The following is a 72,089-nucleotide window of genomic DNA, read 5'->3' as shown; positions in this document are numbered from 1 at the left end:
TAACATCAAATCAACAGGAAAGTTATAACCTTAAATTTTTAGTGGACACGGTTTGCAAATCAGGTCGACTGTCAATTGACTCAATCGGTAGGCACTTTTCAGTTACTAACATAGTACATAAATAAAAATCTCTAAACCTAGAGTCAATTAATGCATATACTATAACATTAATGATAGAACAAGTACCAGCAATAACATTAGGAGCTGAGGCTTCCTCGCGCACTCGGTTCGCATAAAATTTGACTAAAGCTCAAGCTTTAGATTGAACCGCTGTGTCTTTTGTTTCGCTTCTACTGAATCTAGTTGTGCCTCAAATTCCTGGCCGTCAGCCTCTTGTAGAAGCAACAACAGGTCTTACATTTTGATTTTTGTTCAAATCAGTTCCGTTTGGGTAATTTTTCTTATAATGATCCAGAGATTTACAAACAAAATAGGACTCGTCTTTCAATCTACATATCCCAAAATGATTCCATCCATAATGGCTATCTTCAAGTCTATTTACATTTCTAATGCTACCTATTCTAGCTATTGAAGTCATCAGTAGTCTCACATTACTCTGTTCCATTCTATCTCTATCAGAAAACTCTACTAGCACAGGAAACGACTACTTAATTCTTTCATTTTCTTTGGCGGAGAAACATAAACACTTTAGATGTATTTCGCTTATTGAAGTCGTGAATTTTTGTTTCATTCTGTTTCTTGTGGTTGTAAACTTCTCCATTTTCTTAGCTCGATCAAATAAAACATGAACACTCGAATTTCCATTGCACCAACCAGTAGCTTGATCTTGTCATTTAATCCATTTTCAAAATGAATACACATTTCTTCCTGTATAGATACAATTTCACAAGCATATTTACTGAGTTGAACAAACTCACGCTCATACTCTACAATTAATCTATTTCCCTATTTTAACTTGAGGAATTCTTTTTTCTTCTTGTCAAGGTATTATTTGCTGACTTATTTCTTTCAAAACTCAGTTTTGAAAAATATCTAATTAACCCATTCTTTCGGGACAACTATAATTAGAGTTGACCACCAATGGAAAGCCTTCTCTTTTGACAGTAACATTGCACATCTCAAACAATCTTCGAGAGGACACAACATTTCATCCAGAACTCTCTGTGTGTTCTACCCAGTACTCAGCTCTAGCCGAATTATCACTCACTTAACCACTAAACTTTTTGACTCCATATATTTAGACATTATCAATAGAAAGTCTGTGAATATTCTATCGTATAGGGCTTTGAGGACGAAGGGGTAGAGGTCGTTGAGCCGCGAACTTTCACATACACGTTAAACATATCACTCAACATATTAAGAAAGGTATTGTGAGCCTCTTCTCTAGAATCTTGAAATTTAGGAACATTATGAGCAACCCCTTGATCAGTGACTATAACATAACTCAAAACTTCATCGTAATCTGCTCGATTGGATTCAGTTGAAATTTTTAATCTATAAGAAAACAAGTCAAACTGATTGAGAGTCATCACACTATCACAGGTTATAAAGTGGCATGTATTTGTAGACTCAATACATGCTACGTTCAATCCTAGAATCGACTAAATCGTAACTTTGATACCACTAAATGTAAAACCCATAATCCGTCTTTGCTGTTGGATTAAGGTTACGAGATATTAAGATAGTTAACAAGACTGATAATATAGTAACACAATTTAAAAATTAATTTAAACATCATCAATTAATAAACAATCATCATTCATAGCATACATTCAAAAACGAGACTTAAATCAAGCGTTCAAAACCCTAAAATCAGTTTAAAAAAGAATATAGACTAATGGGTTAGTTTTGGGGAACAGTGGTATCAGAAATAGTGGTTTCAGGACCACAATTCCTACTAGTGAGTTAGTTTTGTTATTTAAATTAAAATAATAAGGTCGTGTGAATGTCATATAAAAAATTGATATGTTAATTTTATTGTTTATTCATTTAATTAAGTAAAAGGAAAAAAAATTGTGAAAGTTGCAAATGTTAGTGGTAATAGTTAAATGAGTTAAATAATAAAGGAAATGAAAACTAATGAACTTAATTGGTAATTAGCTATATTGGTTTATAAGTGGATGGTTAAGGCAAGGTTATTAGGTAAATTTTAGTTAAATTAAAGGGTAAAGAGGTAAAAGAGTAAATAAAACATAAGCAAATAATGCACAGACCATCATCTTCTCCAAAATTATTCTTCCACCACCAAAAATGCCATGGTTGTGAATGCTTGAGGTTCGGCCAAGCTTGTGAGTGTGCATGTAGGTGAAATTTTAAACCGTTTTAATAATTTTTTACGTTTTTGAGATTGTGTTAGCTTAATTTATCTAATCGAGGGTTGATTTGTGAAATTTTTAAAAATTTCAAAATTTTTCACGGTTGAAATTTGAATGTTTAGGTGTTGGTAGATGTATTTTTGATCTTGATGATGATTTTAGACTATTAGGTAAAATAGTTTCGAATGGTTTTCTAGTTAGAGACTTAATTGATATAATATAGAAATTTTAAGGGATAGTAGTGTATATTCAATTTTTAGGAATATTAAGAAATCGCACAAGTCTTTTTAGTTTAATTTGTTTAAATTTGAAATTTTAGGGATTTAGGTTTAAATTGAATAAAAGACGAAAGTTTAGGTCAAATGTGTATAATAATATAAAAGAGCTGATTACATGAATTTAATTATTCTTTTAAAATGTTTGAATTAGTTAATTGAATTAATTATTATAATTAGATCAAGAAGCAAGTCCATCGATCGTTAATCGGGGAAAAGAGAAGGTTGTCGAGTAGGCGATGTCGCATATCTAAAATTATCAGGTCTCGGTAAGTTAGTATTACATGTAATATGTTATATTAAATTATTTGATATTTATTTTTATTCTTATCTTTGTGATGTTTGTAATTATTGAATGTTGGTTGTTGAAAATTAATAATGAAATTGAATTGTATAGGAGATAATGAATCGGGCCTTGAGTTCAACAGGCTTCATGCCGGTGAATTATATCAGGCTCTGAGCCTAATAGGTTTCATGCCGGTGAATTACATCAAGCCTTGAGCTTAGCAGGCTTTGTGCCGTGTATTATATCAGGCTTTGAGCCTAGAAAACTTCGTGCCGGTGAACTGTATCATGTATCTTGTATGGGAAGTATTGTTTCAAGTATATTATGAGATTGAAAATGTTCTTGGGCTATATGATTTTATATTATGAGATTGAAAATGTTCTTGGGCTATATGATTTTATATATGAAGTTTTAGTTATGATTCTGGGTGTTATAAATTAAATGGTCTTTGAAGTTGAGAGAGGCAAATTATGATCGTTGGTCTCACGATACATTTTTGTATCATTGTGTTTAAATTTCTGAGTATAATGAGTTAATTTCACGAACTTTCTAAGCTTTAGTTGAGCTTACTTTGTTTGATTTAACTTTGTAGGTCAGTTGGAATCGTGACATTGACTGGATCAGTTCAAGAGGTCACACACTATCTGTTATATTTTTGGTAGTCACTTTGTTCATTTTGGGTCGATTGAAAGTGGCATGTAACTAGGCATTCTTGTATATATGGCTATATTTATAAGTTTTAGTTGATAAATAACTTTTGTTGAAATAGTAGCTTGTAAATGTTATTCTAAGTATTTGGTTATTTCGGTTGGTATTTTGTGATAGTTATAAGTACTAACTTTGAGTATTATATTGAAATGGAAATGGTCAATATATGTGTATGAAAATGAATGTGATGTTAGTTAGAGTGAATGGAAAAGATTAAGTATGTTTGATTTATGCTTAGTGAGTGAACTTGAATTGTGGTTAGAGTTAGGATTGATGGTTTTTTTGGTATGTTTTGATGTTTTTAAATGTGTTTTAGTCATGTGAAAGTGTCTTGAATTGGTTTGGTTTGGTGCCTAAGCAATTGGTTTTGATTTAGCTTGTATTAGGGGTAATTTATTTAGTACACGACTGTGTGTCATTTAAAATTTAAGCGCAGGATGAACCACATGGTCATAGAGAGTTACACGACATGGTGACACAATCGTTTGACCCAACTTTGAATACACACATAGTCTAGCACATGGCCTGCGACACGACCATGTGACCTTATTTCGAATACCGACACAGGCAGACACATAGGCTAAGACATGGCCATGTATCTCATACTTCGAATTGTACACGGTCTGAGAACACAGGTGTGTGGAGTAGCCACAAGGGTGTGTGCAATAGCCGTATAACCCTGTTTGGGGCCACACAAGCTGGCCTCTATCATACAGCTGTGTGACCCTTGTTTTCACTTTTAGTTTAAATTTTTGTATGTGTTTCAATTTAATCCAATTTTAATCCTAAAATATTTTAAGTGTTCCCCAAGCTCGATTTAGGTCCTGATATGCTCGTAAGACATGAAAAATGATAGTGTTTCGATATCATATGAATTATTTGGTTATATTGTTTAAATGTTAGAGTTTTATTATTGTAATGCTTTATAGCTAGAGTAAAATTTCAGACTGGGTGTAGGTTGTTACAAATATGTAACAAAATAGAAAAATATGGCAAAAAATAAAAACAAAGGTCACATCATCGTGTGGCTAGGCTGTGTGACAAAGCCCAGACTGCGTGGCTTAAAGACATGGTCGTGTGGCCAAACCGTGTAATAACTTGAGTCCGTGTAACTTAGGGTCACACGGTCGTGTCGACAGGTTGTGTTACTCTCTGAGACCGAGTGGAAAAACCTGCACCAAAAATGAAATAGGCCATATGGTTATGTCATGCAATCATGTGTGGCACACGACCATGTGCACTTGAAAGTGCCTTCAAAACCAAGTCATTTCAAACCAAATCTCTTTAATCACAAGCTATGATATAATCACCCTTTAAACCTATCCAAAACACATTAAACCTATCCTTAACACATTAAAACATGCCAAAATATACCAAATAACATTCACCTAAGTGCCTAACCAATATGCCCTCATTGGCACCACAATACAAACATTAAAACTTAAACAATTCAAATACAATTACTTAACATTTCATGCTTATTGAACTTCAAACATAACTCATTTATCATGACTAAAATCATCTACCAAAGTTTACCAAGCGACCTAAACAATTGTACCAAATCTACCATTCAAAATACATTTAAAACCAAAAACATACCATTACCATCAAACGGTACAACCAATCAAGATACCAATTGGGGATTTACATCAATATACACATCTCATACTTCAAATAGCACAAAACATATCCATAATGCTTATAAAATATATAACTAAGAACTTATTTACATGCCACTTATAACTAGACTGAAATAAGCATTTAGTTATCGAAAGAGTTGTAGGATGGTGTGATCTCCAACGAAGTTCCAATCGATAGCAAGAGTCTGACAATCTACAAAGAAGAAAACCAAATAGTGTAACCTTATGTAAAGCTTAGTAAATTTGTATTGAACGTAAACTTTAACTTACCGTAAAAAACTTAACCTAAACCTTTCACAATAAAAATCATAATCAAAGTCTCATATACACATCACAAGTCTCACAAGGTTAGTAAATTCACATATACAAAGATGTGTAACTTCTATATGTCATAAAACATAAACAAGTAAACACATTCAAAGCTCGATTCAACCATATCATATTCACTTAACATTTCACATTTTCATTTCAAGTATTTATTTCAAATATCCTTTTTTACATATCTATCCATATAAACATTTCATATAAGCAATTCATCTAACTATTTCCATATAACCAATTCATATAATCATTCCATATATCTATTTCCATATAATCAATTCATATAATCATTTTTTATAATCATTTTCCATATAATCGATTCATATAATCATTTTTCACATAGTTGATTCATATAAACATTTTAAATATTCATTTTCCACCCGATGAACCATAATGAAATAACATTGGATACACGGAAATTGTAACACCCCTAACCCATCTCCATTCTCGGATTAGGTTAACGGAGTAATATGGCACATATCGAAACAATTAACATCTTTAAATCATTCATTTATTGAATTACAAACAAAAAATCTAAATCTAACATCATTCATAATATACCTACATTTACGAGCCTTATATCGAGTATATGGGACCTAAAAATGACTTTGGAAACAACCAGGGACAAATCAGAAACGAAACAAAAAAAACATGGAAAAATTTAAAAAATTTGAAAACAGGGGTCACACAGTTGTGTGGCCAGGCCGTGTGGCAGAGCCCAGGCTGTGTGGCCAAACTGTGTAACAAAATGTGCCCATGTAACTTTGGGTCACACGAATGTTTTGCTAAGCCATGTAACTCTTTGTGACCGTATGGATTACCCTGCACCTAAAAATCAATAAGACACACGGCTATGTGAGGAGGACATGTGTGACACATGGCCGTCTGTAGTTAAAATGACTTCCACATCAAGCCAAAAAAATGCCAAAACCTTAGGTGCCAAGCCAAAAAAAATTCAACCTTTCATATACCTTCAAAACACATTCTAACAAGCCTAAAACATACCAAAACAACTAACCTAAGTGGCTAACCAATGTACCCTCATTGGTATCACAATTTAAACATTCAACAATCACACACTCAACAACCACAAAGTAATGCCTTAAAGAGGTTCTTAGCATACCAAATCATTCATTTCATCTCATCCATTTACCAGATCCAAGTTACTTCTATAAGACACAAACCAAATGACCAAAAGCATTTATAATCACAATCTTGAGTCAAAGATACCAAACATATGTACATAGCCACAAGACTTTCTAAACCAAAAGAAATAATTTATCAGCATAAAAAAAAGACCAAATAGGCTCCTAGTACATGCCATTTATAACCAACATCAAAATGACCACATCTTCTACCGTAATCAAGGATGGATAGTGTATATGTGCTCTGACTTGATTTTAACTGGTCGAGCTTTCTGATGATCTAGAAGGAAATAAAACAACTAACGTAAGAAACTAATGCTTAGTAAGCTCGTACAAATTTAAACATATCTTACCGAGCAAGAATCAATTTATACTATTCATGCACCATTTAGAATATGCTCATATAACTATTCAATTTCCTAAACATACCCCAAATATTACTAGTTAGCATACTTATACACATATAATCACACCAATGCATTAACATTTATCGTCAACATATACAAATCAAAGCATTCATCTCATATTTATAACTTATGGTACATATATCACCCAAAACATGTTACCTGAATAGCAGATGGTTGAAGGATGCCATGGCGTCTTTCAGCCACAATCTTATTTATTTTCGACTTGATGCCATAGTGTCTTTCAACTATTATCTTACTCATTTTCTATAGTGTCTTTATACTATGGTCTTATTCATTTCCATCATGTTTCCATAGTTTCTTTCAACTATGATCTTACACGTTTAAATCGTGATGCCATAGCGTCTTTCAACTATGGTTTTACTCGTTTGATTCATGATGCCATAACGTCTTTCGACCATGGTCTTACTCGTATTTCAACCAATGATCTCAATCATCACATATATGTATATTAGGAAGTACATAGAAAAACAACATATAATTAAATTTAACTAAGTTACAAACTTACGTAAAGAAAAACGATTGTAGAAATAAGGCTGGCGATTATTATGCTACTTTTAGCTTTTCCACAATCTTTATTCGGTTGATTTGTTTCTTAATCTAAACAGTAATTTTAACTCAATTAACTGATTCAATCAGTTTACATAATCACATTTATGCATAAAATCATTTTTTTATTAATTTACAAAATTACCCCTAAACTTTACACTTTATGCAATTTAGTCCCTAAACCCGAAACTTACGAATTATCCATATTTAAGCAACAATACATCCAAGAAATTTATATATAGTCCTTATTCAGCCCACATTTATTAATTTTTCACAAGAATTTCACACAATTTCACCACTTTAACCATTCAATCCCTAAACATTAAAATTACTAAAACTACTTTACAAAATAATCCTATTTCTCAATCAAACTTAATAATTCATCATAAAAATTCACAAACACCCTCAAATAATCAATGCAATAATCTAAAATGTTTAAAATTTTACAAATTAGTCGCCGAGTTAGATAGATTAAGCTAAAACGAACTCAAAAACATAAAATTACTAAAAATGGGTAAAAATTACATACCATGCATCAAAGACAAGCTTGGCCGAATGCTTCCTATGCTTTAATGGCGTTTTCTGCTTTGGTGGGCATAAAATGAATAAGATGATAATCAATTAGGCTTTTGTTTTGTTTAATTTTTTTGTTTAATTATCAAATTATATCTTTACCCTTTAAAAGTCAATAAAATTTCATGCTGCCACTAAAAATCTAAATAGTATATTTACCATTTAATTCCATAAATTTTCATTTTGAATAGCCACTTAACACATTTAGCTAATAGAAACTAACTTGTGCAACTTTTACGATTTAATCCTTTTTACTTAATTAACTATCTCGACGTTAAAATTTCTTAACCAAAATTTAATACGACCCTATAATAGCTCTATAAACATTAAATAAATAATAAAATACTAGCTCACTTGTTAGAATTATGGTCTCAAAACTATTATTTCTGACACCACTGAAAGCGGGCTGTTACAGGAATAATGCTCACACAAACTTTAACTGTAATTCTTCACATGAGCTGTAGCTGTAAATGGTCACACAAGCTGTGAAATAGGCATGTTCACATGAGTTGTGGGTTGGGATGTTAGGCTACTCAATACTACTCACATGAGCTGTGGCGAATACGTTGCAAATGTAGGACCTCAGCCATTGGTAGGACATCCAAGACCAGCACCCGAAATGGTAAATAACCCTAATTACATGTCATTTGTATCGTAAGCATTCACGAGGTTCATAAGGGTCATGTTTCATATCTATATAATTTAGTTATATACATATTATTTCTTCGCAAGAATTTATCCATGTAGTTTCCCATTTTCAAACATAACCTTTAATTTACTTAACATTACAACTTAGTCCATTTCATCCCTTACCACTTAACAAGTAAATGAACTCAGTCACAACATATATAAATTGATATTAAATAAAAAAAATCAGCAACCAATTAGTTTAACCAATTTACAAAATTACCTAATCACAATAGCTACAAACACTTCAATGACGACTACTCGACGACTTTTCCTTTCCCGCAATTATCAACCAATTGATCCGTTTCTTGATTTAAATATAATATCTTCATTCAATTAACCAATTCAAATACTTCATAACACTTAAATTCACATATGTAACCCTTTACCAAAATTTTACGCTTTTATCTTAAACTTTTACCTTTTATTCAATTTAGTCCCTAATCTAGAAATTTTTAAATTTAAACACAATTAAGCTCAAACCATGCTGGTCGAATTTTCCATAGTCCCTATACAACCCATATTTATTTTAATTTCACAAAATTTCATTTAATTTTACTATTTAGCAATTTAGTCCTTAAACATTAAAATCACTAAAATCACTTTACAAAATAGTCCTATTTAGCTATCAAACTTATAAATCTACCATCAAAATTCAAAAACATCTCAAACTCAACAATGGCATAATTCAAAACATTTAACAACTTTACAAATTAATTCCCGGGTTAGCTAAATTAAGCTACAACGATCTCAAAAACATAAAATTTATGAGAAACGAGTGAAAATTTAGCTTACATGCAAGGAACATAGCTTGGTTGAATCTTCTCAAGGTTATAAAAATGGTGTTCGGTTGGAAATAAAAAGAAATGAATTTGATGATATTGATGTCTTATGTTTTATTATTATTAATACATTTTAACATTAATTAATAAACATTTTAAATCATAAAACTTAATAATTTAAGCCTAAAATCGGCCACTAGCATTAAGAATGGATAAATTTCCATTTAAATCCATTCAAATATGATTTTATATTCAATTTTCACTTTTAAACTCATAGCGATTGACTTTTACATTTTTATGATTTAGTCCTTTTTACCTAATTAACTTTCCGAACATTAAAATTTTCTAACTGAATTTGAATACACCTATATAGTAACTCCATAAACATTTAATAAAAATATTTATAGGTTCGGTTTGTGGAAACGAGGTCTTGATACCTCATTTTCCAGAACCACTTGACTTTAGGGGCAAACCACTTGAACTTAACTATTTGTCCAATTAACAAAATTTATCAAATCAAAAGTCAATATAATACTATATTTGACTTGTAAATATTAAATAATAATATTTACAGATTCACTCGTCGGATTTGTGGTCCCGAAACCACTATTTTTGACACCACTGATAAACGGGTTGTTACATCTTCTGTGTGCATAATAACCCAACTCGTTGTTTCCCCTACGTATTCTTGGCTTAGTGCCTTCTGGTGTACTCACTCTCACAACAGGACCTGAAACATGAACAAACACTTGATAAGTTCATGTGAGCTTAGTGAGTTTTTAGCACAGAAGAATACTTTAGAACCTTTCTAGTTGAATTTCGTATCTTGCAAATTCTGGATCACATCTCTATCTTTGGCAGATACTTTCATAATATCTAATATATACTTATACGCCAACTATCATACTTGATGTACCAACTCTCACTTCACTCCCTGGCTAACTCTAGATTGTACTTGACGATACATATCTTATTCCTTCTTAGAACAACAAATGTACCTCTCAGAAGAATATCTATACATAACCTACCATTGAAAAAATCCACTTTGAATACACATAGAATACTTTTCCCCAGGATGGGTACTCACAAACACATTTCTTGGTAGATCGAAAAACTAACGGATCTCTTAAGTTGAACTCCATACTGGTCTTAACTCTAGTGTATTCTCATTTTGCTTCTGGTAGTTATCAGACTACCAATCAAATCATATCTTGAATCAACCCCAAATTAGAATTTTTACTGATAATGAAACATTACAGATCATCTAGAATAATCCCAAATGACTACGATACATAACACGAGAATGCCCAACTTGACAAATGGCTTAGGTTTTGGATGGCCTCTGAACGAGGCATGAAAACCATTTAGAAATGGCGAATACCAAATAATTTAGATTTCATTCTTACATAGCGTAGACAAACTCAGTCCAGCGAACACTTAGACCTTCATAAATACGAACACACCAACATCCTGTGTAGATAGACTACTATGAAAGATTACCTCTTTAGAAATACATATGCATACTCTCTTTCAGGAAATTCCTCTTAAAGCTCATTCAATTTCATCACAAGACCAACATCTTTTGACTTATTAGATCCTTATAATAGAGTTAGTTATCAAAGAAATCTCATACCTTACCTAGATCTTGTCACAAAGGCGGTTAACCAGATTCTGCTACGCAGACATCACTGAATACGCCACATAAATGTTATAGAATTCGCCACGAAGGCCATAAATAATACGCCACTAAGGCTTAGCAGGTCATGCCACACATACATCACACAGAACCACATGTTTACTATCCTATTGAAATTTACAAAAGGTGCCATGGGTTTCTCCCTCATGGACTTATACATATCTTCATGTCATGATCTGTCAGTCCGATTTACATCTCACCGAAGGCATGACCGCCTCCAGACATACCAACGTCATGAGTAGAAATCCTTTAAAGAATATATGAAAAGGCGGTATCCGCTAGTATATGGGCCAGGTTGTAATATAGTTACAACAGAGTAGATGAGTACTCCAAGGATTGTCCCCAAGGGAGGCGAGCACTAAAGTAATTCTAACCTAAGCATAATATATCTAATTAGCACTTTAAATGAATTATATTACGATGAAATAAAAAGAATGGTTTTGGTGATTTATACCAATAGTAATAATAAAATAAAGAAAATAAATAAATAAATAATGAGAAATAAAATAATAAAATAATAAAATAAAAAAATATATCAAATATGGGCATGGTGATTAGCTCACTTCGGTAATCATAATGTAACAACTCGTTCTTTAGTGGTGTCAAAAAAAGTAGTTTCGAGGCCACAAATCTGATGAGTAAGTTAGTAAATATTATTATTTAATATTTACAAGTCAAATATGGTATTAAAATAAATTTTGAATTGACAGTTTATGCTATTCGAATGAACAATTAAGTTCAAGTGGTAAGACCCTAAAGTCAAGTGGTTTTAGAAAATGAGGTATTGGGACCTCGTTTCAATATTTTTATAAATATTTATAGAGTGTTATTAAGGTTGTATTAAAGTTCCGTTAAGAAATTTTAATGTTTAGATAGTTAATTAATTAAAAAGGACTAAATCGTAATAGTTGAAAAAGTCAATCGCTATTAGTTTAAAGGTGTTAATTGATTAGAAAAACATAATTGGATGATCTTAATGGATAAATTACCCAATCCTAAGATGGTGGGACGGTTTAAGCTTTAATGCCTTTTAACTTAATATGTTTTATAAGTTATTTTATTATAATAAAGAAAAGGTTAAAACATATGAAACAAAAGGTTGTCTTCCTAATCTATTTTATTTTACATTGATCAAAAGTCATTGTTAAATATTTTGAAGCTTTGGCCAAGCTTGAATGTATGCATGTAAGTCCATTTTGAATTTGTTTCTCGTAATTTTTATATTTTTGAGATCGTTGCAACTAGGTCCAACTAGCCCGTACCTTCATTTTTGAAACTGTTAAAGATTTTGAATGTTTTCATTCATGAATTTTTGTGATTTTAGATGTTAAATGATAAATTTTAGGTATTATTTGTTATTTATAAGTATTTTGTTAAGTGATTTTGATGAATTTACCGATTAGGGATTAAATTATTAAAATAGTAAAAATACAAGACGGTGTGGAATTGTTACAAATGTGGGCTGTAATGGATGCCATTAATATTTGACCGGTATGAATTTTCAATAAAATTGGTTTATTTTCATGATTAGGACATAGGGACTAAATTGAATAAAAATAAAAGTTGAGGGCAATTTTGTAAAAATTTCAAAATAACTAAATTGTATAAAATGAATTGGTTTTACTATCTAAATTGATGAATTGAATGAAATTGTTAATTTAGATCAAGAACGAGTGAAAAATTAAGGAGAAGAGAAATTACCAAATAGCCCATGTACTTTGACATTACTGTAATTTAGTCAAGTAAGTTCGTATGCATTATAATCACTTAAATGTTGATTAAATTGAATGTTTAATGTGTTGTTTTAATGTAAATGAATCAATATATATATGATTACGTCCAAATTATGACGAATTGACGGTATTAGGCCCCGTTTAAACCTTAGGAATATATAGAATACAAATGACATGTCATTAGGGTTGCCATGTTTCGGGTGCTGGTCTTGAATGTCCTATTGATGGCTGAGGTCCTGCATTTTTTGCGGATGCTCGTCAGCTTGTGTGAAAGGCATCGTATAACTTACATTTTGACCGTCAGCTTGTATGAGCAGACCCATTTTATGGCTCGAGTGAGCAACGATGTAAAGGAAAAAGAAAATGAATGGTTTTGACCATATGTTTAGCACACTTTGTGTGAGCTTTCCCGCGTATCTGATATTATTCTAAGTGATTCAACGGGCCTGAAAAGACAAGGAACAGTAAGTGTTCCGATGGACTATGTCATAAACCTATGGAAAGGTAAGAAATGAGAATAGTCAATGAATGTATATCAATGTTTATGGAAAGTATGAACTCAAAGGCATTATGTTCATGTAAAGCTAGCCTATCTTGTGATAATTCAATTGAGTTATGTGTTAATGCACTAACATGTGTTGTTGATGATGCTTAGGCTTGCGTCAAGCTTATGGTTGAATTATATCATGCTTAATTGTAATGTTATACATTGAAATGGTAAATGTTCAAATGGAAATATGATTATGTTTATGAAAAGATGGTATGAATCAAAAGATATATTTTCTTATGAAATGATTTATCATGTGGTTGATCCCAAAAGAGTTATATATAAATGCACTAACTTGTGTATTGATGATGATGTTTAGGCTTGGGTCAAGCTAATGGTTATGGTGGATGTTTATGTTTATGCATTGTATTATGCAAATGAAACGAGTAAGAAAAGGTAATGAAACGGTAAGTTTATAATTGATATGTAATATGATGAAATGAAAGGATTGATTAGTTAAATAAAATACTCATGCGTGAGAAATCTACTTATACTATGGATGAATCTATCTATGTCATGGATAAATGCATTAATTCATGAATTGTTAATCTTATTTAAGATTATGCTAAGTAAATGGAATGGTTTAGAGTCTCATGAAAAGGTTAATGAATGTGTAATATGTCTTATAAAATCCTATTATGATAGGAAAGAAAAATATATAGGATGTTGATGGACTTACTCATTTGTGAGTTGATGGTTATATAGTTGGATAAATCTTGTGGCATCGGTATAGGTTTACATTTACCCTATAAAGTTTCATTATTGAAGTGAGATATTATGTTTAAAGTTTATACGAGCTTACTAAGCTTTCATTGCTTATGTAATTACTTTCCTTTACTTTGTAGATTATCGGACGCTCGATTGGTTGGAAGTTCGTCGGGGATTTATCACACTATCTGGTGATTATATCAGTAGTTTTTGATGTTTTGGCTAAGGTTATAATGGCATGTATAGGTGGACTTGTGGTTTATGTTAGTTGATAAGTTTGGCATGTATATGTGATGTTATGGTTGGTACACTTTTGGTACTTATGGTATCTTGTTGATGTTTGATAATTTGGTTAGGTTGATCAATGTCTTTAATAGCCAATTTGGTATGTGAATGAAGTATTTGCAATGTGGCTAAGTATGGTATGTTTCATATGGAAATAAGGTAAATGTGGTTGAATGAAATATGGTCAATTATGCATAAGTTTAGGTCTGTTAGTTTGATTGTGATTGAGGTGCCTATATGGCATATTGGTTGAATGGAATTTGGTCATTTGAATTGATCATTTTATGCATGTTTTGGTATGCTTTGATGCCTTGGTTAAGGGTGCAAATGGCTTGTAGGTACATACTTGAAGTGGGTGAAGGAAATGTCTTGATTTTGGCCAATTTCTTGTCCGCATGGCCTAAGACACGGGCGTGTGATTCAGCCGTGTGTGACACACGACCATACGACACGGTCGTGTGACCTTTGTAGGTTTTAAAGGTTTCAAGTCAGGCAGTTACACAACCTAGCACACGACCTAGTACACGGCCTGACACAGGGGGGTGTGGTTGGCTGTGTGACCCAACTCAGAGAGTTACACGGGCACGGACACGGGCTGGGACACAACCATGTGTCCCTATTTCGATTGTTACACAGCCTGAGACACAGACATGTGTCTCAATCGTGTGAGTCACACGGCCTGGCCACATGGCCGTGTGACCCCTGTAGTTTAATTTTTCAACTTTTTCTTAAATGTTCCAAATGTTTCCGATTTAGTCCCGAATTATTTCTAAAATGTTTATAAGGCCTTGAGGGCTCGATTAAAGGACATTATGCATGTATATGAATGAATTATGCCATGTTTATGTTGAGGTATTAAATGTATGTTTTAAAGTTGCAATTTTACGATAACGCTCTGTAACCCTATTTCGGCGACAAATACGAGTTAAGGGTGTTACACATAATCAACTTTACTAGCTCGTTTTTAGTGAAATCGAAACAGTGGTTTCGGGACCACAAATCCTAGTCAGAAAGAAAATTTATTTTAATAATATTGCATATTCTACATCATGATAAGAAAGACGCATAAAAATTTTGATAAGAGAATTTTACCAATTTTAAATTTAATTAAGAGGAAAGGACCAAATTGCATAAAATGCAAAAGCTAAATTCTAGCAGCTATAGGTAGCAAATAGCTTTAAAAATAAAAATTTGAGGTCCTTATATGGCAATTAGACTATTAAGAGAAGTTAGTAGATATTTTTTGATGATTCATCCATGGAAAATTAGAAAAAGAAAATGACTAAATTGGAAATTAAAATAAATAAAAGATGATAAATAAAATAAATATCTAATATCATCATTTAATAACATCTTTCCCAATTAAAAAGCCATGGAAACCCTAGTTTGAGAGCTTGAAGAAAGAGAAAACTTGTTGGGCTAAATTAGGTGAGTATTCAAGTCCCGTTTTTAGTAATTTTTACATTTTCGAGATCGTATTAACCTAATCTATCTATTTTGGGGATCTATTTGCAAATGTATCAAAGCATGAAAATTTTTACATGGATGAGTATGCTGAATTTTTAAAATTTATGGTAGAAAATGAAAAGTTGTTGATAGATAAACAACTTTTGTAAAGTGAATTTTGATGAAATTGTGATTTAAGGACTAAATTGTAAAGATGTAAAATTCATGGAAAATTTCTGATTTTTGTGAAATACATGAGCTGTAAATGTTATATGAAAAATTTAGCTAGGCTTGGTTAAGGATTGAATTGCATGGATTTCATTTTCCGAGCTTAGGGATGAAATTTGAATTAATCAAAAGTATAGGGGCAAAATGATATTTTTGCCTAAAAAGTGAATTGGGTTCATTTGAATATGAAATGTAATAAATTGATAATTAAATTCATTTATATAGATCCGAAAAGACCAAATACGGAATTGGATCGAGGAAAACATAAAGTATCGAATTAGTAGATTCTTGTATACGAACAAGTATAGAGGTAAGTTTATGTAGCTAAATTGTGTAAATTTATATGTTTGAATTAAATTTTGTAATGTGAATTATGTAATTCTCATGTATATGAAATTGATCGAATATCCGATAATTCCTAATAAGTGTTAAATCCCGTTTGAATAAATGAAAATCGATGGATACAAGTTTCCTGTATTGGTTGTGGTCTTGCATATTTTGCAGTCACACCATAGCTCAAAAGAGCATCCCGTATAAGCCCTCTTGAGCTTCCCGTTATATGGTTCTTGGAAGCTTCCCGTCAATAGCTCTTCGGAGCATCCCAATCGATTGTGATCCTGCATGTGTTGTGGGCACACCGTAACTCTTATGAGCGTCCTGTTATATGGCTCTTTGTGGGGTTCCCGATTAAATTCTCCTTATGAGCTTCCTAATTAATGGCTCTCCAGAGCTTTTTGATATGGCTCGCTTGAACTTCCCGATATATGGCTATCTGGAGCTTCCCGATTAATGACTCTTTGGAGCTACATGTTACTTGCTTGCACGAGCTTCCCGACTATGGCTTTTATGAGCTTCCTGTTATTTAGCCCAGATAAATTTCCCGTTACATGGCTCACATGAGCTTCCCGTTATTTGGCTCGAGAGTGTGCTTCCTGATTATATGCTCTATTGAGCACTCCCGAATATGAATTGACGAATTACAATTTCGTACACTTCAAGTGTACTACCAGTGTATCAATTAAAATTTCAAAAAAATTCAATGAGCAAAGTTTTGATATGAGATAATCTTAATTTAAGATAAATTATTTTAAATGTATAAGATATATAGATATATGATATGGAAAGCATATGTATTTGAAATTGTTACATGATGAGCTCATCTTTGTTACATGAAAAGTACTTGGAATTCATACTAACTTGCTTGATGAGTATATGTGTTTAAGCAATTGACCAATTTGCTTTAGGTGCATGTTATTTGTATGTTTATTTTAAATGAACATGAATGGTAAGTTAATTTCCTGTTATGCGAACTTACTAAGTATTTAAATGCTTAATTTGTTTTCTTTCTTCTGTTTTATAGTACTCGGAAGCTCGTGAAGGTTGGAAAATCGGTCTGTTTGATTGACAGAAAAAATATTTTCCGGAAAATGATTTCTGGAAAATGTTTTACTTTTCTGTAAAATGATTTACTGGAAAATATTTTCTGGTGTTTGATTGAATCTGTGTAAAATGTTTTCTGCTGTTTGACAAATTTCCTGAAAATATTTTCCGGAAAAGTTGTTTTTACATATATTAATATATATTAATAAATTTTTATATTTTAAATTGTTTTTACATATATTGCAATGATTTATTTATAAATAAATAAATCAAATTAAATATATAATAATACTCAATTATTAAAATATAAAAGCATTGCAAACTACTTCCGAAATTTACTAATTAGTAGTGAATCAATTGTAGTGATCTCTTGATGAAATTACGCTCAGCATAAAAGCAATTTTTTTGTTGTCTTACAAACAACACAGATAACATCATTATCAAATTTTAGCCACTCTCAAGTATAACGAATTCCTTAGCCAACCAATCTACATTGTAACACAAAGCTAACTGCTATAAAATTTATCCCAATGCACACATTTACAGACATAAATATGTATATATGTATGCATTCAACAAATACATAACCATATGCATGCAATTAGCTATGTTCTTTGAAAGCTACTACTAGATCAAGCATTGCCCCAATACTATAGGCTGCCATCCAATAGAGAGGAAAAAATACAAGCGAAGAACCCAGCTTTTTACCTAGACATACGGCGAAACGTGCTCACGCAACTGGTAAGAAAAAATCACTAATGGCCCAAAAAAAATTTCATAGAACTGATAGTAAAATCAAAATGAATGATACATACAATCAAAACTTTCAACTGACACCTATTGATTTAATACAACCAAGTAAAGAGGCAGACAACCATCTGATATCTTTGAAGAAAATGAACTAGCAATATGCTAGAAATATCAGCAATTGCAATCAACAAAGGCAACAGGCTCCATTGAAGTCCCCAATTTAAATAGAAAATAGCAGTATTCCAGAGAGGCTATTATGTTGCCATGATTTCCAATTATAACAACAGTATTCCAGAGAGTCTCTCCATGATTTATATCCCTCTCAAGAATTGAGCTTATAATGACCATGTTATACTTGAGTGCAAATTCCTGAAGAAATTGTGTAGACTCCCCGTTAACAGGTTCGCAAATTCACACCACCTCTTTTCTCGTGTATACGAAAGGCAAATGGCATCATCCATGCTTCCTGAACTTGTATCATAAACTCATTAATTTGCATTTTCAGAATATTATGCATCGATCAATAAAATTGACCATACCTGCAACATAGTATGTTGACTCCTGAAGCACCAACAGCATCAATTATTGGTCCCAATTTCTCAAATATAGCTTTTTTCTAGTCTGAAAAGGGAGCAGTGGTTGGAAATAGGAAACAAGATCCTCCAATATGAGTTGTTTTTGTCTAAAATGAAAAATAGAAAATAGGCTAGTGACTAAAACACATACACACACACATTCTATATTCTACATGGCTTGGAATGAAGAATTAAAAAACATAACCATCAAAAAGTAATTAGAAACCTAGATGAATAGGAAGAAAGTAAGGACATAGCCATACTTCTAGAGGCAGTGGATTATTCCCTGACCATTCATATGCTCCAAGCACCTATCAGGATCAAATATCGACAAAAGGTTGACACAGTGCACATTGCTTGCCTGATGATTGTACAGATATCTGCATATCTCATATTGATGATCCTTTGATAGGACAGTATTCAAGGCTCCAGTAGCATATAATGTAATAACCTGTAGCAATTTATAAACAAAGTTTAAATTACATATCATCCAATTATTAGTTGTTGAGAGATGCAACAATGTCAAGGTAATCAGAAAGCTATTGAAATGTAATTATCAGGGGATCTCAGAGTTAAAAAGACAGACATAATGACAAAATAAAGGATTGGTTCTTCCACTACACGTACAAATGTGAAATGTCAAAAGATTTTGAGAAGTAGCAATTTAATTTCTTTGTAGATTAAGCCACAGAAGCAGCAATAATGGTATGTAAATGATTGGTTATATCTATCCATTGGAATGACTAGTAATGGCATGTTTGATGTATATGTATGAGGTTATATCATGTTTAATATATGTGTATTTAGTATGGTTGGATTGAGTTTTGGTAAATTTATATAATTATACAATTAGGTAAGTTCGAATACATGAATATATGTAATGATATGTTATGCATAATACTTGTATTTGGCTTGGTTTAAATGTTTGAAGTTGGTTGGTGAATATGCTTAAGTGATGTTGTAGGTGGAAGGCAAAATGGATGAGAAATATGGCCTTAAAAATGATCTATTTTTGTCCACACGGCCAGAGTGTCTCAGCAGTGTGTGACACACGGCCATGCACACGGGCATGTGGTTTGGCCGTGTGTCCCCTGCACCTAATTTTCAAAAATTAATTTTACCACACGGGTGTGTGGCTGGTCGTGTGATACAAGTCAGAGAGTTACACGGGTAAGGACACGGGCTGGGACACGGCCGTGTGTCTCATATAGAATGCCCACACGGCCTAGAACACGGGTGTGTCACTTGGCTGTGTGAGCCACAAGACCTGGCCACACAGGCGTGTGTCCCCTGCATCTAGGAAAAATTTTTAAATTTTTGAGAAAAATTCTTTGAGTTCCCAATTTAGTCCTGACTTGTTTCTAACTCATGAATTGGGCTTCGAGGGCCCATTTAATGGACACTAAGATTGAATATGTCTGATTTTATATATGAATAGTAAATGACATGAATTACCTGTATTTGTTCTGTAAACTCTAGTAATGCTCTATAACCCTGTTTCGGCGAAGGAAATGGGTTAGGGGTGTTACATTTATTGGTATCAGAGCTACGGTTTAGCCGATTCTTGGACTAACATAGCAAGTACGAGTTTAGCTATACATGCCATTATATAATTTATGATAGTGTGATATCTCCTGACCATTTTAAACATGTTTTTCATATAGTAATGTCGTCCACCCGAGCTAAATCTGAGGAAGCTGAGAGTAATGCTCAAGCTTCAGTTCAAAAAGCTGCATCAAGTAGTAGAAGGCCTGTATCTGAGGGCTGCTAAAGAAGCCTTCTTTCAAATGATGAATGGATGATTCACTTGTAACACCCTCTAACCTAAATCCGTCGCCGGATTAAGGTTACGAGGCATTACCGATCAAAACACGTTTCAGATTAGTCATTTCATTTTACTTACTTTTTTAAACAATTAGAACTGTACCTAGATAACCAACCAATCATTCATAAAACATATTCATTATTTGTCATCATTTAATCATCAAAACATCACCATCATAATAAGCATGCTAAACACAATTCCATCATATACACTATTTCCAAGCCAAATCACATGGCTAGAATTACAATTCAAAAATATAATAATAGTTTACTAGCCTATACATGTCATATGTCATATGCACAAAGCTTCAAAAGTACCAACAAAATGATCGATAGTGCAATGACGTTTCCCGACGATCCCTGAGTCTGAGCTAACTTCGATAATCTATAAAACAGTGGAAGAATGCACAAAGTAAGCTTTGGAAGCATAGTAAGTCATAAGCAAATAAATCATTTCAATGAAAATTATAATTCAATTCAACTAAGCTGAACTCAAACATATCACGAACACATATACAATTAACTATCTCATATGAACTTATATTATTACATTAAGTGCTAACTTACCTTTATATTTTTATAAACATATAAATTCACACATACCTGAACCATTCAGTTTAAAACCACATTCAGATTTGTTAAGAACACACAAAAATCTTATAAAACTCGTACAATGCCATATCCCGGATATGGTCTTACATGTTAATGCATATTGATGCCACTATCCCAGATAGGGTCTTATACGAATCATATACGATGCCAATGTCCCATACATGGTCTTACACATTTTCTTACTTTGATGCCAATGTCCTAGACATGGTCCTACACAAAAATCACATCTTGAAGTCCTATTATCATGTCATCAATATCAAATACATTTTCTACGGTTCATTCAGAGCTATCGACTTCATAATTAAATCATTTCATACGCAAAACCGGTCATCTAATGCTCAAATCAATTCAACAATATATATTAATAAACGAATCCAATTTAGCAATGAATATCAATATACCCAACAATTCGGTAATGTATAACCATTCATGAATCAAGATCGGCAATATATAATCATACACAAATCAAATTCGACATCTTATATTCATAAACAATTCACTATCAACAATATATAACCAAGTACGAATTAATTTCAGTAATGTACAACCTTGTACGAATCAAGTCAGGAACTTATATCCATATACCAAACAATTTGGCAATGTATAACCATAAACGAATCAAGATCGACAATATATAATCATACACAAATTAAATTCGGCATCCTATATTCATAAACAATTCACTATCGACAATATATAACCAAGTACAAATTAATTTTAGTAATGTACAACCTTGTACGAATCAATTCAGCAACTTATATCCATATACCAAACAATTCGGCAATGTATAACCATACACAAATCAAGTTCGATAATGTATAATCAAATACAAATCCAATTCGGCATCCTATATACATAAAGAATTCAATATCGACAATATATAACCATGTGCAATTTAATTTCAGCAAGGTAAAACATTTATATTTTATTTCAAAAACATTTATTTACTTACGAACTTATCTCGTATTCCCGATGAATAAATCGAATCGATTACTCGTCAACCTTCGATTTCCCCCGATCTAAATCCGTTTTCTTTCTTTCTTGATCTATATATTATCAAAATCAGCTTATTGAATCAACTATTTATTCAATTTAGTCCAAAACACAAATTAGGGCTATTTTACACATTTACCCTTAAACTTTCACATTTTTACAATTTAGTCCCTATTTCAAAACAACACAAAATACACATAATTTCAATCCACCCATGCTTAGCCAAATTCACTAGGGGTCCCTAGCAGCCCAAAACTTGCATTTATTTCATATTACAACCATCTAATTTACATATTTCACAATTTAATCCCTAATTTGCATTTTCATAAAAATCACTTTATAAAACATGATAATCTAACATCAAATATTTATTTTTCATCATCAAACAACAAAAAAATCAAGCTATCATCAATGGCAACTCACAAATTCATCAACCAATCCAAAAATTACGGCATGGGCTAGCAATAATACGAAGCAACAATCTCAAAAACGTAAAGAATATAAAGGGCCGAACCCTAAAATGCGTCAAATGGTCTTTCTTCTTTTTAGTTTTAGTGAGAAAGAAGATGAATGAAATAAAAAAAATGACTTTTGTTTTATTAATATTAACCTTAATTACCTATTTACCTTTATACCCTTTAAAAACTTTAATAATTTCTATAAAACCAAACTCATAAATATCCACTAACAAAAAAAATGGTATAATTACCACCTAAGTACTCTTATATTAATGTTCTATAGCCATTTAGTGCATTTAACTTTTAGAACTCAAGTTTTGCACTTTATGCGATTTAGTCCTTTTTATAGAATCGAGCACACAAACGATAAAATTTTCACACGAAACTTTCACACATATTAATTCACATACTGTAAACACAAAAAATAATTTTAAAATATTTTTTTGACTCAGATTCGTGGTCTCGAAACCATTGTCCGACTAAGGTCTAAACCGGGCTGTTACATCTCTGAATACTTGAGAACAAATTCTACTGTACAACAGCCTCACCTCTAAAGGTAGGCCACCTCATCACCCTGGAAATTTTAGTGGTAGCTGAGGTACGATGAAAGATTCAACTGTCAAATCTGAAGCTCGAGCACCAGTAAGGATATATGCTATTCGTGCAAGAGAGGATGCCTTTGCACCAAATGTCATTACTGGTACATTTTCTCTTCTTGATACTGATATTACTGCTTTGATTGATCCTGGTTCAACGCATTCATATATATGCACGAATTTAGTATTTGTTAAAAATTTACCTGTTGAGTCCACTGAATTCTTCGTTAAAGTTTCAAACCCCCTGGGCCAGTATGTGATGGTGGATAAAGTTTGTAAAAATTGTCTGTTAATGGTATGGGGTTATTGTTTCTCTGTTGATTTAATGTTGTTGCCATTTTATGAATTTGATGTAATTCTGGGTATGAATTGGTTAACTCAGCATGATACAGCGGTAAATTGTAAACAGAAGTACATTGTGCTAAAATGTTAGAATAGTGAATTGCTTCGTGTTGTATCTGATAAACTGGACGGGTTGTCTAATGTGATCTCAGCTATATCAGCACAGAAATATATCGAAAAAGGGTATGATGCCTATCTTGCATATGTGTTGGATACTAAAGTATCTGAGTCAAAGGTTAAGTCAATACCAATTGTTTGTGAATTTCCTGACGTGTTTTCGGAGGAATTACCTGGGCTACCGCTGATTAGAGAAGTGGAATTTTCTATAGATCTTGTTTCAGGAATAACCCCGATATCCATAGCACCTTACAGAATGGCCCCTACAAAATTAAAAGAGTTGAGAGCACAGTTGCAAGAACTAAGTGATAGAGGTTTTGCTCGACCTAGTGCATCACCTTGAGGTGCACCGGTTTTATTTGTTAAAAAGAAAGATGGATCGTTGAGGTTATTTATTGATTACAGGTAAGTCAACAAATTTACAACAAAGAATAAGTATCCACTGCCTCGTATTGATGACTTGTTTGACCAGTTGAAAGGTGCTACTGTATTCTCAAAGATAGATCTCCATTTTGGTTATTATCAACTACGGGTAAAAGAGTTAGATGTGCCAAAGACAAATTTTAGAACTAGGTATGGGCATTATGAATTTCTTGTGATGTCGTTCGGTTTGACGAATGCACCTACATCTAACGAATAGAATTTTCAGATTGTATCTAGACAGATTTGTGGTGGTTTTTATTGATGATTTCTGGTATACTCCCGAGATGAAAATGAACATGCTGACCATCTGAGAATTGTGCTACAAACCTTGAGTGAGAAACAACTGTATGCCAAATTTAGTAAATGTGAATTTTGGCTTCGGGAAGTCAGTTTTCTTGGACATATAGTGTCTACTGAAGGCATCAGAGTGGACCCAAATAAAATTTCAGCAATTGTTAACTAGAAACCACCGAAAACTGTGTCTGAAGTTAGAAGTTTTCTGGGATTAACTGGATATTATCAAAGGTTTGTAAAAGGGTTTTCAATGATAGCTTCTCCGTTGACATGTTTGTTGCAGAAAGATGTGAAATTTGAGTGGTCTGATAAATGTCAGTAGAGTTTTGACAGGTTGAAAACCTTGTTGACTGAAGCACCCATACTAGTTTATCCCGAATCGGGTAAAGAATTTATAATTTACAATGATGCATCATTAAATGGTTTGGGTTGTGTCTTGATGCAAGAAGGTAAGGTAATAGCCTATGCTTCTAGACAACCAAAACCACATGAAAAGAACTACCCGATACATGATCTAGAATTGGCAGCCACTGTGTTTGCATTGAAAATTTGGTGACACTATCTATTTGGTGAAAAATGTCACGTATTCACCGATCATAAAAGTTTGAAGTATCTGATGTCGTAAAAAGACTTGAATCTGAGACAACGCAGGTGGCTTGAGTTATTAAATGATTATGATCTGGTTATTGACTATCATCCGAGAAACACAAATGTGGTTGCAGATGTTTGAGCAGAAAGTCATTGTTTTCCTTACGAGCAATGAATACCCAGTTGTCTTTGTCTGATGATGGTTCAATTATAGCTGAGTTGAAAGCTAAATTGACATTTCTACAGCAGATCTATGAAGCTTGTAATTCATCATCATTTTTCTGAGCTTCATAGATCTGTTGGTTGTCTGTTATTCAGGGGTAGAATATGTGTGCCGAAAAATTTAAAACTTGTATAGGAGATTTTGAACGAATCTCATAATGGTACTATGTTTGTTCATCTAGGGAGTAATAAAATGTATAAGGATTTGAAAAAGATGTATTGGTGGCCGGGAATGAAACGTGATATTTCTAAATTTGTATCTAGGTGTTTGGTTTGCTAGCAAGTTAAAGCTGAACACCAGGTGCCTTCAGGATTATTATAGCCAGTTACAATACCGAAATGGAAATGGGAAAGAATTACCATGGATTTTGTATCGGGATTACCACTATCTTCGAAAAAGAAAGATGCCATTTTGGTAATTGTCGACAGGTTGACGAAGTCTACACACTTTATTCCGGTACATGTGGATTTCTCCTTAGACAGATTGGCTGAGTTATATATTTCTGAGATTGTTAGATTACATGGGGTGCTAGTCTCTATTATTTCTGATAGAGATCCCCAGTTTACATCTCGATTCTAGAACAAGTTACAAGAAGCTTTGGGTGCACAGTTACATTTTAGTACCGCATTCCATCCTCAGACTGATGGAAAATCTGAACGTGTTATACAGATTCGAAGGTAACTAGGAAAAGTATCTGCCTTTAGTTGAATTTGCATACAATAATAGCTATCAGTCTAGTATTAAAATGGCACTGTATGAGGCTCTGTATGGTCGTACATATAGAACTCCGCTGTATTGGATAGAGCTTAGTGAGAAAAAGATACACGGAGTTGATTTAATCCGTGAGACTGAAGAAAAAGTGAAAGTGATTAGGGATAGTTTGAAAATAGCCTCTAATCGTCAAAAGTCTTATTCTGATCTAAAAAAAAAAGAGATAGAATTTCAAGTCAGTGATAAGGTATTCTTAAAAGTATCACATTGGAAAAAAGTTCTCCGGTTTGGCCGTAAAGAAAAACTGAGTCCACGGCTCATCGGGACATATGAGATTATTGAAAGAATTGGACCTGTTGCATATCAGTTAGCATTACCATCAGAGCTTGATAAAATTCATAATGTTTTTCACGTGTCTATGTCATGACGATATCGGTTAGACCCTTCACATATTATTTCTCTAACAGAAGTTGAGATTCAGCCTGACATGACTTACAGTGAAGAGCCATTAAAATTTTGGCACGTGAAACAAAAGAATTAAAAACTAAAAAAGTAGCTTTAGTGAAAGTTCTTTGGCAACGACATGGTATAAAAGAAGCTACCTAGGAATCAAAGGATAACATGAGAAAGAAATATCCGAATCTCTTTACTGGTATGATTTTCGAGGACGAAAAATCTTTAAGGGGAGAGAGTTTAAACAGCCCGTTTTCAGTGAAATCGGAACAGTGGTTTCGGGACCACAAAATTCGAGTCAAAAAGAAAATTTATTTTAATAATACTGCATAATCTGTATTATGATAAGAAAGACGTAAGAAAATTTTGATAAGAGAATTTTACCGATTTTAAATTTAATTGGGAGGAAAAGACCAAATTGCATAACATGCAAAAGTTAAATTCTAGTAGCTATAGGTAGAAAATAGCTATAGAATTCAAAATTTAAGGTCCTTATATGGCACTAAATTGGAAAAGTAGATATTTTTGATGATCCGTCCATGGAAAATTAGAAAAAAGGACTAAATTGGAAATTAAAATAAATAAAAGATGATAAATAAAATAAATATCTAATATCATCATTTTATATCATCTTTCCCAATTAAAAAGCCATGGAAACCCTAGTTTAAGAGCTTGAAGAAAGAGAAAACTTGTTGGGCTAAATTAGGTGAGTATTCAAGTCATGTTTTTAGTAAATTTTACATTTCGAAATTGTATTAATCTAATCTATCTATTTTGGGGATCAATTTGCAAATTTATCAAAGTATTAAAATTTTGCCATGGATGAGTATGGTGAAATTTTAAAATTTATAATGAAAATGAAATGTTGTTAATAGATAAACAACATTTGTATAGTGAATTTTGATGAAATTGTGATTTGGGGACTAAATTGTAAAGATGTAAAATTCATGGAAAATTTTTAATTTTTGTGAAATACATGAGCTGTAAATGTTATATGAAAAATTTAGCTAGGCTTGGTTAAGGATTGAATTGCATGAATTTCATTTTCCGAGCCTAGGGACGAAATTGGAATTAATCAAAAGTATAGGGGCAAAATGGTACTTTTGCCTAAAAAGTGAATTGGGTTGCTTTGAATATGAAATGTAATAAATTGATAATTAAATTCATTTATATAGATCTGAAAAGACTAAATACGAAATTGGATTGAGGAAAACAAAAAGTATTGGATTAGTAGATTCTTGTATACGAACAAGTATCAAGGTAAGTTCGTGTAACTAATTGTGTACATTTATATGTTTGAATTAAATTTTGTATATGTGAATTATGTAATTTTCATGTATATGAAATTTATTGAATATCTGATAATGCCCGACTTGTTACATCAACTTTCACTTCAAGTTTTCTTATTCAGACAACTAGTCAATATCCCAGCAGGATTTCCCGATCTTCCACTAGAATAATGAGTCCGCAAGAATTACTGATTTCTCGACCTCAGAGTCCATACTTGTTTAGGGTTAAGGTGTTCACGGATAACCCATACCAAATTTGGGTTAATTGCCACCTTAATGACTTTCTAGGGTTGTCAGGCCTAGAGTTTAGGTTTTTCCTTTCCTGAACAGCTGATCTGCTAAGAGAACCCTGCAAAATAGTTAATTAATCATACCTTCACCCACTAATCCCCCACAGGAGGATTAGTTCCTCATGGATCTCATAAACAATATAAACTTGATAGAAAGAGTAAACATGAATAACAATTCACGAGTATAAACTTTAGAAGAAGCCTGATTTGTATTGGAATTGAATGTAAAATCCTCACAGAGTTTGATTATGTTTCATAAATATGATTTATTTCCCAAAAGAAAATAACAAAAACTGAAATAAACCTAAGCCTAAGAAAAGAGAAACTAAATACTAAATCTAAGAAGAAAATTATACAATACGAAAAGTTGTCCTTTAATAAGTGTTGAAGAGCCTATTTATAGATTTAGGGTTGCCTTCGTCATCAAACCTAGGTTAGTTAATGCTTTCGTGTTTAACTTTTGATTGTACAAACCAAATTCCCCTAGCTTGTAATTGTCTCTCGTACAAGGCCGGTGTCGTGACACATTAGTGCCTGAGTCGCGACATCGAGGGCAGTATGTATACTTCAGGGATGGGTTCAAGTGTATGTCGCGACACCAGAGGCGGAATGGAAATTCTTGCATTCTGCTCCTTATGTTGCGACCTCGAACTCCCCATGTTGCAACACAATGACCAATATTGAGTTCTTATGCCATTGTATAGTCTCCTACACACTATCTAAGTATGTTAGCTCACTTTTAAGCCTCATTTGGCCATTAAGGTTAATAAAAGACTCAAAATACATTTTTTATTGAATGTAAACTAAACTATAAAGACTCGACTAGAACATAATAAAAGTGCTTGTATTAAAGCTCCTTAAGTGCAAAAGCTAGTTTAATCTGCTATATCGTATTACGACAAATCAAACTCCCCCACACTTAAGCCATTGCTTGTCCTTAAGCAAATCAAATAAAATAAACAATTAAGAGACGAACCTTGAGCAAGTATAGTACAACATTGGCTTCGAAGTACATAACTAGGTATTTAATATTTACGCATAATCTTAACATGATATGTAAATCACCTAAGTTCAGTATTTAATATTATACAGGTAATTTGATTATCCTAGCAGAAAACAAATATTCGTAAATGTAATTATTTGATATGATGTCAATTTATGAATAAGTCTACCTAGATCACATAGGGCTTATCGACTTGTAGTGTTCTAAGGCTTAGGACAGGTATGAAATTCAAAAATAGTAAGCATCAAAATAGATTCAAGCACGAAAATAATTTGACACATCATATTGTTCCTTAATCTACCCCTTTAGTAACCCTTACTCGCTCATCGCCTTATATCTCCTTCTCTTACCTTTCTTATTTCTCCATGTAGGAAGTCATAACATAATATAGCAACTACGGCTAGCTCATGAGTTTTTGTGCACTAATGAACAAGTTTTTTTTTCTACTTTTGTGACTTTGTCACATTTTTTTCATTTTCAGTATGTCTCACTCACACATGCTTTTATTTTTTCTTTTTCAAGTAATTTTTCTACTCGTTTTGCTTTTCTTTTTGTATTTTTCTTTTATTTGGCACATAACGGCTAACCTTTAATCACTATACCACACTGTTTCTTCCATTTCACTCTTATTTTTACAAAATCTACCTTGATGTATCTACTTAACCCTCAATATGTATGGCTAGACATCTATAGTTGTGCAGTTCAGGACCAAGGAAAAGGGTAAGTACAAATTAGCGTTTTTCGCTTGGGTTTTGTATGAAGGTTCATCAAGAAATATATTTTGGCTCAAATATAGTTACAAAGATGCATAAATAGGATTAGTTTTTTTATTCTGGGTGTATACCAAACAATGCCTTAGGTCATCCCTAGGTATCGCAATATTAAAAAATGTAATCAATCAAACAACCACAAATTCAACTATTTATCATACATACTAGCATGATTGTTTACCTGTATTCTCTATATCATTTGGTATATTCAATTACTCAATGCCTATTTACAGTGTAATATATAAAACTTACTAGTCTAATAATAAAAAAATTAAAATCATTCACTATCATGCCAAGTTTATAGTAAATACAATCAACCTATACACATGCTTCTGACCAATTACTTGTATTTCTACAAGCTCATCACACTTTGACAATAAAAATTAAAATAAAAGCACAAAAATCAAAAGCAAAAGTAACACAACAGTTCCTATGTCACCCCCCACACTTTAGATAGCACATTGTCCCTAATGTACAACCCTGAATAGAAAAGGAAAGAAGTTCCCCGATTGATAGTAACATTGTTGTAGTCTAATGGTGGGTGCTTCCTTCCTTTTTCCTTGAAAGCTCGAATTTGTTGTGTTTTTTTCATATGGGGTTCCTACATAGAAAATTTAAAAATAAAAAATATATATAATTCTAATGTTAATCCTACTCCTAAAACAATAAAATAAAAATTATCCAAAATTAATTACAATATTTAAAAAAAGCAAAAGTTCAGCCGTCCTCCTCCTCATCAAAATATATCTCTTCCCCTTCTTCTTTCTCCTTCCTCATCCTCGTTCTCTTCCTCTTCATCACTTTTTTGCTCATCTTCTTTATGTTCCGGATGTGTTGGGCTGAACATATCTGACGGAAAATTTGGTACTCTCATATTATTCTGTCGCGCGTAATCTTGTAAAACTAGGCCCGTCTCTTACATTCATTTTATCATCCAATTCAATTTTGGACTACTTCTTTCACTAATTTCTTTGTTGAGATGTTTTTTTTGCTTTTCGTTTACACGAGGCTGGGACATCCATCTTCTCTTTTCGGCGTTGTCTGAATCCTTGAATTGCTTTCTTTGAAGCTTCGTGCGTTGCGTATATAATGTATGCCCTTTGATACTTTTGAAGGGCTTCATAAATTGCTCAGTGGTCGTCATTGGAACGTCGGCTCTCTTATACAAGGTTTCCACTAAGTGGAGGAAGAAAACCCCGACTTTCAGGCCACTGATGCACCATTTAATGTAATGATAGATCCATGTCCTGAAGCAAACCTGTTTCTTTTGTAAAACATCAAATAGTAAAACCGCTAAAAAAGTACTGACATTAGATACATTTAGAGTAGGAGCAATTCGAGTGCATAAAAATTGTATCCACATTTTAGCAACTGGAAACATGATTGCTTGATTAAAAGACTTGGGAATATCAGTACTAGGACGACATTTCCATTCACCCTACCATCTGTTAAGTAATTTAAAACGTTATCCATATTAATATTTCTAAAAGATTCTAAATCGCTCTCTTCCACAAAATCATTCTCATAATATAGGGCGTTATAAAATTTGCAATTAACTAGAGGGGTGGCTTTTATCTCTTCTCCTAGTATGAGTATTGTTTCCCATGTAACACCCTCGGGTCTCCTAGACTCTTGGTCCCTTAAAGATGCATAAAATTCCTGTACTATTGGGACCACGACAAAGTCTTTTGGGATAATGCAAAAGTGCTTCCATCTATGATATTGGAATAGGAGCCATATGTCCTTACATAGAATCATCGACGGTTCAAATCCCCTTTCTTGGATAAACTTTTTCCCTTGAAGTTCTAAAACATATTTTTCAACGTTCCGATTTGGAAATTTGGAAGGGTTTGTACCCGTTGATGGTTTAGGTTTGTTAGTTCTCCTAGATTTTTTTGAAGATGTTTTCAATAATAAATTTTCTATGTAGACAACTAACTATCAAGCAATATTTTTTTTACAATAAATAGGCACAATTCAATGGAATAGAAAAATGGAATAGGAACCTTTACCCTGGTATAGGGATTTCGGGATTCCTCCTGAAGAGCTCGTAAAACTTTCCTTGTTGGTGTGATGTATTGTTCCTACACCAAAGTGAATCACCAAAGAAAGCAAAAAAATTACAACAAAATAAGAGGGAAAAAGAAAAGGGAGATTTGTTAGGGTTTAAGGATTTTGAAACTTTTGAGAGGATTGGATTTAATAAGGATTTAGAACTAAGTATGAGTTTGAGTTAAAAAATTTATGTTTTTAGGCTTAAATATCGGGTTAACACATGAGTTATTTCACTAGGTTGTGGGACTGGTCGGGTCAACCCTGCAAAAAAATTTTGAGGTTTCGCGACACGGGGGTTCCGTGTCGTGACACCCCTAGTAGGAAGCCGATGTTGCAACGTCGAGGTTCGATGTCGTGACACACTTTTAATTTTATTTATTATAATTATTTTGAAATTTCCCAATTTCTTGAATTTGTTTTCAGTGTTGTGATACGGAGGCCCCTCTTCTTGATTTTTAAAGTGTTCAATTAACATTCAAAAATAGTTTAAATAAAATTAAATCCTAATATAAATGAGTCCTAATGTACTCCCCCTACACTTTAGAACATACCTTGCCCTTATTGTAAAATAATTAAAGCGCAAACAAGAAAACTTCACCGAAAAAGTTGAATCCTTGTTGTTGTATGGACGTTGAGATTCGTCTACTCCAAGCAGACAGAAAGTACATGCAATAAAATACTACGAGAAAGAAAAAAATGAAATATGAAATATAATATAAATGCAAATAAATTAATAAAAAATAAAGTAGTAAAAGAAACAAAACAAAATTTAAAAGAAGAAAGAGAAGTTCTTTTAAAAATTGGGACGATCCGTGTCGCCACCATAGAAGAACTTCTAGATGGTTCTCGACACTTTGATTCGACATGTGTTCCGTTGCTGATATATATGAACCACCCTTTTTGGTCAATTCTGATAATGTTTCCTTATTTTTGACCGATGCGACATCCATATAACAAGCCATTTGGTATCGAATTTGAGCCAACCCCAAATTGTTTTCCGGGGTATTATTGTCTCAAGCTTTCTCCTCTCCCTATTATATGAGGCTTTGGTTGCTCGAGCCTTTCTACTATCATCGATGAGGATGAATCACACTCCTCGACCTTTTCAGTTAATACCTTCTCTTCTATGACCAGAGTATTGGCTCTTTTACACTTTCATTCACAACCGGTTTAAGTTCCATGTTAATGGTTAGTTAATCCTTCACTTCTAATTTTACAGTTAGATCTGCTACCACGTTAGTTGGATCAGAGATCGTTTCAACTATGTTCAACTCATCCCTATGATCTTTAGTTACAAGCACAGGTTGAATCTCACCTTGAATCTCATCATAGTCAACGATAATACCAGGGTTCTCATGATTCGAGTTATGAGTGTTGGATATGTCCTATTTCCTTAGAGGTAGCGCTTCAGACATTTCTTGCATCATTTTATTCATTTTTACCATCATGTCTGACATATTTGATAATGTTTCAGAGTTGTTCGTCTTAGTGGTTTCATGTGAAGGCAACTCACATGAATCAATCAAAGGGAGGCTTGCCTAAATGTTCGAGCATATCATGATCTTCAAGTACGTCATAGAAATTACCAGTGAACTCATGTGTTTGTTCGACTACATTAGTATCTTGGTCATTATTCCACTGGTGCTTTAAGGCTTCGTTTCCATGTTGACTCAACTCTACGATGAACAATTTTTGATTTTCCATAATCTCTCATTCTTCATATAATCTCTCCTTATATATTTCATCATCATAGTCCATCTCATCATTAAACCACATGTAATCAGTTTTATCCATAACAAAAATATCTTTGCTGCCTCAGTCTCTATGAATCAGTAACTGACTAAACAGGTGTTCCTCTCATCTGAGGCATATACTGAAATTGAAAATGAAAAATAAAAAAGTGGGTAAACTAAATTAGTAAAATAAAAATACAAGTCGTATATATAATTTAAAATTTTCCTAAATATAAAATCCCTCTCTACCCCCAAGAGTGCTTTGCTAAAAATCCTGGAGAAGGCAACAATTGTTGTGGCTTGGGATGGAGGAGAGCGGTGGCGATGGTCGAGAGAGGGGGAGGAGATTTCGCTCCTTGCAGAAGAATTAGTTATGCTATCAGTAAAGGGATCTAGGGTCGTGCCAAGCACTAAACCTACATTGATATGTACGGTTTGGACTGAGAGACTATATAATCTAGAAAGTTTTAAGGCTCATATGAAAGGCATCTGGAAGACTAAGAAAAAGTTTGTGATCCAGGTGGTGGGTCAAAATCTATTCACAATAGCCTTTGAGTTAGCGGATGATTTGGAGTTGATTTTGGAGGGGAGGCCTTGGATTTTTCGCAAAAGTGTTATTCTATTTGATTGATTAAATCAGCCGATGGATAGAGATCAAATTAGGCTTACTTTATCACCGTTTTGGATGAAAATTGATCCTAATTTTCCAGAATTTGATAAGAAAGATTTATTGCATGCAATTGGTGCCTCGTTTGGTGGGGTTCTCAGATCTGAAATTAATGAAGACTTTTGTCGGCTCAGAGTTAACTTGGACATCCAAAGACCACTCCGAAGAGGTATTTTTGTTTCTATGGATGCTGTTAATAAAGTGTGGGTCCCTTTTAAGTATGAAAATTTGCCAATGTTCTGCTTTGGATGTGGGAGAATGGGACATGGGTTGAGCAATTGTATCCAGTTACCACCTGAAAGAAAAAGCTAAATCAGTGAGAATCCTCCTTTCTCGATAGCTTTAAAAGCAGAATCAAAGCTATTAGGAAAAGAAATTAAATATAACACTTTGATAAAAAAGGTGGGAGTCCAATGTTCGTACACTGGAGGCGAAAATGTGACGCAAAATAGTACAGTATGGTGGGTAGGTGACAATGCAAAGGTGAAAGGGTCTCAAGATAATGGTGAATTGCTGGGTGAGGAGATGACTGAGGAGGAGGATGGGTTGTTGGGGATCAAAGAAGCTTAGGAGGCGGAGACTTGTTTAAGGCAAAAGAGTCGCATTCAATATAAGGATAAGACAAACTAGGAAAGAATTCAATCAGGTGTCAAGATCATGACTGAAGAAGTTGAAAATAATGTGCGGAAGAGGAAGTCTTTTGGTTCAGATCTTACATGTAGTCATGAAGGAAATGCTGATAGAGTTAGAATTAAAAGGTTGAAACATGATGATTCAATGGAGTGGGATAAAGGCTTTTCGGAAGAGAAGGTAGATAACTATGAGCAACCTGATTTTCAGGGTTTTTTGAAATCGTCGGCTGCCAATAGGCAAGCCGACCGGATGTAATGAAAATTTTAAGTTGGAATGTTCGTGGATTGGGGAGTCCACGAGCTAGGCGGAGACTGCGTTACTCTTTAAAGCAGCATAATCCCCAAATGGTCTTCTTGATGGAGACAAAAGTTGATAAACAAAGGATGGAGAGAGTGAGACGTAATTGCGGTTTTTTAAATGGAATTGATATTGAAGCAGATGGTTCAAAAGGAGGCTTATGCTTAGCATGGAAAGGAGAATTGTGTGTTGACTTGCGAAGTTTCTCGAGAAATCATATTGATGTTTTGATTACAGAGGAGAATGTTAAGGAACAGTGGAGATTCACAGGGTTCTACGAATCTCCTTATGTCAAAAATAAAAGTGAGTCGTGGAATCTATTGAAGAAATTGGGGCAAGACAAAGGTTTCCCATGGTTGGTTGGGGGTGATTTTAACGAGATAATGTATTCCTTTGAGGAAGTTGGGGGTTTACAAAGAGAGGAGAGTAGAATGCAGGCCTTTCGAGAAACACTTGAAGAATGTCAAATAGAGGACTTGGGATACTCGGGAGTGTGGTTTACTTGGGAAAGGGGTAATTTGCCGGAAACAAATATTAGAGAAAGACTTGACAGGGGAGTGATTAATGACAAATGGAGGTCTCTTTTCCCGGCAGGAAGTGTTAAACATTTAACCCATACAATTTCTGACCATTGCCCAATTCTTCTTAACACGGGTGGGGATATACTCTTCAGGAGAACTACAAAATTCAAATTCGAGGCATGGTGGCTGATGGAGGAGACGTGCGAGAAAACAATTAGAGAATCTTGGGAGTCAGGAACTGGTACAGTAGTGGAGAGACTTGAAAGATTACGGTTAGATTTAACAACATGGGCGAGGATGATTAAAAGTGGGCGAGAGGGGCTTAAGGCAAGACTCATGAAACATCTTGATACGTTAATGGCAAAAGAGAGGACTGACGACATGTTGGGGGAAATTATTGATCTGATTACTGATTAAATATGGAAATTGATAAAGATGAAAAGTATTGGGAACAAAGGGCAAGAGCAAACGGCTTAAAGTAGGTGATAAGAACTCACTTTCTTTCATAGGTTTGCGACATACATAAAGCGTGTTAACCATATTGCCAAATTAGAAAAAGATGGAGGTGGTGAAGCTAATGCGTGAGTGAAATTAGTGAGGTAGCTACCTCATATTTCGAAAATTGTTCATGACAAATGGGATTGGGGATTCATCTTATCTCTTAAAAGGCATCGGAATAATATTTCGACAGAGATTAATAGTGAATTGATGAAGCCTTTTTCAATGAAGAAGTGGTTGCGACTTTAAAAGGAATGGGACCTACAAAAGCACCGAGGATATGACGGATTTCCAGCAATTTTTTATCAGCAATTTTGGCCTATCGTCGGTAAGGATATTAATAATTTTTGCTTGGAAGTTTTAAATAATGGTGCAAGTATTGATACCTTTAACCAAACGGATATAGTGTTGATTCCGAAAACCCCAAATCCTACTACTATAGTTAACTTTAGACCCATTAGCTTGTGCTCGATTATCTATAAGATAGTTGCAAAAGCAATTGTTAATCGACTCCAAGGAGTAATTGGAAAATGTATTGATGCGACTCAGAGTGCATTTGTTCCGGGAAGGTTAATAACCGACAATGTGTTAGTTTCTTATGAGATCTTGCATACTTTTAGACATAAGCGTATTGGGAAAAAATGATATATGGCAGTTAAACTCGACAAGAGTAAAGCCTATGATAGAGTTGAATGAGGCTATTTGAAAGAAGTGATGCTATGTATGGGTTTTGCAACTGAATGGGTGGAGTTGGTTATGAGATGTGTTACCTCAACATCTTTTGCAGTTAATACTAATGGCGAAAGGGGCAGAATCTTTAGACCATCTAGAGGTTTGCGTCAAGAAGATCCGCTGAGTCCTTTCCTGTTTTTGATATGCAGTGAGGGATTATCATCCTTGATGAGAATGGCTTCAAAAAGGGGATTGATAAGGGGTGCTAAGGCTAGTAGAAGAAGCCCAGAAATCTCACATTTGCTTTTTGCAGATGATTGCATTCTGTTTGGGGAGGCAACAGAGAAGGGGGCGACGACGATGAAAGAAATCTTAAAAGAATATGAGAAGTGCTCTGGGCAATGCGTTAATTTTAATAAATCTTCCATATTTTTTAGCACAAATACCTCTGAGGATAAGAAGAAAGAAGTTTCGGCAATACTGGGGGTAAGGGTTTCAATAAATATAGAACGTTATTTGGGGCTTCCGAATGTTGTAGGTAGACGTAAGAAAGAATCCTTTCAGCAATTAAGAGAGAAGATTTCCACTAGAATTGATGGTTGGAGTACAAGAATGTTATCCCAAGGGGGGAAGAAAGTCTTTATAAAATCAGTTTTGCAAGCCATCCCAACCTATGCTATGTCGTGTTTTTTATTACCGAAGACTATGTGTAGAGATATTGAAAATATCTATGCTAAATTCAGTGGCGAAAAGCGCATGGTAAAAGGGGTATTCATTGGTGTCAATGGAAGTATTTATGTAGGCCTAAAGAAGAAGGTGGTTTGGGTTTTAGAAATTTGGCCCAATTCAACATATCATTCTTGGCCAAACAAGGGTGGCGAATTTGGAATAATCCGAACTCTTTAGTAGCACAAGTTTTAAAAGCAAAATATTTTCCAAATGTTGATTTCTTAAATTCACAGTTGGGAATAATGTTTAGATACTTGGAAAAGTATTTGGGCCACTAAGGGTGTGGTATCGGATGGAGTAGGCTAGAAGGTGGGCGTGGTATGAATATTTACATTCTTGGTGATTATTGGATTCCAGATTTATCGTTTGGAAAGTTATCATATTTGGATTTAAACTTAAACGATACTAGACTTGCAGATTTTATTGATCCTAGAAAGCGAACATGGAACAAGGAGTTAATCGAGTCTACCTTTCCGGAGGACGTTCTTTGAGAAGATTACGAGTATCCCATGTCGAGGTACCTCATGAAGACTTCCAAGTCTGGCGTCTTTGGCGTCGGCGAATACACGATTACAGTGCCTATAAACTATTACAAGGTAATGACGATAATCCTAGCACTTATGCGTTACGGGAGGACTACAAGGACTTTTACTGAAAGCTTTGGTTCTTGAATATACCTCTAAGATTAAAATTACGATATGGAAAATCTCGTGGAATTTTCTAGCTACGAGCTAATATGGTAATTAAGAAACTATCGAATACAACTGTGCCCCGTTGTGGTTTAGGTGAAGAGAATACGGATCATCTTTTCCGTAAGTGCCTGTTCAGTCGGTATGGAGTGAGCTATCATTTCATCAATTTCTACATGATAATCGAGGATCTCTCAATGGCTTACATGGGTTTTCTCGAAGAGCTCGACATCCCAGTGCCGGATCTTCTGCTGCGCACTATGGGCCATCTGGAGAGATAGGAATGCTAGGGTTCATAAGAACGGGGACAAATCTGGAAAAGAAATGGCAAGATATGTTCAGATTTACATAACAGAGTTAAATGAGGTTGATAAAAGAAGACCAAAAGTTACCATAACTGTCAAAAAATAGAGGAAGCCACCTGACCGGATTGTTAAGATCAACTTTGATGGAGCTTATAACGATAAACAAAATAGATCGGCAGTGGGTATAGTGGCCAGAGATAGAGAGGGTACAGTTCTTCTCTCATGTGCGGAGAATCACCACCGAATATCATCAGCTTTTGAGGCGGAAGCAGTCGCATGTCGGAAAGCTCTCCAACTCGCCATTGACATGAAATGGGAAAGAGTTATTATAGAAGGTGACTCTTTTTCAATTATAAGAAAATGCAAGGTAAAAAGTCCAGATAAATCCTTGGTAAGTGCATATATCCATGATATTCACCAACTATAGCTAAAAATTGAAGAATGCAGATTTGAATATATCCCGAGATCAGTAAATAGCCTTGCACATATCCTAGCAAAGGAAACGCTGAAGAGAAAGATAGGAGTTTACACGGTGGGAGGGTCCTCAAGTGGCGGAAGAACAAGCGGCAAGTGAAAGGGTAAGAGAACCGATTGAATCGAAAATGGGGAGGAAGGGAGATAAGGAGAATATGAGAGGCGTAAAGCAGTTAATTAAAGTCTGCTGGTGGTAGATTGAAATCGTCTTGAAAAAGAAAATGAAGATTTGAAATGAAAAGACGATGGATCTGACACTGATTGGGCAAGTGAACAAGCAACATTAAATGCTTTAGATTTTTTTTGATTTTTACAGTTTCCTAGGAGCTTCAGTTTTTATGATTTAGTTTCTTTTGAATGGGCCAGGTCCCATGTCTGGTCTTCCTTTTCTTTATTTTTAAAAACTATTTATGTTAGTGTGTTTTATTTAATAGAAGCCCAATCTGCAACCTTTTTCAAAAAAAAAAATCCTAATTATTCTTTAGAATGTAAAAATTAAAAATCAACTTAGTGACATTGCCTCCCAGGCAATAAAGCCAACAACTTGACCGCCTCCAGATGTACCAACATCCAGAGCAGAAATCCTACACACAATATATGAAAAGGCGATATCTAAAAGTATACGGGTCAAGTTGTAATATAGTTGCAACGGAGTAGGTGAGTACTTCGAGGATCGTACCTATGGGAGGCGGGTATTCAAGTAATTCTAACATAAGCATAAATAGATCTAATTAATACTTTAAATGAATTATATTACGATGAAATAAAAAGAAAGGTTTTGGTGATCTATACTAATAGTAATAATAAAAGAAAGAAAAGAAATAAATAAATCACGAGAAATCAAATAAAAAATACATCAAATCTGGGCATAGGTGATTAGCTTGCTTCGGTAATCATAATCAACTGTCACTTCAGGTTTTCTTGTTCAATCAACTAGTCGATATCCCAGTAGGATCTTCGATCTTCCACTCGAATAATGAGTAGGCAAGAACTACTTATCTTTTGACCTCACAGTATAGACCGGTTCAAGGTTAAAGTGTTCACAAATAGGCCATACCAAATTTGGGTTAATTGCAGGGCCTCCCATTCATAACTTACTATTTATAAGCTTATTAATATCCTTACTCTTTCAAAAACTTAACATGCAGAGCTATTAGACTTACCAGGAGGTGGCCATTGATTAACTTAAAACCTTAGCTTCCAGCTTAATTAAAAAGAAGAGAACATTTAAGTTTAAAAAGAATAACCAGAGTGTAATATTGAAGGAAGAAAAACCATTAAGACAATCCCTTCTCACCATATTTATATACACCAGTACCTCTTAATGTATCTTGACAAGTGTCAAATGCATATAGAAGTTGTCCCCCCTAATGTCCTACAAAAATCAGGGAAAATATAAAAGAGAATCTGATGTCGATGCTATTTGACCAGTTAAACAATTCAGTTGACCCTCAACCAATCATGTTACAGAACCCCGCATACACATCATTCGAACAAACAAGGCGTACCATAACTATGGCGATAACTCGTACATGACGTGTTGTACTCAACCAGGTCTTTTGGGGCGTACTCTTATCTTGTTTTACTCTTTCTTATCTTGTTTTACTCTTTCTTCTACTAAGGAATACTACGAGAATAAATCCTTAAATACTTCTATTGGCAGACACTCTATGCGCCAAACATTAGTTTGCCAAAAATCTGTTAATTGGCAAACTACACTACTATAAAATGCTAAACATATAACTTCACAACTATATGCTTTCTTCTCGAATCCTTCAGATTTGGGGTGTGACATATAAGTTAATTTGGGACTTACCACCCTATTTTATTTATGTTTGATTTATGTTTGAATTTAGTTAAATGCTAGATTTAAGTAGAACTTAGTAAATTTGGCACATATGGTTTAAACTGGATTGAATTGAAAAGTTACATGAATATTGGCTATTATGAGGTAGTACATAGTGTAAATGTAAATGTTGATTGATTACTGGACTGATAAATGGAATGCATAATTATGTTTAGACATATGTATACATTAATTATGCCCATATGAACTTAGTAAAAGGTTAGGATACGTATGGAATGTCATTAGAGTTATATGCGCATTTGATTAGGGATTTTATATGTCATTGCAAGATCTAGCATTTGCTGCAAACTCTCAGGTTATACATATTGTAGGTTTATCCCGAATGGGTAACCTTAATATAATGTCAGCTTGGGTGAGAAAATACTATTGTAATGTCAGATTGTGTGAGCAGCCTTGAAATACTCTTAGCTTGTTTGAGCAACTTATTCCAGTGTATCCGAGTTTGTTTCACTATAGTTCCATCGGGGCGATATTCATTTGATTGGAAGTGAAAAGTTAACTTTAGAATGGAAATAAAATGGTGCTTTTTGATACTTGACATGTTGACTGTTACATGATTTAGTTTAAGTGTTGATATTAATTATGATTTGGGAATGAAACTAACCCATTTATTTGGTAATGTTGTTATATGTTTAGTTATATCATAATGTGCCAAAGGATAGTTAAGTTGATTACCAAATAGATTAATTATCTATGCATTAATGATCAAGGTATGTTTTAGTTTCCATTTGAACTTACTAAGCATTTTGAATGCTTACTCTGGTTGTTTTCCTTCCCTGTAGATTTTCACCTTGCAGAACTGTCAATCCAGATCAATGGAGGAGCACACACTATCCTAAGACGATAGTTATAAAGTCATTTTGAGTCTAGACTAGGCATGTACTTAAGGTCCCTAGCATGTAAATGATCATTTTAAGATTTGGTAGTCTTGTGCTAATAATAGTAATGGTTGATTTTGAGTAGAAAATTTGGTATGGAACTTAAATATGCATATTATGTTCAAATTTAGTGTTTTGTGAATGGTGCATTCCTTTTGATTGGCTTAGTATGTTAAAACTACTATTTAGGCTATATGAATTAGTTAAGTAAAAATAAGGTTTTGGAATATTGTAAGCTATATGTTAAACATACCTAATAGCTTAGATTTTACTTAATTGAATCATGGCAATTCTTAGAAATGTTTGAGTTTAATTGAAATAATGAACATGTAAGAATGTTATATGGTTGAATATTATGTTATAGAGTGATTGGTCAAGTGATTGAATGTTTGAATTGGTTTAATAGCTTAAATAATTTGTAAGGTGGAATGAAATGCTTAAGGAATGGTTTGCAAACATTTAATTAGGTACCAAATGTGTATTTTGCCAAAAACAAAGGTAACATTGCGACCTTGGGCTTTTAATGCCGCAATGTCGCCATCTTAGAGAGTGATGTTGTGCTGAGCATATGTATTTCATCGTGATGTGACATATTGAGATGACCTCGCCGCGACAAGGACATGAAAAAGTCACAACATCGGTCCAAGAATTTTTAAACTTTACAATTTGGTCCTAATTTGATAGTAGACTAGTATAAATGTATTCTTAAGCCTGTGTAAGTCTCGAAATTAGTTGTATATCATATCATATGCCTGTATTGTTTGTATTTAAGTGTATAATGACATGAATTGGATATTTATTTCATTTTTGATGCACCGGTAACAAGTGTAGCATTCTATAGCTTAGACTCAGCGATTAGGTCGGGCAATGGGTGTTACACCATCAATTGTCAACATAATATAATAAATCATGATTATCAAAATCCACAAAATCATTTTAACAAACATGTAAAAGGAAACTAACAAGAACAAGGTTAAGAATTATCATTTACAAATATTGATCCAATTGAACATTAAAGCGTGATTGATAACCATCTACATAGTCTTTAATAATAAAGCATTAAAATCTACACCATAGAAAATATTAGAAATGAAAAGAAGAAAGAAAATAAAAAGAAATGGAATGAAAAAAGAAAAGAAAAAAAAGAAACCTAATCTATAAAAGATAAATAGTAAAAAAATGTCCAACCTCTCAATTTTACTCATTCACAAAAACTTATAAAGTAGTATTTATAGTTTAAAAACATTTAACCTAACAAAGACAATTATGCCTTCACTTAAAATCTAATTTAAGCCTTGTTGGACTGCAAAATGCCCTTCAGAATTTTGGCCTCATCAGATTTGGTGTTCCGACACCCAAATACTAGTGTCGCAAAAACAACAACCTATTCTAGGGTGCCTTTTTGGTCTTCAGTGTCGTAACATCATCCCTTTGGTGTCACCCCATTATCCTCAACTAGCTCGATTTATTCAACTCTGGAGACTGTAACTGATGTTGCAACATTACTAGCTCAGTGTTGTGACCACAAAGGTGTTGGATTTGGTTCCTAAGTGTAGTGTTTTCGTTAATGTATGCTTGTAATTTTTTCGAACAGATTGGTTAATAAAACAAAATTTATTAATTATATTAATATACTTTTTATGATTGTCCTCATATGGTTTTTTCACGCAAAGTAAAATTGAAGCAAATGTTGCTCATTGGTTGTCTAACATTTAAACTAATACTAAGTAGTATTACATGGTTGGATTATAATACTGAATGATAGCTTATATTAGTAGACGAACCTAAAAATGTCCTTAGTTTAATCAGAAATGAAAATTTTGATTGAAAGACTAATTTTTTGTCTATCAAATCCAATTGCGGACATGCTTTATCTTGGGTATCGGAGCGAATGACTCTTAGAAGATAGAGACATAAATGGGACTGACTGGATTGACAGTACATCAGAGTGGAACCAAGAAGAATAGATTCTTAATTTGTTTATGGATTTATTCACTTGTATTGTTCATAGTGTGACATACCTAAATTCTGAGCGGATGACGGACTATGTATGCGTGAATCATACACTTTAACGTAAGTAAAAGTTTGAGTTCAAATAGATAAGGAACCGAAAGCTAGTGCGTTGGGTGTATGAATTCTGTAGTATGTAGCGTCATTCAAAATAGTATAATTCATAGCCTGAGACATGGGTAAATGATATATTCTCATTGGAATTACATGGTTGATGAAAAGTAAACGTGGCCACGGGTCTTTCGTCTTTGTGATGGATGACTCGATTACTATTTGATAGTAATTGAGTTTTCACAAAGGAAGATCTAATGATTACCATGAGATAAAATAGGATCTTATTGGGAGAACGAATATTATCTCAAAGAGATTAAGGATATCATATGAGGGGAACACACTTATGACAAGGTCATTAGATGAACACTAATCGAGTTACTTTCGTAATGGTATGCCTTTGGGGAGAACTCAGTCACAATACTATAGTGGAATGAATTTGTGACTAAATAAGTTTATAATTAATACGCAAAAAGCTGGAACTTAATTATAAATAATTTGAGCCTTAATTGCATGTCTAACCAGTCCCTCTGCTAGCTCATTGAAACCAGAAATGAATTACATGTTGAATCAAATGGACAAAAATGGTGAAATAGATAAATAGGAAACATTTGAAAATGATTAAGGTTTTCTACAAAATGAAAATGAAAATGGAGAAATTAAATCATTTGGAAATGAATGTGGTTTTCTCCAAAATGAAAATGGAAAATAGAAAATGAAAATGACTTGAAAAATAAATTTATGTTTTTTGAATTAAATGAGGTTCGAAAATGAAAATAGATCAGTTGGTCATAGTAAACCACTTGAATGCAAAAATATTAAATATATTTTCTCATAGATTTTTTTACGGTAAATTTATCATGATTTTAATAGAATTCGAATTGGGTTGAAAAAATTATTTAATTGGAAATATATTGAAGTTTATTTTTGGGAAATTGAAAAACAAATATTGGGTTGGATCAAATTATAAAGTATTGGTTAAAAGCCCAGAAATTGGACTCGATATGGAAGAGGCACAAAAGCCTCTTATGTAATAAGGGGGATGACAAATTGATCTATCGTAATTTGGTGTAATAGATTAAACTAGTTTTCACACTTAAGAAGCCTGAAAACAAGCATTTCCCTTATATTTTAGTTAAGTTTCTTTAGTTTTACTTATATTTAATAAAATGTGCGAGATGAGTCTTTTATTGACCTTAAAGGCCGAATGAGGCCTAAGAGAGAGCTAACATACTTCGCAAGTGTGCAAGAGACCATTAGAAGGCATTTTAGGCTGATACTAGATGCCATGTCGCAACACGGCAGGTCCGACGTTGTAACATAGAAAGCAAAATGGAGAAAGTACAAAACTGCCTTCGATGTCGCGACACTGACTAAGGATACCACAACATACCCCCAAAGATATCCCAAAGAAGAGCATACTAACTTTTATGTCACAACACAAGTCTTGTTGTGTCACAACATCGACTTTGGGATAGTAATTAAACATGAAATAGAGGCGTTCCGCATAATTGAACTTAAAGCATGAAAACGTCAGCTAACCTAGGGTTAAGGACGACGACCACCTGAACGCTATAAATAGGCTCTTTTAGCACATGTTATGGAGAGCATAACCTAGGTTTTTTCAGAGTTTAGTTTATTTATTCGTTGCTTGCCTTCAAGAGATCTGATTTGTAAAGACGATCAACTTCTGGGGATTTGTGTTATTATTTATATAAATTAGGTTTTTCTTAAACTCTACACTTCAATTCATTCACCATGCTTTATTCTTCCATCTATTCCATATCGTTTATGAAAGCCATGAAGAACTAATCCTTCTTTGGGGGATTAGCGAGTGGAGGCATGATCTATTAACTCTTTTGTAGGGTTATTCAACAGATCAACTGTTTGGGAAAGGAAGAGTGTGAAATAAACCCTAGGTCTAACAACCCCAAGAAGTCATTAAGGTAGGAATTAACATAAATTAGTATTGCCCATCCGTGAAAACCTTCACCCCAAGCCAGTCTAGACTGTGAGGTCGAAAGATAAGCAGTCCTTACTAACTCATTATGTTAGTGGAAGATCAAAAGATCCTACTAGGGTAACGACTAGTTGGTTGACGAGGAACATGAAACGAAAATTGATTGGAATTGCCGAAACAAGCTAATCACCCATCATCAGATTTGATTCCTTCTACTTTTTATATCTCTTGAAATTTTTTATTTTATGTTATTTTATTTTATTATTAGTATTATAAAAATCCCAAAAACCTTCTATTTACGTTTCTATACTATAACTTGATTAAAGTATTAATTAGATATTTTAGTGTGTAGGTTAAAAATGATCTAGCCCCTACCTCCCTTGGGTACAATCTTCGGAGTACTCACCCACTCCGTTGTAAAACTATATTACAACTAAACCCATATACTTGTGGATACCACCTCGTAATTATATATTTTAACGTCGTATTCATACTCTGGACTTTAGTACGTCCGGAGGCAGTCAAGTTGTTGGCACATTTCTGGGGAGGCAATGTCACTAGGTTAATCTTAATTTTCACACTTAATTAGAATAATTAGGGAAATTTTAAGTTATAGATACGATTCACAAATAGGTTATTAATAATATGCAGGTCTTGGGGACATTATTTGATGTAAATTGGCTAAGGTCTAACATTTCCCGACTTGTTATTCATAGTTCACATTTTGAATTAAGTCCTCCTCTACTAACATGGATCTCTAAAAATGCCAGGTTCGTCAATCATGTCAATAAAGATCCTATCGCATTCTTGAGGAAATTTGACCTTATATGCAGCACTGTTAGTTATGCATGAATCCCATCTAAGACTATAATGTTATTATATATTCCATTTGCGTTAGATAGAAAGGCAAAAATATGGGTAGAAGCACTTCCTCTAGACACTATCATGACATGAAACGATTTTGTGCAATTATTACTTTGCCGGGTGTTGCCTATGAATAAGGTACTAAGTAATTACATGCAATTATTTTATTTCCAGCAAGGCATCACTGAAACTTTGGGACAAGCATGGGAAAGGTTCAAGGTAATCCTTAGGTCTATATTAGGCGGAGGAATACATTTTGCAGTTCAAATACAACATTTTTACTACAGGTTGGATAGTTAGAATAGTCGAAAATTTGATATCATGATAGGGGAAAGTATTTGGACGAAAAATCAGGAGGATGTAATGGAAATATTGGAAAGATACAACATCAATGAATCAACCTGGGAAAAATGTCCTAAAATAAGAAATCAAGAACTGGAGTCTGTAGGACATAGAGAGTAAGAATGTAATCAATTAGAGTTCAGCATGAAAGAATCAATGGGTTATGAAACAGAAGAGGGAGGGGACAGGGTGGAATAGGAGAACCATCACATGGTAACTCAATTGGACTGGTGTAGACAGAATAAGGAAAATTCGAAGCAAATTATCCCAAACTTAGTGAAGGCGATACCATCTATTGTTAAGCCCTAGAATTAGATGCAAAATATTTTACCAGTAAGACGCAAAACATGAAGAAGCCTTATTAAATATGCTGAAAATGCACAAAAAAGTGATAAGATGGACAATTGCTGATATTAAAGGAATCAATCCTAACTTTTGTCAACACAATATCAGATTAAAAGAAAGAAAAAGACTTGTGGTAGACGCTCAGTGTAGACTTAATCCAGCCATGAAGAAGGTGGTCAAAAAGGAAATACTTAAATGGCTAGATGCAGGAATTGTTTATGCTATTTCTTATAGTGAATGGGTTAGCCCAAACCAGTGTGTTCCAAAGAAGGGAGGTTTAACTGTAGTTGAGAAGGATAAAAATGAGTTAATTCCCACTCAAACAGTTACAGGTTGGAGAGTACGCATTGATTATCGTAAATTGAATAATGCAACGAAAAAAACCATTTTTCATTGCCCTTTATCGACCAAATGCCTATGAATTTGCCCAATGATGTGATAGGTGCCAAAGAATTGGGAATATATCTAAAAGGGAAGAAATGCCGCAAACGGGGATAATCGAAGTTGAAGTGTTTGATATCTAGGGAATTGATTTTATATGACCTTTTTTGAGTTCTTCCGAGAATCAGTATATCCTCATGGCTCTAGATTATGTCTCAAAACAGGTCGAAGTTGTTGCACTACCTACTAATGATATAGAAATTGTAGTGAGGTTCCTCAAGAAAAACATATTCGCCAGGTTTGGTACACCACAAACGCTGGTAAGTGCCGAAGGATCTCTTTTTTGTAGCGAGTAGTTTGAAGCAGCATTGGCTAAGTACAGAATAACACATAGGATGACAACGACATATCACCCATAGGCTAATGGGCAAGCAGAAGTATTCAATTGGAAAATAAAGCAGATTTGGGAGAAAATAGTAAACCCAAGCCGAAACGATTGGGTAGCCAAGCTAGACGATGCATTGTGGGCTTACAAAATAGCATATGAGACTCCATTAGGCATGTCCCCATATAAGCTAGTTTATGGTAAGAACTATCACTTACCAATCGAATTGGAGAGGAAGGCATATTGGGCAATCAAAGAGTTAAATTTGGATCCAGAATTATCTAAAAAAGAAAGACTATTCCAACTCCAAGAATTGAAAGAATTTTGATTTATGGCCTACGAAAATACTAAAATGTACAATGAGAGGAGTAGGCTTCGACATGATGCAAAGATTAAAAAAAGAGAATTTTTGTCGGGACAGAAAGTATTCTATTCAACTTAAGGTTAAAATTATTCCCTGGAAAGCTTAAATCAAGATGGACAAGTCTATATACAATACAAAAGGTAACTTCTCATGGGGAAATAGAGTTAATTGGAAAATGGGGTCAAACCCTTCCTTGTTAATGGCCAATAAGTAAAACATTATTTTGGAGGGACTATTAATAGTGTAGTGGAAGAACAAACCTTGCAGTGTAGCGTTATTTGGGATTTCCAAGAAATCTAGGGAAAACCGAAAAATATGAGGAATGATAAGGAAAAAGGTAGCCCTAGGCATTGATATCACGAAAAAATAGAGGAATATGTTGTCATGTCGCGACACCATTCTAGAATGTCACTACAAAGAACAAAATTCTGATTCAGGAATCTTCTCTCGACGTCGCGACATCACCTAGGGATGTTGTAACACCACTGCGTAACTCTATTTTCTGAACTAACCTAACTATTGATGTTTTTATAGATTAATTATATTAGGATTCTTGCTCTTTAACTGCTTATTTAGTATAATTAGATTATAACTCTTGAATAAATTATTCTTTCTTTCTAATCTATAAATAGGTCACATGACCATATTATGTTATCATTTACAACATATTATCAAATGACCAGTTTCGGCGCAAGTACATGAAGCCCTGCTATTGAGTTTCAACAAGACGACATGGATAAGTATTTGCAATGGTTACAATCGTATACTTTTGTTCAAGAATAAGGATTTGACCCTTTAATGAGGGATTGCAAAGGAATATGGGAAAACACAACTAAAAGGGAATGGACAAAATTATGTTTACCAGCCGACGATCCCCTAATAATTCCTGTGGTGCAAGAATTTTATCCAACATTAAAAAAAAAGTAGCCAAATCGTTCTATGAGATGCAGTCATTTATGAAGGTTAGAGGGGTTAATGTTCTGGTAACTGAGATGATTTTTGCCAAATTTATGATGCACCATATTATTATCGCAATTATCTCTATAAAATAGATTTGAAAGAATTCAGAAACATTGATACAGAGGAAATATTGAGACTCCTAACGAGAAGGAAAGAGATATAGACATATCGAATCGGGACAACAATTCCTGAAACATTCAATCAAGAGCTAATGACACCAAAAGCTAAGATGTGGATGAAATTCGTATGTTTAAGAATATGGCCTATAACAGAAATGTCCGAGGTTAGTCCAATTCAAGCAATCATAACTTATGGAATCCTCCAAAAGAAGCAAATATGTATTAGAAATTGGATATATTAAAACATGGTTGATTGTGCGAGGAATTTAGGAAAAGGGAATATTTTTCCCACATCTAATTACAAGACTATGTAAAAGGGCAAGAGTACCCATTGAACGGATGGAAAAAACCATGAATCGCCCAAGGAAATTACTCGGTGATGATTTATTCAAGCAATTTGTTCTTCTATAGATGAAACAAAAAGGGGAAAGGAGAAAAAGAAGATTTCAAGAAGATGGGGACTAATACTCAAGAGTAATCTAGTAAGATTAGGAGTAGACAAATTTAGGAAAATTAAATGCTTATTTCTTTATTTGTACTTTTTTTTATTTTAGGGATTTATTGCATTCTAGGGTAATGTAAATCTGTTTTTAGGATTAGGGATACATACGTAATTCTTTGTTTTGAAGTTTGTTTAAATTTTTCTTCAAAGAAAAAAAACCCAACATGGAGGAGACACAAACAATTCGAGCTTCACATGATCAAAGGAGGAAGCACCCACTATTAGCCGTTAGAGCGACCATGATCAATCGGGTAACTTCTCTCCTTATCTTTTTATAGGCTACACATTGAGAACAATGTGTCGACTAAATTGTGGTGGGTAACATGGAAAATTTGCTTCAAATTTTTACATTTTCCTTGATTTTTCTTGTCTTTTGTGTGCTTGAGCTTGTAGAAATACAAGTAATTTGTTAGGAGCATGTACATAGGTTGCTTGTGTGTACAAATAAATTTGGCATGATGATAAATGACTTTAAATTTTTGAGTATTAAACTATTAAGTTCTATATGTTACACTATAAATAGGCATTAAGCAATCAATTGTACAAAGTGATATAGAAAATTCAAGGAAACGGCCATGCTAGTATAAATGATAAATGGTTAAATTTGTGCTTGTTTGGTTGATTAAATTTGTGCATGTTGAGATATTTAGGGATGACCTAAGGCATTTTTTGGAACACATCCAGAGCTAAAAATCTAACCTATTTATGTTCACATTTAGCACCAAATTTTGAGCCTATTGACACTTCTTGATGAACCTCATTACAAGCCCTGAGCCTAAAAAAGTTAATTTGTATTTACCATTTTTATTTAGTCCTGCACTATACGATTATAGACATCTGTCCATACATATTGAGGGTAAGTAGATACAACACGGGTGGGGGTTGTAAAAATAGAGTGAAATAGAAAAGATTGGTGTGATATAAGAACTATAAGTTAGCCTAATGTGCAGAACAAAAAGAATAATCCAAAAAGGAAATTAGTACGAGTAGAAAAGGTCCTAAAATAGCAAAAAAAAACATTCATGAGTGAGATATATTGAAAAATGAAAAAGTCACAAAGTCATAAAAGAAAGAAAAACTTGTTCATTAGTGCACAAAAATTCATAAGGCTAGCCATAATTACTATGTCACGCTATGATTTGCTATATATGGAGAAACAAGGAAGGTGAGAGAAGGAGAAATAAGGCGGTGAACGAGTAAAGGTCACTAAAGGGGAAAGAATAGGGACCGATACAATGTGTCAAACTATTTTTGTATTTGTAACCCTTTTCGATACTTACTGTTCTTAAATTTCATACCTGTCCTAAGCATTAGAACATTAAAAGTCGAAAAGTCCTATGTGACCTAAAATATCTTTGTACGTGAATGGACATCAAACTGAACATATACATAAATGAATATTTGTATTCTGCTCAGATAGTCGAAATACTTGTATGATCTATTGATGGATTCCTGCAGGTGAGACCCTTAATACTTGTATACTTTGTACATGCTGAACTTAGATGTTTGTGGTCAAAAGTAGTAAGTCAACTACTCATCACTTTAAGATTGTTTCTAAGTAAGAAATGCCTAAGTAGTATGCTCTGAAGTCAATACTTGTACCTTAAGGGCCAAATGAGGCCTAAGGGAGAGCTAACATACTTCGTGAGTGTGCAGGAGACCATTAGAAGGCATTTTAGGTCGATATTGGACGCTATGCTTCAACACGGGAGGTCCGATGTTGCAACATAGAGAGCAAAATAAAGAAAGTACAAAACTGCCTTTGATTTCATGACACTGACTAAAGATGTCGCGACATACCCCTGAAGATATCCCAAAGAAGAGCATACTGACCTCTATGTCACAACACATGTCCTGTTGTGTCATGACATTGACTCTGGGATCAAAAATTAAACATGAAGTACTTAAAGCTCGATAACGTCAACTAACCTAGGGTTAAGGACGACTGCCACCTGAAGGCTATAAATAGGCTCCTTTAGCATATGTTATGGAGAGCATTCCATTAACCTAGACTCTCTCTATAGATTTAGTTTTGTTTTCTTTCTTTCTTAGGTTTTTTTAGAGTTTAGTTTATTTGTTCGTTGCTTTCCTTCAAGAGATCTGATTTGTAAAGACGATCAACTTCTAGGGATTCATGTTATTATTTATATAAATCAGGTTTTTCTTAAACTATTCACCATGCTTTACTCTTCCATCTATTCCATATTGTTTATGAAAGCCATGAGAAACTAATCCTTCTATGAGGGATTAGCGAGTGGAGGCATGATTTATTAATTGTTTTGTAGGGTTACTCAACGGATCAACTATTTGGGAAAGGAAGAGCGTGAAACAAACCCTAGTCTTGACAACCCAAGGAAGTCATCAAGGTGAGAATTAACCCAAAATTGGTATTGTCCATCCATGAACACCTTCACCTCAAGCCAATCTGGACTGTGAGGTCAGAAGATAAGTAGTCCTTGCTGACTCATTATGTTAGTGGAAGATCAGAAGATCCTGCTAGGGTAGTGACTAGTTGGTTGATAACGAACCTGAAAGGACAGTTGATTGGGATTACCGAAGCAAGCTAATCACCCATTATCAAATTTGATTCCTTCTAATTTTTTATCTCTTGAAATTTAGTTTTATTTTATGTTATTTTATTTTATTCTTAGTATTATAAAAACCCTAAAAGCCTTATATTTACATTTCCATACTATAACTTGAATAAAGTATAAATTAGATCTTTCACTGTGTAGGTTAAAAATGATCTAGCCCCTGCCTCCCTTGGGTACGATCCTCGGAGTGCTAACCCACTCTATTATAAAACTATATTACAACTAGATTCGTATACTTGCGGATATCACCTCGTAATTCTATATTTTAATGCAGTATTCACACTCTTGATGTTAGTACGTCCAGAGGCAGTCACAAACTCTAGTATTCTTAACTAAGGTTGTCACCCCCTACATCCTCATTGAACTAGGATTTCATTTTTCTAGTTGAAATATACTTCTACAATTCAACAAGGGTTCTACCTTCACTCCCTATAAATAGAGGCCACCGGTAGAGCTATTGATAGAACTTTAGATATCGTTATTTTGTCCAAAAATAGAGAGGCTTTTATTCTCTTAGAATTAAATATATTTTCCTGAATAACGATTTTGTCGATTTCTATTTGAGAAGAGAACTTTAATTTTCACCCCAAAGAAAAGAAAACTATTTTGAAGCAATTCATGGTACGAGAATAGCGGAGAAGATCGTTTGGTTGAAAGCCAGGAATGACAAGGATCTGGCTATCTGAAACATAGGTACAATTTTGGTCTAAGGTTTATTGCTATAAATATCACAAACTAGGTCAATTTTTAAAATTTTTATTTTTCGTATTGCAAGAAAATCATTTTCAAACCGGATTTTTTCCAATAGAAGGCTGGTCTCGTGACATCACCACCTTGGTGTCACGAAATCAATGGCAATCCACTCAAATGTGTATTTTGTCAAATTCCAATTCTTTAGTTGATGGCAAACGCATTGGTGTCGTAGCTTTGGCTTTAGTTCTAGCTTCTCTTCTCAGTCTCGCATTAACTAAGAGCTTGAAACAAGATTAACTCAAATATTAAGTCCCTAATGGATTATAATTTCCATGTTATTTAGAAAAGCATTAAAATGTACTAAAAACTAAAATTAAATATCAAAGTTATAAAGTGCGAAAATATAACAAAAGACAATACAAACTACTCGAAAATAAGATCTTTAAGTGTTTAAAGAGCTTAATTTGACGTATATAAATACAATAGATCAACTAGCTATTCAAAAAGGTAAAAAAGAAGGGGGAGAATCCATTTTCAAAGAAGGAACTAAGACTGATTAGTTGAGAGCCAATCCTATCTTCCATGATGCTCAACAATCAGAACATGTTGCAAGAGTTGTGGCTGAAATTGACTTACCTTCTTGTCAACCCACCTTTGTTAGAACACAATCTATGCTTGAAATTCAAAGATAAAAACTCATTGAAGTTACTATACAATGAGGTAAAATTGTCCCTAGTAATGCTGTTAATGAATCTACTTTTAATGATGCTAATGATAATCTTTTTACTGAGTTTTTTACCAATATTGTTGAACTTTAGATTAATTTTCTTGCTATTGATATCATTTTTGAGGGATCTAATGTCCCTATTGAGATTGATCAAGAAAATTAGGATGAACTAGTGATAATTAAAGTTGTAACTGCAACCACCACTACTCTAGTTAAGAAGAGAAAGACTTGTTTTGCTACTGCCAAGAAAATCCAAGAGGTTTATTCTTCTATGAAAGTTGATAAAAGGGAAGAAAAAGAGGGAGAAAATTAAAGCTTCTTTGATTCCTTTTGAACTAAAGAGAAAAAGTACAAGGCTTGAATTTGACTCATCTACCATTGAAACAAATGAAAGTTTAAAAGAGAATGTGTACCTTGAAGGAACTAGTTATTGGAAGAAAGCCAATGACCAAGAGACCTAATGTTCCACTATCAACAAATTAGAGAAACAAGAAGTTAAAGGAAGTTGGAATTCCTTCTTTGTTACAGGAAGTTACTTAGAAAACCTTCCTCAACATTGCCTATGGCAACATATATAAAGCTTTTTCTAATAAATTTTTCATTAAAGAAAGAAATATTGAGGAAAAGAGCTTCTATGATCATAACATTGATGCCTTCCTAGAGAGGAATGATTTGTTGGGATCAATAATTTTTATGCAGCCTCATGTGAAATACGTGGTATTAGAGTTTTAAATCAATCTCCTTAAGTTCATTGATAATATTAAATGCAAGAGTTATCTGAAGACTTTTGTTCGAGGGAGATTGTGCAATTTTAGCCTTGTAATGATAAGTGCCTTTTTGAATCATCATATGAAAGATGAGGAGCTGGAGGAATCATATGATGGAACAACCAATACCAATACCAATGGAGTTCAACCAACCTGGCCTCAATATTTGGACTTCAAAGCATTTGAACTAGAACCAACTTATGCTACCTTGTTTGCAATTGCTACAAGAAACTAGATTCTTAACAATTATTGAAATACAATTACTAAAAAAATGACAATGCTGCTGAGAAGGATTGTCTCTTTTGGGAAGTTCAAGCAAATGATCTTTTAGGAAATTATCAAATATTTTGCGTTTGTGCATCCTCGAGTCCATTTACCGTTTCTTTCTTTGATCATTTTGATTTGAAATATTCCTTAAAGTGGCATGAAGGGAAACATGCGACAACCGATCTAAAACATCAAGTTGAAGATGGAACCAATTGAGGAAGGAGTAGATACAATACCGCTTGCATTTTCCCTAACATTGCTAGCTCGAGCTCAGTATTTGACTAGGGGTTGCTTGAACATGTAAAGGCTGGGTTAGAAGACACTCTTTTACATGAAAGCTCAGATGAAAATGGTATAACAACTGAAGACACGAGCTAAGCTCCTAAAGTTGGATCTTCTTGCAAGAAAGAACTAATAACCTTAGCTAATATTTTAGAAGTGTGTTGACCCATATTTGAAGATCAATAATTTGAAGCAACAAATAATTGCGAATTGAATTGGATCAGATATGATCAAGCAAATCAGATCTCTTGAATTATATATCACAAATAAAAGAGAAATAAAAATAAAGAACACACAGATTTTTACGTGGAAACCCTTCACGGGCAGAGGAGAAGAAAATTCACTATGTCGAATTTGAAATGATTACAAGAGGAGTAGACTATGTCTATTTATAGGCTTGTAAAACCATATTCTAATAGGAGTGTAGTAAGATTGAAACACCTTATTCTAATCAATATCAAATAGATGGAGCTTAATAAGGTTTAAAAAACCTTATTCTAAAATAAAATAAAAGAAGTGTAGTTCTATAGGGATTTTACTTTTATTTTATTTTACCAGTGTATTTTATTTAAATAAGGATTCGTGTCACTTAATTCTAATAATTTCCACCTTGACACGAATTCTCAATCAACAAGTTTTTCATCGCGAAGTCTCAACGAACAAGTTTTCAACCTCTTCCATAAAACCCCTTAAGGGTTTAACTTCAACAATGAACACCAATCAAGTCTAAGCAATGCTCAAACTTGGTTATAGGAAGTGGCTTAGCCATCATATCTGTAGGATTTTCATGAGTACTAATTTTGCTCACAACAATATCACCACGAGCAATAATATCACGAACAAAATGATACCGAACATCAATGTGTTTTATTCTCTTATGAAACATTTGATCTTTTGTAAGGAAGATGGCACTCTGACTGTCACAAAATACTGTATTGATTTGAAGGTCTTCATTGAGTTCACTAAAGAGTCCCTTCAACCAAATAGCTTCTTTACAAGCCTTAGTAATCTTCATGTACTCAGCTTCATTGGTAGACAAAGCAACTGTAGTTTGCAAAGTGGCTTTCCAACTGATTGCACAACCTCCAATTGTAAAGACATAACCTGTGAAAGATCTTCTTCTATCAAGGTCTCCAGCAAAATCAGCATCAACATACCCAATGACTCCATCTCTAGTTCTTCCAAACTGTAAGCAAACATCAGTTGTACCTCGTAAGTATCTTAAAATCCACTGAACTGCTTTCCAATGTTCTTTACTGGGATTCACCATATATCTACTAACTGCACTGACTGCATATGATAAATCTGGACGTGAACAAATCATAGCATACATGAGAGATCCCACTACACTAGAGTATGGAACATGTGACATGTACTCAATCTCATCATCTGATTATGGAGACAAAGCCGATGAAAGTCTGAAATGGGCTATCAAATGAGTACTAACAGGCTTAGCATTCTGCATATTGAATCTGCAAAGAACTTTCTCAATGTACCCCTTCTGACTTAGGTACAATTTACTTGCTTTTCTATCTCTGAGAATCTTCATACCAAGCATCTTCTTTGCTGGTCCCAAATCTTTCATCTCAAATTCTTCACTTAGTTGGGTTTTTATCTTTCTTATCTCTCATTTATCTTTCGCTGCTATCAACATGTCATCAACATAAAGGAGTAGATACACAAAAGAACCATCACTGTTTTTCTTAAAGTAAACACAACTATCAAAGCTACTTCTTTTAAAATCATGAAAAGTCATAAAGGAATCAAACTTCTTGTACCACTTTCTTGGTGACTGTTTCAAACCGTAAAGAGACTTTTTCTGCAAGCAAACATAGTCTTCTTTTTTTGAGATTGTAAAACCCTCTAGTTGTTGCATGTAAATATCCTCCTCAAGTTCTCCATGCAAAAATGCAGTTTTTACATCTAACTGCTCAAGCTCCAAATTATGCATGGCCACAATACTAATCAAAGCTCGAATCGAACTATACTTCACAATTGGGGAGAAGACATCTATGAAATCCACTCCTGGAATTTGACTTTAACCCTTTGCAACAAGCCTTGCTTTATATCTAGGTTCTTCAACTCCTGAGGTCCTCTATTTTTTTTTAAACACCCATTTACAATGAACAACCTTTTTACCTTTAGGAAGTTTCACAAGATCTCATGTTTTATTTTTATGGAGTGATTCCATCTCCTCATGCATAGCAAACACTCACTTTTCTGAGTCTTCACAACTAACCACCTCAGAATAATTAGATGGCTCTTGGTTTGCATATAAATCTTCAACCACATTTAAAGTATAAGCAACTAGATCAGCCTCGGCATACTTCTTTGGAGGTTTAATTTCTCTTCTAGTTCTATTTTTGGCTATAGAGTATTGTGGTGAAGAAGCAACTCTATTCTGAATTTTTGTACTAGCTTGAGGAGTCAACTCTGTTGTAGATTCTAGATTAATCTGATGTTCCACCTGCTTTTGATTTTCTTTATTGGAAGAGCCTTTAAGAGATAAGTTAGGTAGCATAGCAGTTTCATCAAAAACAACATCTCTGCTAATCACAACTTTTCTATTTTCAAGACACCATAACTTATACCCTTTTACACAGCTTTATAACCAAGAAAAAACATTTAATGGATCTCGGTTCTGATTTTCCATTATCAACATGAGCATACGCAAGATAACCAAAGATCTTTAAATCAAAATAGTCAGCAGGATTACCAGACCATACCTCTTGTGGAGTCTTTTTCTCAATGGCAAGGGATGGAGATCGGTTGATCAACAAATATGCAGTAGAGGCTGCTTCGGCCCAAAATGACTTTGGTAAGTTGGCATTTGGCAACATGCATTGAACCTTCTCCATGATCGTTCTGTTCATTCGTTCTGCAACACCGTTTTGCTGTATAGTATGACGAACTGTCAAGTGTCTCACGATCCCTTCTGACTTGCACAGTTTATTAAACTGTCAATTGTTTTCCTATCAATTTTTCAATCATAGTTTTCCAAGACTTAAATGCGGAAAACACATCGCTTTTCTACTTTAGAAAGAACGCCCAAACTTTTTTTTTGGAAAAATCATCAATAAAAGTTAGCATATAATTAGCTCCACCTCTCGAAGGCACTCTGGGTGGACCCCACAGATCAGAATGAATATACACCAACGTTCCCTTCGTGTTATGGATTCCTTTGGTGAATCAAACTCTCTTTTGCCTCCCAAAAATGCAGTGCTCACAGAACTTCAGTTTGCAAATTCCTTACCCATCAAGAAGTCCTTTTTTGCTCAATTCTGCCATATCATTCTCACTCATATGCCCTAGGCTCATATGCCAAAGTTTAATAATATCATCATCTGACAAGGAAGAGGCTGCGATAGCTGCATCACTAGTAACAGTAGAACCCTGCAAAACATATAACTTGGCAGTCTTTCTCTGCCCTTTCATCACAACGAGGGAACTTTTGGAAATCTTCAAAACCCCACTTTCAGCTATATATTTGTACCCTTTTGAATCAAGAATACTCAATGAAATTAAATTTCTCTTCAATTTTAGAACATGTCGTACGTCACTAAGTGTTCTGACAACTCCATTAAACATCTTAACTTTAATTGTTCCAACACCTACAATTCTACATGAAGCATTATTTCCCATCAAATCAACACCTTCAGAGACTGTTTTGTAAGATGTAAACCAATCCCGATTGGGACTCATGTGGAAGGTGCAGCCCGAATCAAGGATCCACTCCTCGCTCACTTTAGAATTGTTGACAAAAGCGACTAGAAGTTCACAATTGCTGTATTCTTCTACAACATCAGCTTTATCAGAATTTTTTGGTTGTTTTCCATTTTGATTCGCAGCCTCCCTTTTGATCTTGTTTTGTAGCTTATAACACTCAGATTTAATATACCCTTTCTTCTTGCAGAAGTTACAAGTTTTACCTATGTTTGAAGACTTCGATCTACCCTTAGATTTACCACAAGGATTCTGTTCCTGTGTCCTTCCACGATTATCATCAGCATTCCGATCTTGTCTTCACGATCAATGAGACCCTTTCCCTGAGAGTCAATTTTAACCACAAGATGATTCATCTTATCATACGAGGTTAAAGAATCATAAACCTCATCAACTGTGAGAGACTCTCGGCTATATAAAATCGTATCTCTAAAGGTTGAATAAGACGGGGGTAATGAACAAAGTAGAATCAATCCTAGATCTTCCTTATCATACTGAACCTCTATGGCCTCCAAGTTTGAGAGAATTTCTTTAAACACTGTTAAGTGTTCGTGCACAGATGCACCTTCATCCAAACGATGAGCATAAAGACGCTGTTTCATATGCAACTTGCTAGTTAGAGTTTTCGACATACATATTTTTTCCAACCTTTTCCATAATTCAGCGGCAGTCTTCTCTTTCATCACATCCTACAAAATTTCGTTAGACAAATGCAAATGTAACTGTGTTAACGCTTTTCGATCCTTGCACTTCTTTTCTTCCTCCGTCAATGTTGAAGACATATTATCTACCCCTAACAGGGCTTCCTCTAAGTCCATTTGTACAAGAACTGCCTGCATCTTTATCTGCCACAACATAAATCTGGTGTTGCAATCTAACAGCGGAATTTCATACTTCAAAGACGCCATTACCGTGATTGAGATGAACCCGGAAGCTCGAATACCAATTAGTAAAAATAGAATGTCGATAATGACAATATATCACAAACAAAAGAGAAATAAAAATAAAGAACACACAGATTTTTACGTGGAAACCCTTTTGGGAAAAAACCACGGGCAGAGGAGAAGAAAATTTACTATGTCAAATTCGAAATGATTACAAGAGGAGTAGACTATCTCTATTTATAAGCTTGTAAAACCATATTCTAATAGGAGTGTAGTAAGATCGAAACACCTTATTCTAATCAATATCAAATAGATAGAGGTTAATAAGGTTTAAAAAACCTTATTCTAAAATAAAATAAAAGAAGTGTAGTTCTTTAGGGATTTTACTTTTATTTTATTTTACCACTGTATTTTATTTAAATAAGGATTCGGGTCACTTAATTCTAACAAGGAGATTGGATCGACTAACTTTGAAACTTATCTTGAATATCTGTGAAATATCCTAGACTTCATTAGGAAATTCTTGATGTTGCATTTGCTACTACTTTGGTAGGGATAAAGATAGTGATTGATTCTTTACGATAGCAAGTCCAATATGCTTTATATTCAAGACTTGCGTAAGTTTTATGGATCGAGTTTTTAGCAATTAAATTGTTCTATAAGGATTACAATTTGGGAGTGAATTTTGTACGTAAAACAAGTGAGTCATTAGGTTTTACAAACTAAATTTTCAATGAGAAATTTTAGTAGAAATAGATCTAGATTTTAGTGCAAACGTTGTTATATCGATATGTGATAGGAATTATTTTTAATATATATTATTTTTATAAACTTTTAAATTTTTATTTAAACTGGATGTAAAATATTTTACATTAAACAATTAATTTGATTGATTTGATTATCAGTACCACCGTAAAATCTTTTAAGCTAATATTCATGATATCATGATATTTTACGCATGTAGTCTTTATATAATATTTTTAATTGAAGTAAGACAAATTAAATTATTATCCAAGAAAAAGTTAGCTAAATTTATCAGACTTTTGTCTCAAGATTTTATTTATTTTATAAATAAAATAAAATTAAATGAGTAATTTTCATTTTTTCTCTTACCAAAATAATCACCATCAGGGAAAAAAATCTCAAAACATTCAACAAAAATTTAAAGAAGCAAAAATGAACCAAAAAGAAAAATATATCCAAAGAGGGAGGGACGGATATTTTTCTTAAATATAAGTGATTTCCCCCACATTTGTAGCAAAATTTGTTTAACTTCCTTCTGTTGTTGGGTTCTGATTTGCGTTTGGATTTGAACTCCTGGAAACACAATGATTTCATTTAAACTTTGATTAAAAATTGTGTTTTTGTTTTTTTTTTCCGGGTTTGGGTCTTACCCATTTCTCTCTGATTTCATGTATAAAGACCCAATTTTTTAATTAAATTTTTTTGTCAGGTGGGTATTTTTTAATATATTGAATCACGTCGGTTCTGGAAATCAAGTGAAATTCAAAACTGGATGTTAGTTTCCAATGCCGAATTTCCATGTTTGATCTTTTCTTTGTTTATTTTCTTTTTTTGGGTTAATAGAATTCAATCCATTGGTTTTTGTGATCAAGTTAAGTTAAATTGAATCATGTATTTTTATTTATGGTAGGATTTCTGTGGAAAAAAAAGTGTTAATTTTGCCACATTTTTTTATAGCTTTTCATTGTTAGCAGAATTCAATCACATTGGTTAAAGGAACAGCTTTATTGCGATTTGGCATTAAGTTTGTGTATTTTCTTGACCAAAGGTTTGATATTAGAGGATTCGACTCCTATTACGTTTTTATCCATTATTTATCAATGCATTTATTAACACCTTTAATATGTATATATTACTCTCTTAAAAAAAGAGTATGTATTGGATGGTCATGGAGAAAAAAATAATGGAAGGACCCTAACCGGCTAACCCGTCGTTAGAACCCTATGGCAATCTAATTCATATTCATTGTAAAAAAAATGGAGATTGGTTTTTTGGTTCTTGATAACTGAACTCCCAAATTACATATGCAGAAAAAGTTACAATCTTTGTCTATAGTGTTTGAAGGAAGGAATTTCTGACTTCATGCTTTTTTCTTTTTGGTTTGTTTGTGTTAACAGAAATCAATCACATTGCTTTTGGGAACAATCTGGAAAGTTAAAAGCTTTGGAGAACTGTGTTGCTGGTATATCTATTGATATGCATGATAGAGGTTCGAATAATAGGTCAATATTCTCAGTATTTTTATCTAAAACAAGAATTGAGTGATTGGATTTGCTTCTAACTGCCATCAAAATAGGAGAACTCTTCATTGTACGGTTTTCAGGATAGAATCTTTGTGGGGTTGTTACTAGTGAATGAGAGGGTGAAAGGAAATGAATGAGAAACTTAGGGTTGGGTTTGTGGTACAATGACTGGAGGGTCATTGGGTCTACGTGCAGGGAGTTATGGGTCATTGCTGAACATCAAAAATGTTATTGCTGGTGGTGGAAGATTATTGCATTCTAAATCATTTGGTAGTGTACGAAAGAATCCAATCATCATGCTTTCAGGATCTAGGGAAAAGGAGAGGTCTCTCCCCTCCATTTGGTATCGGTATCTAGGTCGTCGGAAATTTTCCATGCTGCTTCTGGTTGCCTTTGCTGTTTTGGTCTTCGTTTTGGGTTCTTTTGTTGTCAACAAAGGTCTGTTCATCTTTCCTGTTACACTGGATTCAAGTTTTAACTTTATTCTTGAATTTTGGTTTGAGGACTAAGGCATCGGTTGGCATGTTTTTTCCTGTACTCGGTCTGTTATTAGCTTGTTTACCTGTTTATGTAGTGTGACTTTTCATTCTCATCGTGGTAATTTAATCTAGACAATAACTTATTCATCTTCTTCCTGGTTTGGATTCTGCATGATTAACAAAACAGAAAGCAATAGTCCAAATGTTGATCAACGAATTGGAACTATGAGCATGGCTCATTACATTAACGCTACCAGAAATGAAGCTTCACGGATCCTTGGGAGGAGGAATAGGCAGAAAGGAGGGGATGGAAATAGATTTCAAGCTTCTGTTTCTAAAGGTGCAAACCATCCATGTGCAAATTTCACATTCCCTCCTCCCCCTCCTCCTCATCTTAGACGGATTGGGCCTCGGCGTAAGTTTAGGTTCATTATTCTTTTTCTTATAATCAGAGTTGCATTAAATATAATTTTATTTATCTTTTTCTTATAACTTTCGCACCACAAAAAGTTGATCCATACATGATCATAATAACAATGAAACGACATTCTCATCTTATCATGCATGCAGCAATACGTGAATATTTAGAATGTGTCATTGTCTTGCTACTAATTTTATCCTTGCTCATCCCTTTTTCAGCATGTCCAGTATGTTACCTCCCCGTGGATCAGGCCATAGCTAGCATGCCAAGCTCCCCATCAGAATCTCCAGTGCTTCATAATTTGACATATGTTCATGATGAAAATCCAATTAAAACTGAACCACACGGGGGCTCCGACTTTGGTGGATATCCATCTCTAAAGCAAAGAAATGATTCGTTTGATATAAAAGAGTCAATGGTAGTCCACTGTGGGTAGGTTTAGCTCCCCTTATAAGTACTTTAGTATAGCATACTAATAACAGCATTTCAGGTAGAGATTTCTGTGATTCTTATGGTTTACATTGTGCATTTAAATACTTCAACTAATTTTTTGTCTTCATAAATAAATCTTGTTCTTCCTGTTGCCGATTAATATTATAATCTATATCCTTTCTGTCAGATTCGTGAAGGGAAGTAAACCTGGTCACCAGACTGGATTTGATTTTGACGAGTCTGACCTTGCAGGGTTGCAGCAGTTCCATGAGATCATTGTTGCGTCTGCGATATTTGGTACTGCTAGGCATTCATGCTTCCCCAAGATGTATGCTTGATCCTCATCATTGCTTTATTTATTATTCTCCAGGGAACTATGACTTAATACAGCAGCCGAGGAACATCAGTGAAGAAGCAAAGAGAAATGTTCCTTTCTACATGTTTATCGATGAAGAAACAGAAGCATATATGAAGAACAGAAGTATGTTGGACAGCAGTAAAAGGGTGGGCTTGTGGAGAATTATTGTGATCCACAATGTCCCTTATAGTGATGCGAGACGTAATGGGAAGGTTGGCATAGTTTGTTTTTGCTTTGCTTTCTACTTCATTTCCTTTTCTTTCTTTATCATTGCTTTGACTTTTGTAATCTGATTCAACTTTTAACATTTACAAAATCCTGTTGTATATGGACCCGACCCTATGTATCATGGTACTTATAACTAGTACTAGTAAACCTAATTTGATATTAGTCTCTTTGATTTTTGGTGACAATTATGAACTTTTCTTAGGTAGTTGGATTCATTCTCTGGTTCCGATGCTACCAGTGTTTTCTTTTAAAGCATTTACGAGGGTGAGAAGAGATAAGAGGTCATAAAGGAGAATTGGGTCGTTTACTTTTCCTCTTTGGAGTGGACCTATAGTTATATGCTTCAGTTCACAAAATATGATTGTAATGGCTAGTTTGATATTTGGTGAAAGTTCAGGGAACTCTGGTGCATTAATCCTTATCAGAAATTTCTTTAGGCTATCAACACTTAAGGGCTGCTTAGTCTTTTTAACCTGGCATGTTTTTATGGCAGGTCCCGAAGCTTTTATTACATAGAATATTCCCAAATATTCGCTACTCTATATGGATCGATGGAAAGCTCCAGCTTGTTGTGGATCCTTATCAAATTCTTGAGAGGTGCTCTCTGTTTTATGATTTTTAAAATGGGTTCTAAAATTTCTAGATTATATGATTTGTCCTGTCAGATGAACTGCATTTACGAGTTATAATTGAACTTGAAGGTCGCTTTATCATTCAAGAATTAACCAAATTGTTGTTTCATAGCTATTTATGTTGTTTCAACTCCTCATTTTTCTCAAAGTACCCATGTCTGACTTGGGTATGGAGACATGGACCATCGTCCAAATACATGGGAAAATTTGGGAAAAAAATGAACATTACCTGTATCCGACACTCACAACCAATTCCAAGTAACACATTCTTGTTGATTTGGAGTATGGAAAATATGAAAGGTAGCACAACCTGCTATTTACTTAGTAATGAAAACTACTACCTTTTTTTCTTCCTTGACGGTAACAAAAACTGTTAACTTGATTAAGGAAACTAGGTTCTATATAGAGCTTTTGTAACCTAGTGAATATAGCCTCCCAATAGACATCAGTCATTTGTACCGAGGCTGCTTTGAGTTTTTGACTTTAGATTTGAGGATTCAATTGAGTTTAATATGACTGTTATCTTACTTGGTCATTCTTCTTCTCAGATTCTTGTGGCGCCAAAATGCAAATTTTGCAATCTCAAGACACTACAGACGATTTGATGTCTTTGTAGAGGCTGAAGCAAACAAAGCTGCAGGAAAATACGATAATTCCTCGATTGATGCGCAGGTGGATTTTTATAGAACAGAAGGGTTAACACCATATTCAGAGGCCAAGCTTCCTATAATCAGTGGTATGTACGATATTCTAAAATAAGACATATGTTCATGCCTTTTTCTTATACAGGTTTTCAACCATTTTTCTACTAAAAATCTGTCTTTTTGGTGCTCAACTGGCTTTCTGTAGACGTTCCTGAAGGTTGTGTACTCATAAAGGAACATATTCCGATCACAAATCTATTTACCTGCCTGTGGTTCAATGAAGTTGATCGTTTTACATCCCGGGATCAGTTAAGCTTTGGTATGGTAAGGGATAAAATAATGGCGAAAGTTGATTGGCATATCAATATGTTCCTGGATTGTGAAAGACGCAATTTTGTCATACAGGTACATATTCCGTATTGGCGTATTAACTTCAAGGGATTGAAAATTCAGAGCTTAAAATATATCATTTTCTGAATTCCTCAAATACACTAGGACGTAAAAAGGATCCAAATATGTTACGCTGTAAAAAAATCGTTTACATTAGTGCATGGCATGTAAAAACACCATATTCCGTATCAGTTGTTGGCTTTTGTTGGATAAAACTGGAACTGGGCATTTTTAGGTTTGGTAGATGCATGTAATTATTTATTATTGCTTTTGTTTTTCTTCACAGGCATACCATAGAGATTTATTGGAGCACATGCCTCCACCAGTTGCAGTGATTCGACACCCACCAGCATTGCCGAATATCATTACCCGTGAAAGAAATCAAGGGAAGAAGATTCCAAGACATGGGAAGGATAGGAGATCTGGTTCGCGGCATCTGCATAAGGCTTCTGCTGGTAATAGAGAAAGCAATTTCTTTTAAATGCTGTCTGAACCAAAAAGAAGAAAGGGAATCTAGCTTTTTCTTCTTCTTCGTCCCTTTTTTTTTTTTTTGACAACATTGAGTTTTCTTCTAATTTGTTGTCACGGAATAGGACTAGATAGCTAATTTTAGGATTATGTAAGGAGTAAAATTGGCACATTATTTTCTGAAAATTTTGATATCTATTCTTTAATTGCTGTACATCCTGAAAGAGCTTCATAAAAAAGACGAGCTCTTCTACACATCATTCTTAATGGCAGAACTGTATCCACTTTGATCATCGCAGTACTTCGACCGCAGCATCACACCAGGTTATTATTATTATTATTATTATTATTACTTTTTTTTAATTTTTTTATATATAAATAACCTAAGAATCATATACGAAAATGACCTGTTTACTCTAGTAAAATTCGGTGCCGGCTGATTAACTGGTAGCACCACCTCCCTTTTCCCCCTAATCATGACTCAATCATCAGTTTTTTTTTAAAAATTGAAGAATTTTTTTTTGGCATTTATATGTATTTTTCGAAATACCTGTAAAAAAATATGAGTATTCACGGTGGAGGAAAAGGAAAATATATATATTTTAATGGTAGTCCAATTTTTTTTAAAAATATTCTGTTAGTGAAAAAAAGGGAAAAAATTGTGCTGTCAGTATGTTAGGCGGCACAAGTGGAAATAAAAAAGAAAATAGGTGAAACAGAAAAAAAAATGAAAAGAAACAGTTGAAATAGAAAAATAAATAAATAAAAATAAAAGAGAAGCCTGTGATCGATACTTGCTTCATAAGTGGATATGGAAAACAGAGCATTTCCTATGTATCTCTCAAATCTTAATTTAAAATATTAAATTCTCTAAAATCTTAATGTAAAAATAAAGGGGAAGCTTGTGACTGGCAACACCTATAAATTTTTTTAAGGGAAGCATGTGACTGGCGACACCTATAAATTTTTTTCTTTCTTTTTTACTATGAATACCATTATTTTTCACGGGTACTTTGAAAAATAAGTGGGGGCACAAAAATTGTTTTAAAAAATTTGATGATTGGGTGATGATTAAGAGAAAAAGAAAATGGTGTCGCCAGTGTGTCAGGCAACACTGACGGGTACTATTACAAATGAGTTATTTTCGTATATAATTTTCCATTCAAGTTATCTTTGTAATTAATTAATATTTTTGTATTATTTATATAAAAAAGCCCATCACACCACCATACTTTGCTGAAGCGGTTACATGATGGCCAACCATGCAGTTGAAGGAACCTTGGTGCATGCAGATTTTTCTTAGTCTCATGTTAACTCTGTTTAGATCATTTGTAGCTCAGTTTAGTTGTGATTAAACTTTAGTTTGTTCATGCACTGATTTGATTATGTGTTGATTGACATGTTTTACTTATGTGCAAGCAATGTTTTGTTAGTTTCAACATAGTTAGTGGGAGTACTTATGTATTTGGTGAGGTTTTGTGACTTAATTGTATTGCTTTTCTTGCCGAATGGATAAGCACTTTTTAGCTTCATTTTTATTCCTTTTTCATCTGTTTTTTGTTCTTCTCTCTTTGTTAACACTAACAATTGGTATCTAGAGATTGTTGTCTTTGAGGGCTATTGTTTTTGTTTGTGTTTTCTTATCGAGAAAGAGAGAACTTGTTTTGTTTCTTGTTGTTGTTACCATGTCTTCAAGAAGCTTCTCATCACCTCCACCTCCTATCTTTGCACGAGTGAACTATCATATTTGGGTAGTCAAAATGAAGACTTACCTCTAGGCCTATGATTTGTGGGAAGTGGTTGATGCTGATAGGGAGCCACCACCCTTAAGGGCAAATCCAACCATTGCTCATATAAAGAAACACAGTGATGAGTGTGCCAAGAAATATAAAGCAATGTAATGCTTGCAGGATGGTGTATCAGATGTGATCTTCACCAGAATCATGCCTTGTGTAACTCCCAAACTTGGGTTAAGTTGAAGAAGGAGTTCCAAGGCTAAAAAAAGACAAGGCAACAAATGCTTACAAACTGAGGAGGGGCTTTGAGAACTTGAAGATGGAGACTGAGATAATCGAGCAATATTCAAACAGGATTATGGTTGTTGTCAACAATATTAGGTTGCTTGGAGACCAATTCAGTGACAGCAGAATAGTGAAAAAAGCTATTACAACTCTCCCTAAAATATATGAGTCAAAGATCTCATCCTTGGAAGACTCGAAGGATTTGTTAATAATCTCTCTGTTAGAGTTGATAAATGCTCTTTATACTAAAGAGCAAAGAAGCGCCAGTAAACAAGAGAAGCACTCTGAAGATGTATTCCAAGCCGGAAACAAGGAAGGTCTAAGTTCTTAAAGCAACAAAGGCAAGAAGAACTGGAATGAGAGAAGGGAAAAGCAAATGAGAGACGATGGAAAAAAAAAGGTATTCACAATGTTCTTACTGCAAGAAGACCACACACTTGGAGAAATATTATTGGTTCAGGCTAGACATCCAATGTAAAGCATGTAAACAACTTGATCACATGGAGAGGGTTTGCAAAAACAAAGGGCAATAGCAACAACAACTGAATTTCAAGGTTTACTACATCTTGTTTTACAACCTACAAGGTCAAAAAGAGCTGGTTAATTGAAAGTGGCACAAGTCTGTAAAAGGTACTTCTAGGTTTACTTCTTGAAGCTCAAGTCAAAAGTGGCACAAGTCTTTTGGAAGTTTAAGGCTGTAACTGAAAATTAGGCTTGTTGCAAGCTGAGGATACTCAGATCAGATAATGGAACTGAGTATACATTAGAGAAGTTTGAGAGATTTTGTAAAGAAATAGACATTGAGCATCAACTAACAAACACCTATACTCCTGAGCAGAATGGTGTTTGTGAAAGAAAAAAAAATAGGACTGTGATGGACATAGAAAGGTGTTTATTGTTTGAAAGGAAGTTGCCAAATAGTTTTTGGGCAGAGACTGTGAATAATTCAATGTAGCTGATCAATAGGCTGCCAACCAAGGCTGTAAAAGGCATGACAACTTTGAAGCTTGGTTTGGACTTAAGCCATCAGTCTCACACTTGAAGGTATTTGGCTACATTTGCTATGCACTTGTTCTAGTTGTGAAGATAAGTAAATTGGAGAGAAGGTCATTGCCAGTTATCTTTATTGGCTATAGTAACAACAAAAAGGGGTATAAGATCTTTGATCATTTTACCAACAAAGTCTTTGTGAGAAAAGATGTAAAATTTAATGAAGGAAGTGCTTGGAATTGGGGTGCATCTAAAGTTGAATTGTTCAAGTAGGGTCAACATGAAATAGACATGCAGTTTGGTGAAATTGAAATTGAAGATGATGACTTTGATGACTTTCCCATTAAAGATACCAAGCCTCTTTTTGAGGTGTACCAAAGATGTGATGTAGCTTTAAAGCCTGTCAGTTTTGAAGAAGTAGCCAAGGAAATTTCTTGGAAGGAAGCCATAGAGGCTGAAATGTCCATAATTCACAAGAATCAAACCTGAGAGCTGGTTGATAGGCTAGTCCACAAGAAGGTCATTGGACTGAAATGAGTATCTAGGGTAAAAGTAAATGTTGATGGATCACTGAACAAGCTGAAGTCTAGGCTGGTTGTGAAGGGATTCAACCAACAATATGGAGTGGATTATTCTGAAACATTTGCACCAGTTGCAAGATTAGATACTATAAGATTGCTATTAGCTTCGACAGCTCAAAAGGAGTGGAAAATACATTAACTTGATGTAAAATCTGCTTTCTTGATTGGTTTTTTGAAAGAGGAGATCTACATTGAACAACCACAAGGTTTCATAGCAGATGGAGATGAAACCAATGAGTACAAGCTTAAGAAGACCTTGTATGGCTTAAAACAGGCTCCAAGAGCCTAGTATGACAGAATTGATCACTACCCGTCAAGTTTGGGGTTTGAGAGGAGTATCAGTGAGCCAACTTTGTATATGAAGAAGTCTGAGAAGGATACATTACTAATAGTCACCTTGTAAGTGGACGATTCACTGGTGACAGGAAATTGTGAAAAATTACTTATTGAATTCAAAAAATAGATGCAAGACATGTTTGAAATGTCAGAACTTGTAGAAATGACATATTTTCTTGGTATGGAAGTGTCATAGACTCAATAAGGCATCTTCATAAGCCAAAAGACCTTTGTCTTGAAGATTTTGAACAAATTCTGCATGGAAAACTACAAGCCATTAGGCACTTCTGTTGCTCAAGGAGAAAAACTCAATAACAAAGGTGACCTTAATAGGGTAAATGAAAAAGGCTATAAGAGCCCTGATGATGTTTACTTTACTTAACAGCATCGAGGCCTGGCTATGTTTGTTGTTAGTCTATTATCCATGTTTATGCATTGTTGCAATGTGACTCATTTCAAGGCAGCTAAGAGAGTCCTAAGACATGTAAAAGGATCTCTAAGCTATGGAGTCAAATTTATAAAGACTAAGAAGCTGAAGCTGTGTAACAGCCCGTTTTCAGTGAAACCGAAACAGTAGTTTCGGGACCACAAATCTGAGGTCAGAAGAAAATTCATTTTAATATTATTTTATAGTCTATGGTATAATATGAATGTCGTATGAAAATTTTGATAAGAAATTTTATCGATTACACGTCTAATTTGTTAAGAAGGACTAAATTGAAAAAGGTGTAAAACTTGTTAATTAAAAGAAATAGTGATTAAATAGCTTAACCAATACATAAGGAGGTACTTAAGGCATAAATGTGCCAAAGCAAATGGATGAGGTGGAATAAGCCTTAAAAAGATGATAAACTGGTGTGAACTAAGGGCAAAATTGGAAATTTTGCCAAATTTAATGAAATAAATGAGAAATTAAAGAAATCTAGACATTTCATCATCATTTTAAGTTGTAAAAATAGAAATTGAAGAGGGTTTAAGCTGGTTTTTCAATTCTTGCTCCATGTAAGTCAAATCCTTACCCGTTTCTTGAAATTTTTATGTTTTTGTGATTTTTACAATTAGGTCCAATTAACCTTTACTTTGGTTTTTTGATTTTATTGAAAATCTTGGAAGTTACCATTGATGAGTTCATATGATTTTAGTTATTAGATGATGACTTTGAGGTGTTGATGGGTATTTAAAAGTGTTTTATTAAAGAATTTTGATGAAATAATGATTTAGGGATTAAATTGAAAAGATGTTGAATTCATGGAAAATTCTAAATTTTATGGAATTCATGTGTTGCTATTAACTTGTATGAAAATTATTAGTCTTAGAATGAAGATTAAATTTCATGAATTTTATTTTCCGAGCCTAGGGACAAAATTATAATTAATCAAAAGCATAAGAGCAAATGGTAATTTTTCCTGAGATGTGAATTGAATGGAATTGAATGTGAATTTTATTAAATTTAGTTAAATTTACTCGTATAGATCCGGATAGACCAAGTTTGGAATTGGATCGAGGAAAACAAAAAGTATCAGATTAGTAGCTTACAAACGCGAACATTGTCAATGTAAGTTCATGTAACTAAATTGTGTACATTTATTTGTTTGAATTAAAT

At 33.9% G+C, this 72,089-nt stretch overlaps 2 protein-coding genes and 1 non-coding gene across 3 annotated transcripts; 2 read left to right on the top strand and 1 right to left on the bottom strand.

Annotated features, from left to right (window-relative positions):
- Positions 1-18,880: 18,880 nt before the first annotated feature.
- Positions 18,881-19,460, bottom strand: LOC105781166 (uncharacterized). Its single transcript, XR_008192431.1, has 3 exons — positions 19,279-19,460; positions 18,980-19,061; positions 18,881-18,906 (listed from the first exon to the last, which is right to left on the bottom strand). It is a non-coding gene; the product is annotated as an uncharacterized LOC105781166 (transcript).
- Positions 19,461-35,343: 15,883 nt separating this feature from the next.
- On the top strand, positions 35,344-36,324 carry LOC128036204 (uncharacterized). Its single transcript, XM_052627118.1, has one exon. The coding sequence runs from the start codon at positions 35,344-35,346 to the stop codon at positions 36,322-36,324; it is 981 nt and encodes a 326-aa protein (XP_052483078.1).
- A 26,034-nt stretch (positions 36,325-62,358) lies between these two features.
- Positions 62,359-66,840, top strand: LOC105783150 (probable hexosyltransferase MUCI70). The gene is made up of 9 exons (XM_012608406.2): positions 62,359-62,944; positions 63,173-63,400; positions 63,625-63,838; positions 64,026-64,135; positions 64,209-64,408; positions 64,918-65,021; positions 65,605-65,792; positions 65,906-66,105; positions 66,377-66,840. Exons 1-9 carry the CDS (start codon positions 62,671-62,673, stop codon positions 66,569-66,571), a joined length of 1,713 nt encoding a protein of 570 aa, XP_012463860.1. The 5' UTR covers positions 62,359-62,670; the 3' UTR covers positions 66,572-66,840.
- Positions 66,841-72,089: the final 5,249 nt, after the last annotated feature.

Source organism: Gossypium raimondii, chromosome 13, assembly GCF_025698545.1.
Source record: "Gossypium raimondii isolate GPD5lz chromosome 13, ASM2569854v1, whole genome shotgun sequence".
Lineage (NCBI taxonomy): Eukaryota > Viridiplantae > Streptophyta > Magnoliopsida > Malvales > Malvaceae > Gossypium > Gossypium raimondii.
The sequence above is the reverse complement of the archived record's forward strand: the minus strand, read 5'-3'. Positions and strand labels throughout refer to the sequence as shown.

Bases quoted from the DNA above. Each gene is read 5' to 3' on its own strand.
- LOC128036204 (XM_052627118.1), top strand. From the start codon at position 35,344: ATGAAAATTTTAAGTTGGAATGTTCGTGGATTGGGGAGTCCACGAGCT.
- LOC105783150 (XM_012608406.2), top strand. From the start codon at position 62,671: ATGACTGGAGGGTCATTGGGTCTACGTGCAGGGAGTTATGGGTCATTG. The intron at 62,945-63,172 runs GTCTGTTCATCT...TTAACAAAACAG, and splicing joins TTCTTTTGTTGTCAACAAAG to AAAGCAATAGTCCAAATGTT. The intron at 63,401-63,624 runs GTAAGTTTAGGT...TCCCTTTTTCAG, and splicing joins TAGACGGATTGGGCCTCGGC to CATGTCCAGTATGTTACCTC.